This window comes from Glycine soja, chromosome 19 (assembly GCF_004193775.1).
Source record: "Glycine soja cultivar W05 chromosome 19, ASM419377v2, whole genome shotgun sequence".
NCBI classification, from domain to species: Eukaryota; Viridiplantae; Streptophyta; class Magnoliopsida; order Fabales; family Fabaceae; genus Glycine; species Glycine soja.
Genome location: NC_041020.1, coordinates 44,199,385 through 44,262,618, shown reverse-complemented (window position 1 = coordinate 44,262,618; position 63,234 = coordinate 44,199,385). Strand labels below are relative to the sequence as shown.

The following is a 63,234-nucleotide window of genomic DNA, read 5'->3' as shown; positions in this document are numbered from 1 at the left end:
AATGAATTCAGATACAAATACATACATATCCAAATGGATATGGATACAGATAATAGAATTATTATTTATGAGGATATGAAATTGAATAAAGACATTTTTCTAAAAACACACATATATAATTTGTATTTATTTATGAATATATATATATATATATATATATATATATATATATATAAATGATTAAATTATATTGATGTAATTTTGACAATTATTATATAATTTTTATAATTTGATATAAAATTAATTTTTATGTTGATTTATATGAATGAGGTAATAAATGATTTTGAATTAATTTAAATTTTTTATATGTGATCTATATGAAATGAATTTTCAATTCAACAATGAATTTTAAGAAAATATTATTCAGTTAAAAGTTATAAAATGGTATAATAATTATATGTAATTTGATTTTATATATATATATATATATATATATATTAATGGCAATCATAAGATGGGAATTGATTTCTACAAAGCCTTTGGATACTCATCACATCATCCACGGCATTTGAGGGGAAAAAAAGCATCTGAAAAGCTTTGCTAAAAGCCTTGGAGTCATGGAACAATCCCTCTTCCCATTTGTGGACATTTTGAGAGGATTGTCCCACCGACACTCGATTAGGTTCTGCATAAATTTAGAACATAAAGTATACAGTTGTAATACATAGTTTTTTTTTACCCAGGGCTTCTAGAGTTTCATATATTTGAAGGGTTTATAGGGAACAAAGTCCAAGGCCAAGATCATTTGATCCAACTCATTATCAATGTAAAGGCATGCATTGAATTTCAATGCTCCAAAAAAAAGAAAGAATATAAATCTTCATTACTTTTTCGAAAGAATATAAACTTACATATGACTCGTTAAATCATGTTAGAGCAAGTTATATTTTTCTTTCTTAAAAGATGTTTAAATTTCACTTTCTTTTTTTTACTTATTTTAAAATATATATTCCTTTTTTTCTTAAGAATGGATATAAAAGAGATTAAAATTAATTTTAATGTAAATAAAATTTTTAGATATTTTTTCGTGTGATTATTGACATACTAATTGACAACTACTTTTATTTATTTACTATCAATTTTATAAACTCAGAAGATAAAATGAACTTTTAAAACCTATAGTAAAAGATATTTAAAACAACATTCACTTTGAACATGGGCGTCATATTTTAGTCCCAAAGTGGGAGCCCAATTCTTCACCATAGTGAATGATTAATCATGAATATAAGAAATAAAATTGATCAAATACAAATAATTACAAATAGGAGAGAGAAATCTATTTTCTATCTTTATAGTTTAAGAAGGATTGAACAAGACATAAGGTAAGGAAACAAGAACATCTCATTACTTCAGAATCCAAATAATAGACACAAGAAAATAAGCACTACAATGCATGTAAGTATGTAATGTTTGTTATAAAAAAAACAACATTTTGTGAAAGTAAGATAGAAATATGACATAAAAAAGGTTCTAACATTGAATATAATTGAATTAAAACTATTATATTTTATGGACAAAAATAGCAGCGTTGTTCAATATTTTGTAGATACAAAAGTAAGCAAAGATCCAATGTTCTTAGTGGGCCTTTAGTCCGTCTAACTTTTGGTATGTTGTCCAATGGACTATTGACCGAAAACGCCTCACGAGTAACGGACACCTCGTATAATTAATTGGCGGGCTTCGAGATGGTTAGTTAAATCGAGATATGGTTGCTTTGGTAGCAAAATACTTTTATGCTAAATTACAATTTTAGTAATCTTTAAATTTTTATCCTTGATTTTGATTTTCTCTTCTTTTTTTCCTGCAGACTTATACTCTCACATTTTATGAATTTGAAATTTTGGTCTAATACTCAAATTTGCATATGCTTGTTATTTTATTTTAATTGATTGAATTATTTTTTGATGATACTTTAAAGAATTTATTAGACTAAGGATCAAATTGGATCTTATGCCTAAATTTATCATACTTTTATTATTTCATATTTTTTATCACTAGTTGTTAATGAATATTTTTTTTAGAATCTCATAGATGAATGTTAATGATTTTGAACTTAAAAAGGAACTTGTAAAATTATATTCATTTGTGATGTAATTTTTTTTGGCTTTTCTTAACGATATAAAATTTTTATTTTTTTGATAAAAACTGGGTCATGTGGATTAATGAGTGACTCACAAATACTAATTTAGTGTCTTAACCAAGCTAATCACCCGTTTGGATTTTAAAATTATGAATAAAACATATACAAAATTGAGAATTAGATTAAAATTGTAAATTTTTTAAAATATTAAAATTAAAATCGCAAAAAAAAAAATTAAAAGGCCAAAATTGTAGATAAGGACTTAAAGTGTACCAAAATTACAATTTAGTTATATTTTTATTATTTTGTTGGCTGTCTTCGAGATAGTTTCTTAATTTTGATTTTTATATTTTTGAAATAAATAACAACAAAATGCATTGTGTTTAGTAATAACGTAATTAAAATAAATTATTAGTAGAAAAATTTAAGTTAACTATTAAGACAAAGGCTTATTTCGATTTATTATAAAGATAAAATAAAACTCATAACTTCAAAATTTAAAAATATTACTCGTATAAACCGTGGCTGAAGAATATATTATTAACTTGGAATTTAACATAAAAAATGTCGTGTAAATATTTTTGGCAATAATTTTAGTTTCTCTATTTTTTAAAATCTACAACTTTGATGTTTATATTTTAAAATAAGATATTTAGTTTCTCTATTTTTAAAAATTTGTAATTTCAGTTCTTTTGTTTTAAGATAAAAACATTTAATCTTCTAGTTATGTAAAATTTGTGATTTTAATACTTTTCTCAAATTTGAAATGTTGATCGGTAAATGAATTAATATGATATGACTCAAAAGTTATGTCACATGAAATTATTTGTCTAATTAATGTCATAAGTACTATTAATCTTTTAATAATCAACGTTTTCAATTTGATAGAAAAACTAAAATAATCGATTTTTTAAAATTGGAAATCAATCGTCTCTACTTTAAAATATGAGAACTAAAAATTACAATTTTTAAAAATATAAAGATTAAATGTCTCTATTTTAAAATAAAGGAATTAAAATTATGAATTTTAAAAATCAGAGACCAATTAGGGATGCCAACGGGATGAGATAGGGACGAGGAATACTCTTCTGCTCTTTGTCCCCGCCCCCAACTAAACCCCATCCCCGATCCTATCGTGGGAAATTTTTTTCACCTGTCCCCATCCCCGCGATTCCCCCAAAATTAAAAAAATATTAATTTTAAATTCTAATACAAGTAAATTTAAGAATAGACTTTTGTTGTTTTGTTAATTGATGTGTTGTATCATGTGTAATTGTGTATGCATTGATTAAGTGTATTAAAAATATAAAACCAATCCTTAATAGTTTAATATTTAAAATTTAAATAACAAATAATATAAAGAGTAACCATGTAATTTTCGTAGGGCAGGAATCTCATGGGACGGGAAATGTAATCCCTGTCTCGTTCCTATTGCGTCTAGGAGAAATATTTATTTCCGTCCCCAAGGGGAAAAAAATCCCTATTTGTGAGATTCAATATCCTCGTGGATTCCTATTTGTGGGTCCAAATTGATACCTAGGACCAATTGCATTTAAGCCAATATTTTTTAATACCCTCATCCATTCATGCATTTATGATTGACTTTTGTAACAATTCTTGAGTAATTTTCTATAGTTTCACTTTCACAAATTAAAATTATTTAAAACAAAGAAAATTATGTACAGTGATTCCGTCTTGGCTTTAAATATCGTGATAGTGAAATATAAAAAAGATAAAAAAAAAGATCTTTCTTACTTCGTAAGCTAAAACACTGCTTACTTTTCGCACTACACTATTCTTCTTCTTCTTCTTCTCAAGACGCTCTTAATCATGACAACATTTTCCACCATTGCTTCTCCAATGAATGTGGTATCATCGGCATATTGAAGCAAATCCACCTTTACCTCCTCTGTACCTATGGAGTATCCCGCAAAAAACTCCTTATCCACCGCACTCTCATCATCCCACTTAAGCCTTTTGTCACAATTGTTAAGAGGATGGGTGCAAGTGGGTCTTCTTGTCTAAGACCTCTTTATGGAGCAAATTCCTCCAATGGGCTCACATTTACAAGCACTGAAATATAAGTTGACATGAGACACTGACTAATCCACTCAACCCATTTATCCCAAAGCCAAGCCCAGTAAGCATGTATAGCAAAAAATTCCAAGACATTAAATCACAGGCTTTTTCATAATCAACTTTGAACAATATACACTTATTTTTCTTCCTCCTTGCCTCATCAATCACCTCATTTGTCACAAGCACACCATTGAGGATATTTCTACCGCCTAGGAATGCAATTTGTCGATCATCAAGCACACTTGGCAGCACACTCTTTAACCTCCTAGTAAATATCTTGTCCAAAATCTTGTGCATACATCCCTCCAAAGAAATAGGATGAAAGTCACCCAAGCTTTGGGGGTTCTCCCTCTTTGGAATAAATGTAATGAATGAGGAATTACAACCTTTAGGTAGAATCCTGTTGGCATGAAGATGATCCATTCTGGTCTTCCACCTCTTGATGTGCCTTGTGTTTCTTATTATCCTCCATCTTCTGAGGACTTTTTTCTCCCAATTTTTTTTCTTTTTTCTTTTTTTAGGCCCAAGAATGTAGTCAACTCATCTCTACTTACTGCACGAGCCAAGATAAAAGGAGTCATATTTTGCATGGGCTCCCCTCGCAAATGATTAGGCCTTCCAACTTTGGGCTATTGTTGGGTTCACAGTCCAGATCCCCTCCCACCTTATTGGGCCTTCCAACTTTTGTCCCACCCCTTCACAATCCACTTCAGCCACGTATTGGTCTTGATAATTTGAATTCAAAAGTAGACATTGAGAGGAACTAAGCGCTTGAGACAAAATATGGTTCCCCCTATTTTGGTTAGCTTGTAGGTAGGTCATACTACCTCCCGTTTCCTCAGTACCTTTATCCCCCAAATTGTCTCTATTACTTACCACCTTCTCCTGCTTTTCGACCCCGATCCTTCACCAACCCCTAGTCAATGTCCATTAGTTGGAGGGACAGATTAACCAAACGTACAAGTGCCACCTCCATTTTTTTGTTATAGCGATCAACTTCGCCCTCTGCAACCTCTGTGCCACTATCATAGCCTTCATCACCATTCTCTACCACTTCCATGCCTTTGCCATGTCTACTAGCTTCGTTCACATCCACCATTGGTTGTGTTTCCAAAATCACCCCTTCCCTATCAACAAATTCCTGATACTCATGGAAGATGCCTCACTTCTATCTAGTTTCCACCTCCAACATGAGCATGTGATTGGTGATGGGCTAATGTCTTCCACCACTCTCAAAGTATAGTTATAACCATTAATCTAAATCTGGCTACAATAATCAATTAATGTCGCCGCAGTGGTCTTCACGAGGAGACGAGTTAACTCTAGTCTCTAGAAGGTCTTCGTTTTAGCATCTATCTTAACTAAACCCCCAAATGGTGCTACTGCAATAGAGAAACATTTTGTCCCCCACACCATAGACACAAACCCATGTCAACCTCAAGTTTGTCACGATGCTTGGAAGACGGACAACAAATTATCTCTTCCTTTGTCAATCATCTCCCTAGCATCCTTTTCTCCAATCCCCGATATTAGGATCATATCATCTCCAATACATCGCATGTTAATCCCAGCGAATTTATGTCTTGTAGCCTTTCAAAAGTGGACAAATCCTTCATTTACTCTATCAAATACTCCTTTAACCATTCCATATGTGTATCTTCAATCTCAATGTCAATACCAATCCCTAATGTGCCTGGCTCCTTTGTGTTCTTCCTTCCCCAACCTGGTTAAGTCGCTCCCTTTAGGTAAGCTTTCTCCCCTTCCTTAGAGTATATATTTGTCTCAGCTATCACTTTGCCCTTTCTCCCACTCTTAGGTTTTGTTTGATTTTCATCCTCCATCCCAGAATTTCTGTTATGTTTGCTAGATCCCATCTCCCTTGTATCCAGACGCTTCGGATTTTTCACATCCACAAAGCGTAAAAAACCGTACTGTCTACCCCAACGGTTTCTCTTTACTGCAATTAAAATCTCCTTAACCGCACCATATCTTCGAAAAATCTCCCAGAATTGTTTCTTCTAGAAATTATCAGGGAAATGAGTGAAGAAGTAAGAGACCATGTTTTTCTTGTTGTATCTTCTCCTCGTCACCTTTTCCCATCCATCTTCCTCCTTTGCACCTGCAACCTTGCCATTTTTGTTACTCAGAACCTCATTGTGTTTCGCCCTCTCCTTTTTCCATCCATCTTACACCTTCGCACTTGCAGCCTTGCCATTTTTGTCACTCAGAACCTCACCGTGTATTCGCCCTCATTTTTCTCATGTTTTTTTTTAAAAATACATGATAATATAGCATTGACAAAAATACAAAAAAAAAATGTTAATAGTCCCACCCTGCAAAGGCATTTTCCATAATGAGAGGGAGTGTTTGTGGAATTTTTTTGAGGTGTATGAAGAAATTTCCTTTCATCTCTCACCACCAAGAGCACCTCTAAGACATTGATTCTTGACAAATTGTTTATTTTTTTTATCATTGGAAGTGATTTAGGTTGTTTATGAGTAAAAAAGTATTTTCTTACTATTTAAGGAGATAATTTAAGATTATTTAAAATTATAGCATTGAACAAAATATATATATATATATATATATATATATATATATATATATATATGAGTTATTTAACTATATAATATGATATTATAAGAATCAATTAATATAAAATAAAGAACTCGGTTATTTAAATTATATCTACTGGTGGCTCTCAACAACTTATCATTTTTTTTCCTTAGACGAGCCAATGCAGAAGCTACGAAATTAGTATTTTTGTATTTTTGTTCAGACAGCGCTAGACACAACCGTGCCCCTGCCCCTTGCTAATAACGTTAAAAACAGTCGGGCTTCATTTTTCCTTGTATCATAATCATAAATATCATAAAATATTAACACTATTTTATTTCACTTAACACCGCTAATATTCTCAATTGTTCCAACTTGGATCTTGGAATATTCGTGTGAGCTTTCCTTATTTAAAATTGCAATCTAAATCATCAAACCACTACATGTGAAATGTCTCGTTGCTTTCCGTATAATCCAGTTTTCCATCCCTTTTTTTCTTTTTTTGCTTCCCCTTTTCCTTATGCACCTTTTATGGGTTAGGATAGCATTGTTATAATCATTTTTTTTTCTGTTTACCAAGTTGAAATAAGATGCGTTTGTGGAACAAAAAAGTGATAGATACATACCTTATTCTTGGGTGTAGGAAATAGGAGGTAGAAACACACACAAAATATACGAAGAAAAAGAAAGTTAAAAATATGATAAATGATGTGATATAATAAGAAATGTGAAATAGAAAAATAATTGTTGTTATTGTTGTATAAGAGACGGGAGTTATTGGTCTAAAAGCATAAAAGCATGGAGTATGTTACACGCAAATCGTGCATCTTATAAGTTATAACCTTCTGGCTAGTTGTCATAACAAATTATTCCTAGATGATCACTAGTCCGAACTTTGAAGTTCCCTCGTTGCAACCCAAATCTAGTAAACTGTAAACCAATGCTGATAAATGAGCTAAATAATTTGAGTTCATTTTGTTAAATGCTTGATAAAAAAAAATTCAAAATTATTTATTTGATTATGAATTTGATTATATAAATAAGTAAATTAATTAACAAATGAAAACTTTATACAATAATACAAATGTGTATAAATAAATTTGAAATTATAATTAAAATTTATAATAAATATTTTTTAAAACATACAAATTACATTTTAAATTTGTGATAAATAATTATATTATGATATAATATTATTTTTAGTTATTGATAATTTATTTTAAATAGTATTAAAATTTAAATTACAATTAAAGATATTGAAAACAGTAGATTGAAATCCCTAAAAATACTCTCGCCGAAGAAAAGCGCATAAAAACATCTTAATAAATGAAGAAAATGAAAAATGTATCTGAAATACATACAACAATCGATATTTTTACTTAATAAATAAGAAGATTAATGGAACGATATTATAAAAGTATTTAAAATGATTTTACATCAATGAAAATATGTTGTAAAAAAAGGAAATTATTCTGATAATAAATAATATATAGAAACCAGCTATATTAATTGATTCAATTATTGTTTTCTTACTTGAAAAGTTCACTTTAATGATTCCCAAAAATAGGCCTTTACCTAGTGTTTTTTTCTTTACACGTGTCGGCACTTTTTTTTACTCGTTATTAATTAATTGCAGATAATTTTCTTATGAAAATGGCCAAACATAAAAAAGTCCATATTGGCATCAACACACCCAATCCAAAAATATAGGAAACAGAGTCGGACTATTGTAAGAAAATAAATAAATAAATAAAGATTTCCATTTTTTCTTATTCCGAGAATATTTCTTTCTTTATCTCAGGATCTCTTTTGACATGGTAGATTGGTAGGCAAGAAAAATATTTGTGAATCTTCGTCGTATAATATGATTCTATTATCTATAGACACGACCGTTGACAGAAATTCACATAGTGATTTGACATATTATAAAATATTAAATACTCGTTTAATTATTACTAGTACTTATAATTAATTTTATATTACTTTTTAGTATAGCAGGCGAAAGCGTGTAAACTATTCAAACTTTAATCGTTAGGTTCATCTTAATGAATTAAATTAATTATATATATATTTTTTGACATATATTACACATGTATTATATGAAATAATTTTATTCAAATTAAATAATTATAAAAAAAACTTTTTACTTAAGCGTTTAGTGCATATTTAAAATTTCAATTAAAATACTAGTTAAGAAAAGTGGCAGTTTTGGGAATATTTTTTTAAGTTTAATTATATATTTTATCATCAAGATTTCGAAATTACATATTTTAATTTTACAATTATATGTATTTTTGTGTAGCATCTATATTACCTGTTACACGATAGTTACATCATTCTTTTGTTTGACATTTGACATAAACTTATATAATAATAAAATTTGAGAAAATTGAATAATAAAATGGTGAAATTCGCAAAAATTAAACTTCAAAAATAAATTATGCAATAAAACTCTTTTTAGACGAGTGCTTGGTGATTACATTAATTTCATATATACAATGATATTTTTTTAGGGGATACAATGGCATGTATTGATATAAATTTTATAACAAAAATTAATAGTGGTGAATAATCCATGTATTAATATTAAGAATATAAGAATTTTATATCATTATTCAATTACATATTAATATATGATGAGATGATTAAATTTTTTATGGTATAAACTATAACACACATTGGAGATAATCCTAAAGGTTATAAGGTTGTCTCAGTAGTGAAAGGAGAAAAAAAGAAAACAAGTCCTAAGTTTAAATTTTTTCATTAACAAAAATTAATAACTAATATTGTTCAATAAAAAATTTAGAAATAATTATATTCAAATAAGATAAGAATAGTATAGATAACAAATGTCAATTAACATAGCTTCACAATAAAACCTTTAATTAAGGTGTATTAATTTATCCACATGCTCAATGATACTATAATGTCTAAATAATTGATAATTGTCTTTTTTTTCCTTTGGATATACATAAAAATAAAAGAAAGATATAATGTCGACTTAGTAATAAAATAGAAAAAGGAAGAAGAGGTCTCGAGTTCGAATTCTCCACTAAAAAAAATCAACAAATTAACAATTAATATTTATTGATAGAAAAAATATAAAAATTAATCTCTTAACCAAATATCAACAAGATTACCTCTATTGAAGGATGCATATGGTCTAAACAAAAAAATTATTAAAATAAAGGATAAATAATCAAATTTATTCTCGAAAATGAGTAATATCTCATTTGTGTTAATATCTTTCTTATATAATCATTTTCATCTCTTTTCTTATTGTCTTTATATTTTGTTAACAATGCACATCCATCTCTCTCTAGCGTCAATTTACACAACCATCTCTATTAAATCAAATTTAAAATTTTATATTTTTTTATTTTAAAATTCATTTTCATTTTGTTATTTCTTGATTTTAAAACTCATTTTTATTTTAAAATTGGTTATTTTTTAATGTGTTCATGTACCATCATGGTAACATGATTGTCCATTTTAAAAATTCTCCTAAATCAAATTTTTAAACAACTAATTCTTTTTAATCTCTAACTTCATTGTATTTTTTTAAATCTATCAACTAATAATAAACGAATTTTTAAAATTTGTTATTTTTTAATTTAAAACTCATTTTATAGATATATTTGTGAATTTTAAAACTACCCATTTTTGTTTATTTGTATTTTTTATAGAAATAATTTTTGTTAAACTGCTCATTTAAAAAAAAATAAGAATTAATTTAATTTTAGATATTTGTTTGTTTTAAAACTGGTTTTGATTTTATATTTGCCTACCAGAAAATTTCTCATAGTGCTTGATTACTAACATTTATTAGGGATTATTTTAATTTATTTTTTTGTTGGTTTATATAGTTTGTAGTTTTTTTAATACTTTGGTTTTCTTTTGCATATCAAAGAAAAAGATCATGTCATGTGTTATGTCATATAGATTCTGATAATGCTAGAATAAAGACCCGTTGAATTATAAATGTGGAAACAATTGATGGAAAAGTTTTACAATTAGGAAAAGAAAAAAAACATAAAGGATAAATAAGATAAAAGAATTGGTTGTTGATTTGGATTACTTATGTTATTTAAATTGCTACATTAATATATGTTATCTTATTGTATTTGAATTTGAATTGCAATGTTATCTTTGCCATTTTGGGATGATACATCTAAGCATATGAGAAAAAACATGTCTCTAAATTAGAAAGAAACATAATAAGGATCAATAGTCAATAAATGTTATACAATATATCCCGCAAACTTATAAAAAAATGATAGTTAAAATATGGATTGAATAGGGAAAATCATAAAAGCACCTCAGAATCAAATATTCTTCTTTAAAACATTAATCATGTTCAAATCCATCTAAGGGTTTCATGTGTCCTAAACCAATTTAGTAATTTATGCTATTTTGTTAAAAGTATGTGAAAAAAATGATGTTTTTAAATATAAAAAGAAAAAGAAGTATAAAAAATTAAATAATAAAATAAAGGAAAAATTAACAATAGAGAAACAATTTTTGAAAATTGATATAAGACATTTGTGATAGAATTTATTGAGTTAGAAAAAATATATACATATAATTATATAATTTATTTACAATTTTATTATAAATAATGATAAATAGTAGAAGCATAAAAATATATTTATTTCATTCGTATTTATAACATCCAAGTTCACATTGCAATTTAGTAATTAATTTTTAATAATTTATTTTATTAAGTAGTTATACTATTATGTAGTTACAATGTATAATAAGAAAAATCATTATAATATACTAAATTTAACACAACAAAAATGTAATAGCATAATAAAAATGTATTAAATTAGAAAAAAACAATTTACCTCAGACCAATATTCACATCTACTAAAATACGATATATATTAATTTTAGTACATTAAAAATGATATAAAATATTAAATTTAGCATAATAGAAATATACACGTACAAGTGTGCGATCCGCTAGTATAAATAAAGCTTTTAGGTGAGAGTAAAAAGAGGAAGAAAATCACCACAAATTTCTTGAAAGTTTGAACAACACAAATAAAACCATTCACAACCAAAACACTTGGGGCATAATTGGGTAATATCTTAGGCTTTTTTCTGCGAAAGAGTGTGACCTTGGATCCGGTTATCTTAAATTTCGGTTGGAGCAGCCACTTCATTTTGGTGCGCTGCGACAACACAACGTAGATAAGACATCATTGTTTTGTTCAGATTCTGCGCGTTATTTCATTCTCACACATAACCACATTCTGCATGTCCAATTCTTGCTCTTAAATATCTCATCTCTCACTTCCATCCAATCCCCTTTTTGAAAACGCCAGAATCATTCATTCAATCACTTCACACACTCACACCTTGCTCCACCCCTTCTCCAATTCGCTACAAGGTACCAATTTGACGACGACCCATGTTTGCTTTTCGTTAAACACAGTTAAATTTGCTATCTTTTCGGAAACCCTTTTGCTCTGATTCTGTTTTTCTTTTGCTCAGGTGTTTCAACATGGAGATCGATAAGGCAATTAGAGAGTGTGACGATCGAAGACTTCAGACCAAGTACAACAACGCTACCTATGTTGTTCAGAGAGCTTTGGCTTTGTATTCGTAAGTTGTTCTTTATCTCCTATGAACCGGGACATACAATTTGTGGGGTTGTTGTCTTAAACCTTTCTATGAGGTGAGTTTGGAGTTCATGTGTGAGGAATTAGATTCATTTGCCCCTTTTCTGTTGGTTAATGTAAATCAGAAGACGAGAAGGGTGTTACGTGCTGTTGACTCGATTTTTATTGTTGCTTTGACTGGAAAGATGAATAGGTGCTCAATGAGGATTTATTGTTGATTTATGTTGGATCTATTTTATGAGTTTATGGGGTGTATTGAATTTCCTTCCTTGATTGTTTTTGTCTCAGGGGCAAGCATTTTTTGAAAAATGTTTGAGTCTGTTATCTTGAAAATATTGCTGGAAATGCGTTATCTGAAATGAGTGACGGTCTGTGACGACTGACGATCTTCCATTTGGTCTAAGTTAGTTGAGAATTTCGATGGTGTTATCTGAAAACTAGAAATAGCTTTTATTTTGATATATGTAATTGTATATAAGTTTATGAAGCAAGGACGATATGCGTTCCATCTGTTGATTTTTTAACCGGGTACCCATTCTAAACAACTTAACAACTCTTACAGCTACATATGAAGACTATTTTGCATCGGATGATGGCTGAATTGGGGATTTGAAATTTGATTGTTTTAGGGACAAGTGCATATGGATCATAGAGTGATGTCCCCATACTTTTTGGTGTCTTTTTGCTACTTCATTTGCTATAAGTCATACCTGTTTTAAATTATGAATGGAGAAAAAACTATGATCTTTTATAAATATTTTATCTTCTCAATGCTGATTGTCCTTGTTAATGTAAGTTGTCTTATTATATCTGCATGTATTAATGTATTTCTTCCTACAGTATTGAGGAGGTTGCCTTCAGTTTCAATGGAGGAAAGGATTCAACGGTAAGTTTTAATGTCTGTAATCTTTTATGACCCATCAAAATCCATGGGCTTGTTAGTGGTGATATTGAGTTTTGGCATGCAGGTTTTGTTGCACATACTCAGGGCTGGCTATTTCTTGCACAAAAAGGGGCAAAATAGTGCAAATGGGGATCTAAAAGATTTTCCAATTCGAACAATATATTTTGAGAGTCCTTGTGCATTCCCAGAAATCAATTCATTTACCTATGATACTGCTGCCACGTGAGTGAAGCTTCTTCCTTTCTACTTTTTAATTTTTTATTTATTTGTCATTGCAGTTTAGATATTATGGAGAGGTGATATTTTCCTCCCTTAATTTGTACCGTTGTTTGTAATTCTTAAACTTGGAGGCTTGTCCTCCTTTAAAGGTGGAGCAACTAATGATTTTTCTTGAGTAGCTATGGGTTGCAAATTGACACCATTAGCTTAGATTTCAAGTCTGGTTTGGAGGCTTTGCTAAAGGAAAAACCGATTCGAGCTATCTTCCTTGGAGTTCGAATTGGAGACCCTACTGCGGTATGTGAAGATTTTACAAACAATATACGGCCATCTTTAAAAAAACTACACACACACATAACTATTCATAGATATATGTTATAAGGAGAAAGCTAAGCTACATACTCATTATTCAATAACTTGCTATCCAGTATCTAGTAAAGATAAAATGGCTTAAACAATGAGAAGAACAATACTTATTATAGTATAAAGTGGCACTTGTCAATGACTCATTATAACTGCTAAACATTCCTAGAATACCTCAGCATTGTCATTAATCTCACTATATATGATCATTAGACGTATTATGCATAATTTATGATGTGCCAATACTACAATTTTGGAACAATTTCAGCATGCATTAAATTTCTCAATTCTAAACGTCAATTTTCCATGCTATTGCATGCTCAAAATCAGTAATTTGCCCATAGAGCAAATTCAACCTAAAGTTAGGTTCCCCAATTTCTGTATAAACTTGCTATTAGTTAATAACCAGAATACTGCTGAAAAGATCACTCTAAGCTGTTGAGGAGAGGATAATTAGGGCCAATATGCAAAATCATCTCTTTGAGAGTGTCAAATGCTTGTGAATATTGAAATTAATCAAGAAGTTTGGTAGTATACATTGTTTTTTATTTGAGGTTCCCTTTATTATTATTTTGTTTTTTTTTTGGGAAAAAAATGTAAATTATATTAAACCCAAAATGATACAATAATAAACGGGGCATACCCCGCAGTTAAAGAAAATCAAAAGTCTCCCTAATACAAGAAGATCTATATCAAGATGCTAAAACAAATGCAACAGGTGCGCTTGTCTATACATAAGAAACTTAATCTTGCTAATAACCTCTATTACGGAAAATTGATAATCTTCAAAAATCAGCTTGTTCCTAGACAGCCAAATGCAGTAGACTGTAATTGCTATAGCCAGACAACGTAATTTTCCTTGAACACCTTTATTATTATTTTGTTAATAATATATCTTTTGACATGTTGGGTCAAACCTGAAGATGTTTTCAAAAGCCTAACACTAACACATATACCTGAAAAAATGGCTCAAATTTCAATTCTATACAATATGAAAAATTGAAAATATGCGTCAAATTACATATCAGAATCTTCATTTAGGCAATTTTCAAACATGTTCATTCAATTTTTTTTTTTGAGAAAAAGTATCAAGTGCATGGCCTTAGTAAAAGCTTAAAATTGTATGCTTTTGTTCTTTAAACCAATATTTGATTACCATGGTTTAATAAAAGCTGGAATATTGACATATTATATTCATACGTGTGTGCTCCTACCTTACAGGTTGGTCAAGAACAATTCTCCCCTAGTTCGCCTGGGTGGCCACCTTTCATGAGGGTGAATCCCATTTTAGATTGGTCATACAGGTTTGATTCTTTTTGCTATGCAGTTTCTTCTTCATGCTTTAAATTAAGTAAAATTAGAACCAGTGCTTATATTTGGTGGTTTTCTTTTAAACTCTTATCTGGATGAGCAAGCAATACAAAGATCTGAAAGAATTGAATTCTCTCTTTAAAGACATTAGTGGTTGATGCCAACTTGTGCGTAAATCTTTTTCATTTTGTAATAAATTTGACACTTAGGAGGTCTTCCGTCACATATTTTTTAGTCTTGGATGATATGTTTCATGTCCCTAAACCATTAGTATTGGAGACAAAAAATTGTGGTTATTAGTTGTGTGAGCAGTGCCGCTAATAGATAGACCTCATTTCCAAATTGATTTATTTTTTTGGCATATTTTTCCCTATATCTAAACTCTTCCCTTTGAAGACAGCCATATCAGTATTTATGGTTATTTCTTGTCCTTAGGTTCTCTTAGATTTTTAACCTTTGGTAATACACAGACTCTCATGTTTGGTTAGCCATTTAAATGAAAAATCAGAAAAAACTAGAAAACCTCAGGTAAAAGGTGAGGGGTAGCTTGTTAATAGCAAAAAAATCTTTGAAAATAGGAAACAAATTGAAAACAAAGTGACAATTTTGTAATTAAAAAGTGAAAACAGAAAATAAAAACAGTAAACAAAAACACAGGAAGTGGGCCCTTATTTTCTTGATATATTCCAATGGTTGTTGTTATAACTTGAAATATAATTTTCTTTTTGTAGTAATCATAATTTTTCAAAGGTTAATTTTCTTAGCAAGTAGCCAAATAACTCGGAAATTATTTGGTTTCCTTCCCTCAATTTGCATGTTTACTTGAGAGCACCATCACTTGGAAAATAGTGCTTGTTATTTTCCATGATTATTTATGTTGATGCTTTTGGAATGTCATAAACTCATAATGTCAATTGCTTCATTTACTTATGGTGGTTATATTTCTATACAGAGATGTGTGGGCCTTCCTTTTAACTTGCAAGGTGAACTATTGCAGCCTTTATGATCAAGGGTAATACTCAATATATATGCTGAAATTTATTGTTGGATTTTATTATCTCTGCCTGCCATATTTTCCTTTTTTGTTTAACATTTCGCCCCAGAATGGGGACAATGGGAAAAAAATGGATGAAGATCTGATCATCATTTGCGAACTATTTAAAAAGACTTCACTGAATAACCTGACTGATACATTCTATTGCTGAATTTAATAATTGATCCATCATGGTTGACATTAAGTTCTAGATGTTTGTGTTTATTCAGGGAATTTTTGTGTGCAATTATTTCTTTGTTATTTGTGCAGTTATACTTCAATTGGGAGCATATACGACACAGTTCCCAACTCATTATTATGCATTAGCAATTCTTCCAATAAATTCAAACCTGCGTATTTACTTGCTGACGGAAGATTAGAGAGGGCAGGGAGGGCTAAAAGGCCATCTACTTCAACTGGTGGACAACATCCTGCAGAGAGCAATGGCCTGACTAGCCAGGATTCACTTAAAAACAGCATGCTCACAGCATCAATCATTGCTGTGGGAGATGAGATTCTGTAAGTACCTCGATATCATATGGATAGTCGGATTTTGTGGAATACATTGGAAACACTATCTTGTATGAACTTGTATGCCCTGCTTTATATTTTCCATTGGGGGATTTTCACAATTTTATCAGACTATTTACTCAGTTTTCAAGCTTTGGTGTATCAATTTGCAATGGTTTAACCTATTGTTGAATCTCTTGATTGTGTGCTGGATGATTTGTTGCTGTCATGCTCGGCTTCCTATATGTTGACATAGACGCTCTTTCATTAATCTTGAACAAACAATATCCTTTTTTTTATGTGAAGAAACTCAAGAAAGTAAACACCTCAGAAATCAATTTTAATTTTTCTATAATCATTTGAGGAAGAAAAGATTAAATGAAAATAAATTTAAATTTTTAAAAGCTATCATGTCAAGCTGTGTAGTGAACTACTAATTAATTTTTTATGATCCTTTAACTGTATTGGTGATGTTCTCTTTTTCTTTACTCTGTTCCATAGCTCAGGTTTGGCATTGTTGAGGATCAGTTGGGACCTTATTTGTGTAGGAAACTGCATTGCATTGGTTGGTCTGTGTTTCAACATTCTGTTGTGCACAACAATGTGAGTTCTTTTCTGCAGAAGTCCTACGTATGTTTATATGAACTGTTCCGCTTTGCAGACATCAACACTTGAAGGTGTTATTATGAGTTTGTTGATAATGACCCACGTGAAACTCTAATTTAGGCATTCTTCAACTAATATTATAATTTCATGGTTTGTGACTTCTGTACCAGATAGATTCTGTGGCCGAAGAAGTTGAGAGACAAAAATCTAAAAGTGATATGGTAAGATACACACGCTTAGAGTCTATGCATGAATTTCTTGATGATAAAGTGATGGTTCAGGATATTTACCTGGCCTACGTTTTGTAGGTATTTATATATGGAGGTGTAGGTCCACTGCATTCAGATGTTAGCATAGCAGGCATTGCAAAAGCTTTTGGTGTTCGTTTGGTGCGTTACTTCAATTGCTGTATTTTTAAATTTGAGGCTACTATAATCATTCCCTAATATGCTCTGTTCATCCATATCTATTAGAGTAGTTAGTCTCTACAAGTGTAGTTAATACTTCTGTTGTTGGAAGTAGTTAACTGCCCAACATAATGCTGTTAACAGCATTCGGTTATGGTGCTGTTAGTTCTCTTAAATAGGGATAGCTTAACTCTATATATATTTTAATTGTCCTAAGTTCATTGTATCTGAAAATTAGAACACAATCAGTTCAGATTGCATCTCAATTTCTCCGTTTTCTCAGCTTTCTTTCACTTTTTCTCATCTTCCTGGAATCTCTATATCATTATCATTTGATGTAGGCTCCAGATGAAGAATTTGAAGAATATCTCAGGCATATTATTGGTGATCAATGTACTGGTGACCGGAATGAGGTAATTTACTTTAGAAAATCTAAGTTGTTTTGGGAACTTTGGATGTTTCTCCTAAGACATTTTGGGTGTGAGACTAATCTTCATTTTGGATACCAAGGCTTTCACTCCCCACAAGTGCTTTTATACTGGCTCAAATGCAATATTGTGCAGGACCCTCAACCACTGTTTATTTATCATTTACCAAAAAAGCCAATTATCTATCTTAAGGTTTTAATTATAATTCATCATGTTGTGGTTCAATAAAACACTTATTTGATTTCAATTGTCTAATAAATGGGAGGAGAAGGTGAGAAACATAGCGTGTTTTTTAATATGGTTGCACCATGACTTGTGAATATAATTTTCATGCTCATACAAATGCCAAGATCATTAACTTTTTAGCAAGGTCCAATCCTTAACATTGCCACAGCCTAAAACAAGTCTCTCAGAGCTGTTCATATTTTCAGGAAAGTTTTTTAAAATACTGATCGTTATATTTGTTGGGGGGGGGGAGCAATGAGAAACACACTAATAGGATTGTATAGCCATATATATTTCAATTGCAATATTTCTTCCTTGTGTCTGCCATAAGACATCACAATCCTGCTTTCTCAGACTTGGCTTGCATTGCACACAACATACCTATGTCATAACATTTTGTAGTATGTAGTTCATTAATATTGATCTTTCCTTGCCTTTCACCTTTCAGATGGCTCAATTGCCTGAGGGCATAACTGAATTATGGCATCATGACAAATTGTCTGTGCCCTTGGTATGTATTCAGAAGTTCATTAACGAAAATTGTTTCCTTGTATGTCATTCACCAGAAATTCACTTTCACATTAAGGAGAAACTGGGAAAAATTTTCTACTTTTATTTGTTGTGACCAACTCCTAATAATATAATGAAAACGTTGAAGCAAGACTGGCTTTAACTGTTTGAGATTATTACTGTTTTTTGGCAGATCAAGTGTGAAAATGTAATAATTCTTAGTGCAACAAATGTTCCAGAGCTGGAAAAGCAGTGGGACTGTTGGATTGAATTAGCAAAATCTAGTGATCTACTAGCATTGCTGGAACCATATGTATCAAAGGACGTGACAACTAATCTGTCAGATGTATGTACAACTTTCATATATCATGATACATCTGGCATGATTTCATTCACATCTGGCATGATTTCATTCCCTGTGCTTTGAGATTATTTGGAATTTTGTTTTCTTTCAATGTATGTTGGACACAATACTTCCTTTGTTTAAATTTTACTTGTAACACGTGTTCTGAAGGCTTTATCTATATGGTGAGACTCATCATTATGTGCCCCATCCTTTTATTATTTTTTTATCACTGCTGATTGGTGTATGTAAATTCTAGTACACAGCATTTGATTTTGCTGGCATGTAATAAAAATGATCAGAGGTGCAATTGATGTGTACTCAAATATCTTCGGTGAAATAATTAAATAGACAATTTATTCTGATGAGAGTATGTAGCATCCATATACCGTGTTTTCCTTGTTTCTCTGTAATTTTTCTTCCCCGGAGCTCATCTGATTTTACTTTGGGACATCTAAACTGCAGGTTGAAATTGCTCAACCTCTATCAAAGCTTTGCCTTGAATTTCCAGACCTTTATATTGGTATGAAGTTTATGAGTTGTTGTGATGTTTACCAGTATGTTACTTGCTATCTGATTCGATCTATATTTTTAATTGTATTTCTTCTTTGTAACATCTAGGTTGTTACCGCAAAGCCAGATATGGATCTCTTATAGTAAGCTTCAAAGGAAAGGTACAATGAAGCTTCCCTATTTTAGTCTTTGTTTTAAGAAAAATAAGTTTGCCTAAATTCTAATTTTGTTGCAGGACCTAACACGCATTGAATCAGCTATAAAAGCATTACACAAGAAGTTTCAACCCAGTGCTTTCGTTGAGATGAACTAGGATGATGTTCTAAATGCTATGGTCCATTTCTTTTGGATGCCAACAGAATGAAAACCTTTCATGGCTGGGATCATATCATTCTCATATTATCTACAAATATAAGATGCATTGGGATAAAGATGGAGAGGGCAGAAAACAAGGTGCTGCTGTGTTGCTAGAAGAAAGAACAATGGTACAAGGAGGTGACTGAATCTTCAATTCTATTGCCACAGCACTTTTAACTGCTTCATGGGGGCATGGACAACCTATAGATTATTATAGAATTATTATTGAATTATCTCAACTTACATCACCACTTTACAAGTATATACTATACAGGTTTTTTCATTGAAAATCCATCATTTAAAACTTTATTTAGCAGGGCGAACTGCATCATCAGCTTTGGCTGCTATATATCCGATTTTGTTGATTAAAATATTGCTTTATAGTTAGCAAGAAGTAGGCCATCTGGTGTATGAACCATTTTACTGATTATTTTAACCATTCAACACTGAGGCATAATTTGGCCAGTGCAATAACGTAGTTATAGGGAAAACCATACCCCTTCTCGTTTTAACTTTTATTTTTGTGGGAGTGAACACCTCTTACAATTACATCTGATTGATTCTTAGTTTTTGTCAACGGAACTCTATTTTTCATACAAGATTAATGAATGATTTCTCAATGGATGAAATACAAGACACTTTTATTGAAAACAAGATTTTTTCCCCTCGGCTGAAATTCAGATTGCATACAATATATAGAAATGTTTGATCCATTGAGAATATATACTAGACACTTTTAAGTTTTAGGGGAATCAATTCTAGTGTTAATAAACAGTTAAAATCTAAATAATTTGATATAAAAAACGGAATTCATATCCTCTCACTGTCAAGGAACATAATATGATGTAGAATTTATTTGGTGCTATTTATAAGAAATAAGTTTTTACAATTAATTATATTTTATTTCTTAAAATAATCATTACAATATATTAATCAATTATATTTAATTGAAATGCATAGTTTAGTATTCTTTTTTGGTAAATGATGCATTTAGTTTTCGCTAATAAGTCATGAAAATTCATGTATTTTCAGTTAACCATATATTATCATATCATTAAAATCTACTAAATTTTATAATTATTATTTAAATTTCATATTTATAAAATTAATTAATAGTGTAATCTTTTTTAGGCAAAGGATATATCAAAATTAACCTCTAATCACATTCTACAATTTTTTTTAAGTAATATATTCACTTTGTTGAAAGTGATGAGACTAACCTATTATAAAAATTAATATGAATTAAGTTTTGTTTCTTCCAACAAAATCTTTTCTATACACACAAGAATCAAACCCTTGTGCCAATCATCTAACAACTCTTGGATCTTGTAGGTACATTTTAGAATTTATTGACAGATGATTATTTACTATTTATAATAAATTTTAAATATGATTTTAGTCATTTAAATTTAGGTAATTGTTTTATAGTCCTTCAAAAAAGAAATCATTTTATTAGTCTCTCAAATTTTTAAAAAGTTACTCTTAGTTTCTTTGGTCGTTGTGATGATTTGTTATTGTTAAAAATATTTTTTTAATTTAATTTCTTTAAAAATAATTTGTGACCATTTAAAAAACAGTTATAATATATAAAAATTACAACAATTTTATATCTAGTTTTTTTTGTATTCTTTAAAACCAACAGAATTGCTAAAAAATGATCACCAAATCATACAATTCAAATATTTTGACGGTTTAAAATTGTTAGAAATTATTTTTAAAAAATAAAAATAAATTTTAACGGTTAAAAATCATTACAAGTTGTGAAACTACAAACAAAGAGGAACTAAAGTATTTTTTTTAAAATTTGAAAAATTAATAAAAATAAATTATTTTTTATGAACCAAAAAAATAATTATTCAAGCGGCTGAGGGGTAGGGCAATGATAGTCAAATAGAGGCTGAGTTCTGATAAGAAAAAGAAACGACAATGGAGGGAAGCAACGAGCAAGATAAGGCAAAGAAAGGGTTAGAAGGCACTGCCATAGATTTACCTACTAACCGCCGTGTCAACCTGAAAAGCGCTACCAGCGACGACGACTTCACCAACATTCTTGCACACATCAAATCCTCCAAAACCCCCGTAAGTCCAACAACTTCATTGCAAATAAACTTTTTTTTTTTCCTATTGCTTTGTATGCGTTCTTACATGATATATGTATTTCATTCTTATGTTCGGTCACAAAATTGTTTGCAGGCTGTCATCAAATATGGCGCTCCTTGGTATGCTACCACTTCTCCCTAGTAATGCGTCGGTTCTAATTGTTTTGCACACCAGGTCTTTGATGTTGGATCTATTTGAATCAGTGGAAATTCCAAACTGTGTAGTTCTCTTTCTGGTTGAGATTTTGTTTACATGATGTTTGGAAGTTTATTTTGTTTGAATTTGGAGGAATGGAAAACATGATATATAGCATAGGGGATGATTGAAAATCAACATGGTATGGAATGGTTGACACATAGTTATATCTTTTAAGCACGAAATGATATTTATTGGGAAAAGTTAACCCCTTAAATGAATTTTTGTTCCTTGAGAAATTAGTCTTTTAAGTGTCAAGAAATTATTAGCTAGTCTAAAACTATCATGGTTCACTCTAATCTTTAAATGACACATAATTGAATGTTATTGTGTATTCCTCATAAACTGAAAATTTTGATGATGAAAAAAATTACTGTCTTTCGTCCAAAGGAAGTGAAAGTGTCAATTAGAGTTGTAATGTGTGAATTATAAGTCTATAACAATGCATTCAACACCATAATTTTTTTTTTTTGAAAAAAAAAAGAATACATTGTTGACTTTTGTTTCTTGGTTTTTCAGGTGTCCCGTTTGTATCCAAATTCTCCCAGCATTCTGTAGACTGAGCAATAATTTTCCAAAGCTTACCTTTGTATACACAGACATCGATGAATGCCCAGAAACAACTCAACACATTCGGTACACTCCCACCTTCCAATTTTACCGGAATGGTGAAAAGGTAGATGAGATGTATGGTGCTGGTGGGGAAGAGAGGCTCCATGATCGTCTGTGGTTGCACTCTTAAGTCCATGTAAGAGAAACATTATGTTTGCAATTTCTCTATGTAAGTAGCATAGTCAATCATGAACAATTTCGTGAATGGTAGTACAAAACCTAATTATTCCATGTCTCTATAAGAAATTGTCTTTTATGTGGTAAACAACTTCATAAATTGATCCCCTCAAAAAAATCAAGTCGAGAACATCCTAAGTTTACACCAATGTGCAAGGAATGGTCGCAATACAAAATTAAATTTAAATTGAAGCGATAAAACCAGAGAGGTATCTAATGTTGCATGCTCTCCTATTGTGCTAATGTCTACTCCCTTTTCTCATTCAAGCTGTGAAATGTATCTTCAATAAGAGATGTACGCAAAATCCGAAAGATGGCTACGATGATAATCACCTGTAACAATGAACAACATAATGGGTGGCTAACTCAAGCGTTAGGCTTGAGGATCTTGATGGTCTCCCAAGTGAAATCAGGATCGTCACGTCCAAAATGTCCATAAGCAGCAGTTTTCTGGAACCTGAAGTTGCCTCCTCTCATGAGATCAAGATTGATGGCAATCATTCCTGGCCTGAAGTCAAAATTTTCCTTCATCAGAGCCAAGATGTCCTTGTCTGGAATCTCCAATTGCATAAGAAACCTGCACAATGCAACGCCGTGCAAGCCCTGAAGCTACCACGCTCTTGGCTGCTTGCCTAACTATTTTTGCACCACTTCTATCAACCTTGGTACAAACAAGAGTACTATGCCATTACATCAATCAACAAGAGTACTATGCCATCACAATTAAGGAATCCGCGAGTGCTGCACAAACAAGAGTACTGTGCCATCACATCAATCAACAGATCCAATTAAGTCCACAACGATAATTATTTTGCATACATTGAATATTATATATTTTTAAGACTACTAATTAATGAAAATAGAACAAGCATAGGTTTATAACAATTAATATTAAGCGCTAGATCTAAGCCAGGAAGCAAATTAACAAATTCTAAGAGGCAGGCATTGATCCAAGATCTGATAACTAAGAATGCTAAAAGCATCAATCGTAGAAAACTGAATTTTTATGAGCTACTAAGTAGAGTTTGGTATGACATTGATAAAATTGATTTTGAAGTGATATAGTTTATGTTTGAATGTTTTATTATAAAATCAAGTTAAAATTAAAATTTAGTACAAAATTTTAGATTTAAGGTAAAAGTTATTCAAAGTTAATTCAATTTAAAATCAATTTTGAATATAAAATTAATTTTGAATTTTTCTTTAACGTGAAATTAAATATGTAAAAATATATCCAAAAGTAATTTTGAACTCAGAGTTAATTTTCCAAAAGCCAAATCAAACACGCATTAAGTGAATTGTATGATGTGAAAGTAAAAGAAACACATACCAAGGATGCTTGCTGCTTTGTGCGAGGAAGATGGACAATGACAAACCGAAAACGTGAAGAAAACAGAGAGCAAGAAAAAACAGAGCTAGTGTAACCTATATATAGAAACTATATGAATGACTCGCTCACATTTCTCTCCTACTTTTTACTTATAAAATTACTTTTTCTTTTAGGTTGTTACGTAATGTTAAGTAACTTTTTATTTTGTATAAAAAACGATCAAAATTTATTCATAGCATTTCTATATAAACTAGAGCAATACCTGAGTTATGCACAGACAATTGGAAGAAAAAAAAAATTAAAATAGTAAAGTGTGGACACATGTAAGAGAGAGAAAAGTGCAAAGCAATAAAACATTATAAAAAAATTATGTATCAACACAAGCAAATTGGAGTTGATTTTTGAATACTCCTTCAGTAAGCCTGTTTGTTTTATTCTAATAATAATTTCTTATACCGTACATATATTCTAATATAAAATTTGCATTGAGATTAATTTTAGGAGAAAAGAAAACTATGCACATGTAAAATGAATAATTCATAAGTTAATCCTCTAAATAAAAAAAATATAAATCCTTCAAACATAAAACAGTGTCACAATCATAAAAATGTTATTATAATAAATTGCACAGTAACAAAAAAAAAGAAGATTACAAAACAATCCAAGCGACACATATCACCTCTACTTAAATTGTATTCAGTTAATGAGTTATGTAGGTTGAATCATATAACCCAATCAATCTATTTTGAGAAGTTAAATACACAAAATTCTTATTTTAGTAGTGATGGTCTCTATATCCAGACAAAATTAGTTTCTAATATCCAGTAGAAACTCTTAACAGACAATCTCGTCATATTTGCCTCCCAAGTTGCCATTTAACTATATTAGAACCAGAAGGAATAGAGATCAGGGCATATGTGACATGCCACAATTTGTATCATATATTCATTCATACATAAAGCTGCAACAGCAAAGTGAGCTGGCCTTCGGTACCACATAACAAGTTGCACCGAAAAATCATAAATACTAAATAGTGTATATATGTATATATAGTGCGATTAGAATCTCGAAAAACACTGCCGTTTAACTTTGCAAATATTCATTGTACTTTATTTTCATGTCCTATAATCCCATCTCTGTCCTCAGATGTGAAAGTAAAATTTCTTGTATTATGAATTATAGCCTGCTAGAATTCATGGTTCAAAGAAAAGAAAATAAAGAAAAATGATAAAGCTAAAAAGTAGCTATACTCAAATGAGATAAATCACTTTACAAGGAGTACACTATGGTTTATATATAGCCAATTTCAACAGCACTAATATCCTATATCTCTAATACTTCCCCCAATTTGTAGACCAGTAAATAGATTTTATTAAGTTTTTAATAAAACTAAAGAAGAGAACTTATCGTGGTCCAGAAAGAATATTCATAACTAAACAATTACTCAAGATAACAAAGCGCTGGGACGTAGTAATTGGTAATTGATGCCTAATTGAAGTCCAAAAACAGCATGAATAAGAAAATGTTTCTAGATTTGTTGATATAAAATATAGTTATAACATTCTTAGTCCGGGGTATAAAACAACACCAATCAACAGAAAATGATACAAGCCCAACACTAGCCCAAAACAATTATACGACAATTCCTCAGAAACAGTAACACAGATACACAACAGTATTTTTGAACTCCATTTCTCTAGACGCACTGCTTGAGAGGTTGATGAAAATAAACATGGCTAAGCCCATGAGTTGAAGATTCAAACCAAAATCTTGGGCTTATCACGGGCTTAGATGGGATGTGCGTCCGTGTAATTTTAAAATCCATAATTTTCTCAAGCTGAAAACGTTAATAGATAAGAGATTAATATTGACTATGTAAATTAAATAAATTATTTGTACCGTATCATTAAATTTGGATCACATCAAATTAATTTTTTATCAATCAATATTTTTTGAATTTAATAGAAAGATCAAAATTACATATTTTATAAAACTGAATGACTAAATGTCTCTATTTTAAAATAAAGAGATCAAATTATAAGAGGATTAAAATCTACATTAACTGAATTATTCAGAGATAATAAATATAAAAGTATTATGTGACATCAATCCATAGAATAAAACATTCTTTATATATATATATATATATATATATATATATATATATTCTGTGATGGTTTTTAATTGTAATTTTTTAATTGCCACAAATCATAAATTTTTTTTAGTGTTTCTCAAACCAAAAAAATAAGATTTTAAAAGGAAAATTCAACTTATTGGCTTAACATTAGTTGATATTCTTTTTAGAGACACAACAATAGTTGATGTTAATAGCATAAAACCGTTTAGTTAGCTTTTGAATTAAACGGGCAAATTAAGACGACTCGTTTAATAAGTCTAATCATAGTACAATTTGTCATCTGAATTGAATATTGAAGCAAAACAAGCAGAGGGTTTTGGTTCTAATCGTTGAATCTCGCTTAATGGTTTTTGGTCCATATGTTGGTGTTTTGGTGTGCGGTACACATGTCGGGGTGTTATGGAATTGTTTACTCTTGGTGTATTAAATTCATGGGTTAGGGGTCTTTTATGCTGTAATGGTTATGCCATCATACTGGAACTGGTTTTACTTTAGGTGATTTATCCTTTTGGGCACCATTGATACACATTTTGTAATTCCGGTTATGCCTTTGATTTTAACACAACTTGTGTTGAAATCAAACCTTTTTTATTTAATAAAATATATTTTGCCTTTAAAAAAAAAATATAGTTCAATTTGTTTGCATGTCGATCGGAACGATAATAAAGGTTTCAATTCTTCGTGAGTCAATGATATAGCAAATCTTGTATCTTCATCATTAGAAGTATATAATCATGAGCTGTTGCACTTTGTCTGCAAGTTAGTGATACGTACAGATCCTCTATAGGTCAATGCATGATAGAGGATCACATATTTCGCAATCACATATAGTTGTTATATATAGGAATCGTGTGTCCATACACCTAAAGTGTTTTAGTGATTAAATAAACTGAGTGATACTTGTTTAAAAAGTGTTTTTTTTTTCTTTTTTGATTTGACAGATGTTTAAAAAGTACTGTTAAACTAATTAAGTAATGTGGTGAAATAAATAATAAATTATGGTTAGTTAATACTACCTCCGGTCCAAATTATTGTTGATTCATGGTCGAGGTCGTTTGGTTGAGCCAAAGTGCAAGGCTTTAAAGCATCATATTACGACTGGTTGATTCATGATCTTGGATGAGAGCTAAAGTGTAAGGCTTTAAAGCATTTGTTGTTTACTCTCGATAAGGTTAGAAGGATTCTACTTAGTACTTAGTATGTATGTGGTGTCATTACTGAGGTTATTTTCTCACACATGCTTGTTTCTTTTGGACACCTTGTGCCATTCAATAATATTTTCCTTTGCTGATTAAAAAAAAATAGTAGTTTTTATTTCAACCAATAAAAGTTGAAGAGAATTAAGTAATATAGAAAGAAAAAAAGTTGGATATATAATTTCTAATTAAAAGAGGACGAAGGTACATGAAATATATATATATATATTATATATATATATATATAATATAATATAAGCCCTAGAATAAAGTATTATTTAGGAACTAACCACTACAAAATTAATAACTTGTTGGTTCAACTAGTATTGAATTCGATTTTTTTACATAAAATTTTGAGTTCGAGGTCAATAAGTTTTGTGATGAAAATTAATCAATTATCAATAATACTATTAATATTTCAAACTAATATGATATAAAAAAACAACTGAACACTACAAACTTGGATTTATTGCTACAGTTATTTTTAGGGTCCAGTCATTGTTACAATTATAAAATATAACTAATAACTAATATTTAACCTCCCTTTTTTTATACCAATGGAGGCACAAGACTTTCTAATCCTTGCTTTGAAGATTGTAATTAATTAAGAACATGGGTTGGTAGGAAAGAGGATGAACAACCATAACGGTAATCAAATTCAACGTAGTTCCAGCGCATTATTCACTACCAGAAAGCAGAAAGCAGAAAGCAGAAAGTGCATTTTATTTTGCTATGTGAAGACTTAATTTGGTTGCCTAACATACCTACGACGACATGATTGAGTCAGGGCCAAGGGGAGGGGCAGATGAAAGGCAAGGAAAAGAAGGCAAAAGACATTTAGTTTTTCTTTTCAAATTTTAGTTTGTATGTTTTTTATTAAATTATAAAAAGGGAGTATAACTTTAAATTTCTTTTGATAATAAATATAATCTTTTAATTTTATTCTAAGGAATTTTGGTTAGCGAAATAATATTTTAAAAAATAATAAAAACTTACGAGTGAAATTAATAGAAACAATGTTGATTTCTTTTTCAAGCGTCCTATATTCAAATAATTTTCTCAAAATAAATTAAACCAATTGAATTAATAAATAAAGGTATCTGTTTTCCCAATCATAATTAATTTATTTTTGAAATAATATTAAACAATAAACTAACATAAAATTATTAAAAATAGAAGATTTTAATTAGCTAAATTACGTAAAAATTTAAATTATCATAAAAATGTTTATCACATGTCCATGAGTGAAACATCTAGGCATACAATACCCAACATATATGGCCTGTGGGTCATTGTAGCTTTATATATTTTTTTTAGATCATCATTGAAGCTACATATTAATTAAACTTTTATGCGCTCAAAAATATTTTAGGTTAAGTTTAAAAAACGGAATCAGACCAATAAACTACTGGTTGTTAAATCGATTTTAATTTTCATCTCTTATTTCTTTCAATTTTATGGATATTTTTTTGGTACATGGAAAAAAGAAAGAAAAACTTAATTTTATGGATTAATTCATGGTAATATATATATATATATATATTCAAATTGACAGGTAATCAATTGTATATTTTTTGTCTGAATCATAAGTATCCTTTATGAAGGTAATTTTGCTCAAGTCTTTTAGGATTATTGACAAACTTTTTCCACAAGTATTTAATGCAATGAAATGACTAGGATCAATTATATGTAACGTGACGAGAATAATTTTTCTTAATACAAAATTATTTTGTAGCTTAAAAAATGAGTTAATAAATATACACAAAATTGCAGTAGCATTTAAGTTTTTTTCTTGGTTGAAATTTGGTTTTTAGTTTTTATCTTAACTTTGATTAATTTGATTCATCAACTTTACAAAAAAAAGTGATTTTTGTCCTTCCTCAAAAAAATATTTGTGAAAAAAGACTGATATCACTTTTTCTCATGGACCAAATTAACCAAAATTAAAATACAAAGATTAATACTAATTTTTCTTTCTTTCTAGAACCATGTATAAAGCCCCGTAGCTTTTTTTCCCACCTCCAAGTCTAATAAGCGCTGGTCCTCAGCAAGAATATTTGTAGAACACACAACATCACAAACAACTTTTGATTTGTCGCTCCTTATCGGATTATTTTAAGTGAAGAATCCAACAAGAACGAGAAAAACACCCAGACTGACTTTGTTTTCATGATGGAATGGAACCTGGCTAACTCGATCAATCAGCCACCTCTCATCGTAGACTTGTGAACCAACTTTCCTTTGCCCTCATGTGATTTGTTCTGATCTCGATTATAATACTTTACTATATATATAAAATGAAAAAACGTAACGTCTATAGCAGTACGGTTCCATTATTTGAAAATAAAAAAAATTTGATAGTATATATATGCATCTAAAACATGCAGCCCAAAATTAAAAGGGATAACTTAATTTCTTTCATTTTGTTATTCACGAAACATTATCCATAGCAACACGACTAGTCCCTTTACAATAGCTTAAGATTAATCATCTAGTCCTTACATATTATAATTGTGAAGTATTAACTGTGTGAAATATATTTATTGATTAATTAAAAAAAACATGTATCACTCTTTTATTGGTTTTATTAATAATTTTGGGAGTGACTAATTTTAGGAGGTTAAAAATCATCACAAAATAAAAAAATTCTCTCACAAATTTGTAAATATCTCTTTCTTAGTTTCATTCTTCTATAATTTTCTTCATCTTCTCTAAATTTAAATAAATATTTCCTTTTTTTTAAATGTTCTATTTAACTGTAATGAACAATATCATCTTATTAACCTTGTCATCATCATTTTCTTCTTTGAATTTTGCTTCCTTCAAACATAACACCTTCACTCTCAAAATCAAATGTCGCTAACAAACTCAACAAAAAACAATTTTTTTTAAATGTTCTATTCGACTACAATGGCCAGTATCACCTTATTAACCTTGTCAGCATCATCATCTTCTTTTTCTTTGAATTTTCCTTCCTTACGAAAATATAACATCTTCACTCTCAAACTCAACGTTACGACGAATATTAATTCCAATGTTCTATCGAAATCAAATGTCGTCGACAAACTCAATAACCTGACTTTCAAATTCACCTCTTTCTCGAATTAGCATGATGGATGGAGAAGATGAAAAAAGTTTAAAAAGAAGGAGGTAAGGGAAGATAGATTTACAAATTTGTGGGTTTTTCCCCCTAGATTTTGTGGCGGTTTTTAAGCACTAAAAATCACTCACTTCTATAGTCATCAATGAAACCAATGAAAGAGTGATACATAGGTTTGGATTTATCTAAATCTACGTCCAGGCCAAAAAATAACAAATTTCAATTTTTCGAAGACAAAAAAAAGACTCAAAATTTTACAGGAACAAATTTCAAACATTTCAATATTTATAGGGACAAAAAACATATTTTAGACTATAATTTAAGTTTTAAAAAAATGTCACGTAAATTCAACTTTGTCTAAGCCTAACTCAAGGCAAAAAAATAACACATTTTAATTTTACGAGGACGAAAGAATATGCCAAAAATTTTACAAAAATAGATTTCAAACTTTTCAATATTTATAAGAAAAAAATATATTCTAACCTTTATTATATATATATATATATATATATATATATATATATATATATATTCTTTCTTTCTTTTTTTTCTCTTTTGGTATCATCTAATAATGAGGTCATTGATAATTTTCCTAAGCACTATCTTACTTTACTTACATTTGGATAAATAGGAGAGAAAAAAAGGAAGAAATAAAGGGGTTGAATTAAAAGCATAAAAAGAGGTTGAATTTTTTTTATCTGAACTTGAAGAATTTAAAGCGAATAGGGTTCACCAACGAAAAGCTTTTTCTGGAGAAAAGTAGAAAATTTTGGACTATTGTCACAGTAAAAAATAGCCTGCTATAGCTACTTCCAAATGAAAGTGGGGTTGCATGAAAGCCACGAACATATCATGCAACGTCACACATACTACTCTTAGCGTAGGTTAAGTTTAATAAAGTTTATTGCTTTAAAATTTAAGATTTAAGTTCAAATTGTTTACCTTATTAATTATTGCCTTAAAAAAATTAACTTTTTTTATATATTTTAATTGTTAAAGTATGATTTTTTCATGTATGATTTAAATTAAAAGTTTGCTTGATTCAGCAAAAAAATAATTAAAAGTTTATTTAAAGATTTATTTTTATTAAGATTTTAAATAATAGAGAATCTTATGTTTTAATAAATTAATAAATATAGTTTCATATACTAATAGATTTAAGTATTTAAATAAGATAATAAAAATATGATATCAAAATCTTATAATAACTAATATTATTTAAAGAGGCCGGCTCTTATTATCAAGGATTTATGTCCATAAGTATGGGATTATACGTAAAAAATGGTTTTATTCTAATTTAATTAGGGATTTTGAATTTAAGTCTAAAAAAATAACCACGTTGAAACTCAATAAATATACCGTCGATCTTTTTGGTAACATAAATATACAGTCGATCTAGTTAATTTTCTCATAAACAATGACAGAAAGACGAAGATTTTCTTGTTATATATATGTGGGACCTGTGAGAGAGTGAATAACATATATAAGATAATTATACAGCCTCTCTCTCCCTGTCTTGTTTTTTCAGTCAGAAAGTAAAGTCATGTGTACATATAGGTTGACAATAATACAAGGCAATAAATGCATTATCTTCCGTAATAATTACCTAAGCAATAACTCATAATATTTACATTAAGTATCCATTAATTTTATTAATGGTTAATCTTCATCCAAAAATTTAATTAATTATTTTTAATAAATTTTTTCTTTCAACTATATTTTTTAATTCACAACTCAAATCTAAAACTTTCTTTACATACCTATATGCTATTAATTTTCTCCAATTAGCTTGTTTCTTATTAATTTTTAAACTTTAGGCAGATTTAATCTATTTTCATTGTTAGTATAATAAGCCTATACCATGCCTGATATTAGATTATTTATAAATAATCACTCTTATGTACTTATAAATTATTTTGGATTTGTGATAATTATTTTATTATTTTGTTAAGTCAGCATATTAACCTTTCAAATTTAGTTATGGCCTAACTAATAACACTAATAAAATATTACCTCTGATTTTTATTATAAGGTATAATTTAGAAAGAATTAATGATCCTTTTTATAAGATATTTTAAAATTTCTATGAAAGATTTTTTTATTAGTTTTTTATTTAATATTCTAAATATTTATGTTTTTTTATTGTTAGTGGTACATAAAAATCTTGGACTTTAATGTTTTCATATTACCCATATCAAATTAATAATTATTAATAAGGGTATAGTTGATACAATAGTAATATTTTTTAAAAAAAAATTCAACAAAAAATTAATTAAATTAGTTATTTTTATTGATGTCCAAAGTGGCTTATTATAAGGATCAACATGAGTAATAATGTATTGTGAATGTTAGATCAACAATAACTTTTCCAATTTAATATACATGTTTTTTTTATAGTGTTTTCCCTTCAATATTAGTAATTTCCTGAATAATATTGAAGTTCACAAACTATTACTACCTATCAAATTAAATAGTACTTACCTCTCGTTATTAATATTAGACACTATTTTAAAAAATTAATGGTCCTTTTTTACTATAAGGCATTTTATAATTCTTATATAATATTTTTTTATTAGTTTCCTTGTTAAATACTCTACGTATATTTTTTATTGGTAACGATGCATAATATTTTTAAACTTTAATGTTTTATATCACTCATAATAAATTAATGATTATTAATAAAGATAAAATTATATAATACATTAGTAACATTTAAAAAAAATAAAAATAACTATTTTTTATTGATAGTGTGATTATGTTCCAAATATCTCATATCAAAGACCAGATGGAGTATAATTAAGGGTGATGAGTTCAAATCTCATTTACCGAAAATAATAATAATTGTTATGCACAGTACTAGTATTACCCAGTCAAACTGAAGTTAATGTATGTTGAAAGTCCAGAAAATTTTGATTTTTCGAAATTAAAAACTTCAAGTTGTGAAAGACTTCTACAACACAACAAGCTGGGACATTAATAGCAGATATCGATGGTATATACATTGACAAGTTTATCGCTTTGGATTGGTCCATAGTGAAAATTCTCCTTTACGATTATGCCATTGTCAAGAGACTTAATTAAAAACTTGCTAAGTTATTGAAAGGATCAATAACACCACAATATATATATATATATATATATATATATATATATAATTTTTTTTAAAGGATAAACTTTTGCAACATTCGAATAATTAAATATTGATATCTATTTTATTTTCAACTAAATGAAAAAAAACCCTGCATACTAGTTGTTTCGGTCATCGTTGATTTCGTAAAAATAAAAGTAAATTTATGCGATCAAATGTAATTTATTTCAACATTTTATAACTTGTAAAATAATTCTAAGCGATTGATTTTTTATTTATTAAATTCATTCACATGACAAGAAGTTTAATTTTCTTTAAAAATTCAATTTAAATAAAATGAATAAGTTTTGGAAAAATTTTTGCTGGTTCTTTTAACTTAATTTAAATTAGTTAGAATTTAAAATGACTTTTATTAGCAAAGTTCTAATATAATGCGCAATTAATAATTTTTAGATTAGAAGTAAGTTTTAAGATAAAAAATTATAATATTATCAAATAATTTTAACTAATTTTTATTTATCTTTTAAGATGTAATAAAAAAAATACATTTTAAGATATAAAAAAAGCCCAAATACTATCTACGACTTTCTTTCTTTTCACAGGTTTTGAATCCTAAAAGTTAAAACACTTCAAAAGATAAATTTAAAATAAATTATAACAATTTCAATAAATTAATTTTGGTTTATGCATAAACAAATGCTCGATCGGTCCAAACTCCAAAGAATATCAATGATATATAACCTCCACATGTTTATATATAAAATAACAATTTAATTAACAAATAAAACATATTTGGCTTTATTTATTTTTTTAATTATGTTATAGCATCTTTTTATAAGTACAAAAAAACATGGAACTTTTATGTAGATTTTTAGATTAAGTGGATCTTATGAAATATTAAGATAAGTTTAATCCATGGATGTTCATGTAAACAAAAGTAACTAGTTTAAGAAATTGTGGAATCCCTAAGCTATACTTCAAATTTATCATTCTAATTAGATGATTATTTATAAGAGAATAGGACAAAAAGTTATCATGTTTATTTATTACAGTATTTTATAACGCGGGGATGGTCACAAGTTTGTCTTGTATATAAGACTATATTTTATTTAAATTCAGTTTTCATCCGTAATCTTTGGATATAGTCGTAATATATTATAATTTTTAAGGCCAACTTTTTCAAAACAATATTTAATTATCAATCATAAACATAAATTTAATAGAATTATGAAGTGATCATAATAGACATCTCTATATATCATATATAATCACATTGACACTTGTTGAGGATTTGTTAATTTTCTCTTGAATACTTCTAAACTTTTAATCCCTACACTAACTTATTTTAATTGTTCAAAAAATCTTACACTATTATTCTTTATATATTACATTAATTTTCTTAATTGTTTAAAATCTCAAGAGATGTCAGGGGTTATATGCAATCTCAAGTATAATTTATCCTATCAAATATTTCATTAATGTACTTTTTTTTTTTTTATCACATATCACCTATTATATTTATACATATTCTATGTGTTAAATAGAGTTTGGTGTTTATCAGAACTTTTCCGAATGTCTGATATAAGAAAGGATATTTGTCATCTTGGTTTTTTGAATTGGTAGGTTGCATTATATGATTCTATAATAAATGTTAAATTAATTTCCAAGAAGAAATATTGAAAGAATAGCGATACTAGTAATATAATATCATACCGTAAAATTCCCATTTTTAAGAATTTACATCATCCATTCACCTCCTCGCAGTAGATGAATAGATAATGATGACCCCAAATTACATTAATGAAGAACAATTAAAAAAGGATCGAGTCTAAAGAGCTATCAGCAGTGCAAGAAGCAGCATATAATTGAACCTTCAACTTGACAATAGTTTACTCATGACTTGGCCCATTGCTTGAAAATGTGTATCACTAGACCATCGTTTTCAAGGAAAAAAAAATCATACACGTTATAACTTAGAGCAGACTTTGGATACTTAAAATTGTGACCAAGTTAAGCTCCTTCTCTTAAAAGGTTCCTTTGTATATGGTGATAGAACCTTCTATAGGCTAATCAATGATATAATTTAGGAAACTGACAAGACAATTGAAGTTACAGAGGCTGTTCCCTTTGACTTGTGCCATTTCTTCTCTGAATAAACTTCTATTGATGCCCCGCTCCACGTTCCATTCTTCAGTATTCTTGTAGTTTGTACCTTCCTCAGACTCCCACTTCAGAAACCAAGTAGAGAGAGGGAGATTAACAGAAAGTGATGGGTAGAGCTCCTTGTTGTGACAAGGCAAATGTAAAGAAAGGGCCATGGTCACCAGAAGAAGATGCAAAGCTAAAGGACTACATAGAGCAACATGGCACTGGAGGCAATTGGATTGCGCTTCCACAAAAAGTTGGTAAGTGCATAATAGAGATATGATGATGAGTCATATTACACTTTTCAAGCTAATGATGGCATGTTCATATGCAAGGATTCTTATCTTACCTCTTTTTTTTCCTTTGTCTTTGTGTTTCTGATTGAGTTTGTTTATCGCAGGTTTGAAAAGATGTGGAAAGAGTTGTAGACTAAGGTGGCTTAATTATCTTAGACCCAACATTAAGCATGGTCAATTCTCTGAAGCAGAAGATAAAATAATCTGTAGCCTCTTTGCTAGCATTGGAAGCAGGTTATACCCTTCATTCTCTTAGATTGATTATTGCACACCTTTCACTTTTGCCACTCTGATGTCACTTGTCAGAAGCTTCCCTAAACATGAAAACTGTACCAATAATTTCCAATTGAAGAAACAATCAAAGGGTCTTTTTTTCACTTTTTGGAAATAGAATATGCAAGTACAATACAGATATGATCATATATGGATATGATGTGTACTTTTAGATTATCTGCATCAGTTCTTGCATGCCAAATTTAGATCTGCTATGAATGTTAGTGTAATATTAGTACCAGTAAGTTTCTTATAGTGGAAGATATTTTCACTGAGTGTAGGTGGTCCATAATAGCATCTCAGTTGCCGGGGAGGACTGACAATGATATCAAGAACTATTGGAACACCAAGCTTAAGAAGAAAATGATGGCCATGAATCCTTCACTCCAAAGGAAGCCTCAACAAATTACCCTTTTATCCATCCTTCAAAGTTCAGCATATTCATCACCATCGTCATTCAGAGACAGTAACAACATCTCATACTACCACCCTCACGGTTCCTTTTCCTACTCGTCAAATCTTCTGAGTGGTAACAACACTTCTGCTTCTGCTAATTCCTTCTTTCAAGCACAAGAGAGTTTCATTGACCCCACTCAGAAGTGCCAATTCAAAGATAGCAGCAACAATAGCATGTTTTTGTTTGGTGGTGAAGCCACAGCCACAGCCACTAGTTGCAGCTCTTCTGATGGGAGCTGCAACAACCAGATAAGCCATGTCATAGAGCCAGAGTTTGGTGATGCAAGTTTTGTTGGTGGGGCTAATAATAATATTCACCCCTACAGTGGGGTGCTGGAAGATAATAATACTCAGAAGTTGATGATGTTCTCCAATGCTGGTGGTAGTGGTAGTGTTAGTGGGTGGACAGACAAACAAAATGGATTATTATGGGAACAAAATCCATTGGATTATGGTCTAGATGAAATTAAACAGCTAATTAGCACTAATAACAGTTGCAACAACTTTTTGTTTGATGACAAGAAGACACAAGAAAGAGTCACTTACTTCTGATGATGCTGACTGTGATTAAAAATTAAGAAGATTTCTTCAGACTTGTGACTTGTTGGACTCTGTTTGTTTGTGCTTTTGTGGTATGGGTTTTTAGTTTTAGTTTTTACTTTTTAGTATTGAATTAAATAGAACCACTTTCTTTGTTTGAAAGCACATTGTAAAAGTTTCCTTTTTGCAGTTACTTTGCCGACGTAACCCTACCCATTCACATTCAAACCATATACACATGTCCTAAGGAAGATAATAAAAAAAGGAGGAACACTAGGAACCTTTGATAACTAGAGTTCCCTGTATGTAATCCTTTCATCATCTTCCAAACATCATAAAGAGGCTTGCGGTAGCATCCACTAATATTTTTCGTGTATCACATGCAACATTATTATATTTCTCATTTTTTTTCCTTCATAAAGTCAATCAATGCAATGTGCTTATTGTGTAATGTGGAAAAACTTAAAGTAAACATTATATTTTAATCTAAAACTTTAAGGGTTAGGTTTATAATTTTTTTTTCTTATGTGATATTTAATTTTTTTTATTCCTATCTTATATGAAACTTTACTTCATGAATACGTATTGTATATACAATAATAATTATCCTCTTTTTATAATTTTTTTCAACTAAAATACTCGATACATGCGTAATTATTGAAGTGTTTGATCGTAACAAAAAGTTAGAGTTCAAGTTTCTTGCAAAATTTGAACATGATAAAGTCATCTTCCTTTCACCAATAATATTTGGAACTTTCTCTATAAATCAGGGTCCTCACTCCGTATATGATTAAGACAAGAGAGGAAACGGAGTACAGGCGACAAGAAGTATACAAATGAAATACGGAAAGTGCTTAATTACGAGTGTTCTCTGAATTTTTATTGTGACATGTATGCACGTTGAGGGGGCAAGAATTGTGATATGTAGGACACGTCACCGATCAAGCCAAAACAATATATGATGAGAAGAAAATCACTTCACTAGTGTTTTTATAAACATGTGAAACTTGCTTTTATATAATGATGATGGTGATATACATGGGATCCCATAATTGAGGCATACATTGCCAATCTAGAAGAGGCAATATATAGTATGCCATTTTTAGTGCGTTTGGTATAATTATCATTAAGTTTCTTAATTTTTTACACATGGTTTAATTATCCTCAATATAAGACAACACAATAAGTCCTCCATCAAAATATATTTTTAAAAGCTCGTAGGATTAGTACTTGCAATCGTAAGAGCAATACGGGCTGTCAATTGATATGAAAGTGAGTTGTCTATAAACAAATCCAACTAGAAGAACAGATATTAAATAATTAAAGCATGCATACATTATTCAACTGATAAAAGAAATCGCTGTGGGAGATGAGTCCAAAAGGCTCTAAAAATGTATGATCTTAAGATAATGATACTTTGGATATGCCATTAATTTGGTAAATTGTTTATAAGAGAAAATAGATTAGTTTAATTTTCCAATGGAAATATAGAAGATAAATACGCATTGACCACTTTCGCCATTTTGTTTGCTTCCTCTGAGATATTATAGATCAATTAATAGGAATTAAAATATCAGATAATTAAGTGCCTTAAAGCAATATGGGAACCAGTCTCTTTCTTTCAAGGATTACGTTTTCTAGTGGAGTGTGCAAATGTCAAATTATATAGCCACTCTTTGCCTCAAAAAATTTCCAACACCCGCCCATATAATGAGTCATGTACAACACATATCAACATGAGATGCCAAAAATACAAGCACACACGGATAGAAAATAGCCGAATTGGTTTGTAGTAACTCTGGTAGCTTATAAGTTATTTGATAAATTTATGAGCTACTTTAACTAGGAATTCATATACTTATTATGATACAAATTTATCCCGTGCTTTGCACTATGTACAAACAAAATCAAGTAAATATTCCAATACAAATAACAATAAATGAACAGAAAAAAGAGAGTTGTAAGCGGGAAAATAAATTAGACTATTAGAGACACCTTTCTTATTGTTGAACAATTCACAAACATCATGTTTTAGAGGCCGTCTTTTTCTGTTGGCAAAGACGCTAAATCAAACGAAATTATGTTTGAAGAACTAGCAATGCATGTCAAAGTTTTCTATTGCCCGTCACCTACCTGGGTTCCCAGAAAGTCTGTTTCCGTACATTCAAGTCTTCAATAATTTTAATGGGCAGCTAACAAATTAAAGTTGCAAAGACCAATTCATATTTGCAGTATTACTTAATTCTTGTGACGGTGACGTGGTCCAAAAAGGCCAAAACTAACCTCAGCAAGGCATACTCACATTCACACCACTTTCTCAACAAATTAAAAAAGGAAAGAAAGGAGGAAAAAGATCCCACTTTACAGGAGTTCTCAATTAATGAACAGTTTATATACCCTCACCCAATAACCTTAACCATCGAGTTCCATTCAAGCTCGTTTTATTCATTTGTTCTTCAAATCCAAAGGACATTCCACTTAAGAAATACATGATACGTGGGTGATTCTATGATATCACAACCATTTTTGTGGCATTCGAAATTCAGTTTTATTATCCACTAACTATTACTTTAAGCACTTTAAAAAAAGTTATTACTTTAAGGATAATAATTAAGAAATAATAAGTAAAAGGTTTTGAAAATAACAGTGAAATATATTCTGTAACATTGAATGGTACATTCTTTTAATGAAAAAATTTCTTTTAAATATATTTTGTAAGTGCATTGTCTAAAAAAATGATAAAAAAAGAGAGATAAAAATAATACCAATAGTATATAATAAGAGAGATGAAAAAAATGTGTATATAATATTGACCAACATGTTGGTACAAGTAGGACAAAGTTCAGACTTCTTAAACAAAATTTTGAATTTAAGCTTTAGAAATAAAATAAAATATAATTGAAAGAAAAAATCTTATTAAAAATAATTAGTTAGAATTTTTAGTAAAAATTAATCAATTAATAAAATCGATGACATATAACATGATGATTAAAAAAATTACATATTATCACATTCAATGTCAATTTTTAAGTGTTTTAAGAAAACGTCATATGAAAATTAGGTCAAGGTATAAATATCACATAATATAATAACATTCAAGGAAGGAAAGGTCTGATCCACCACATATAGAGATGAATGACATATGCTATATGCTTCTAATGTATCTAGTGAGGAATATATTAAGTCTAAAGTCACTGTAGAATGCAGAAGCTAAACATGGATACTCAAATCTCATGACTCCATTTCATGTCCTCAAGCGTGTCACCAAATCAAAATTTGACAGCTTAGCAAAACAACACGCTTGTGTTTGAATAGTATTCTTTATTGGTTGTTAATTTTTAATTAGGAAGACTGTCTTGGGGATAGGAAATGGAGACAAAGGAGTTCAATTCAATCCCTTAAACATAAACATTAGTTTAATGCTTGTGTAACATGTAATAATATTACTCCAAAAAAGTAATAAGACAAATTCTGGTGCAAGGAATGCTTTGCGGGTTTGGCATTGCGCGGCTTTGCTATGCTTGGTTGTAGTCGTAAACAATGCAGGTTCTCTGATTGGGCTGATATAAAACTATGCTTGGATCCAAAGTTTGGTCTCAATTTTGTATTGGGCTTTCTTGTTTTGTAGATCTCAAGAGACTTTTTTTAGGACTTTATTTTTAATTTTGGGTACAGATAAATTTACAAATGTTATTTTTATTTAAAATATTCTATGCAAAAGTGTTGTTTCCCTCCGACATCCGACAAAAAGGTAAAAGAGTACAAATTCTTGGGATTAAATTCCGAATGATAAGCTAGTGTGTTGATGGCTTATGTGCTGGTTTCATGATCTAAAAGGTAATAATATTCCTTGACACAACAAAGATTTATAGGCAAAAAGAGGCAGGGTGTAGTCAGGGGAATAATTCGCACCAAAGTAAAAAAAAAAAAAAGGCTGATGCAATGTCGGAGAAACATATTTAGGGTTGGAAGGAAGAGTGCATGAGTGATGGAGAAGACACATTTCCAAATTTCAAATAAGCCTTCTTTACCACTTTGCAATCTTGCCATCATTCTCTGACAACTTGTTGGCTCATCTCAGAGACTCGCCATTATGGAACATTCTCTGCGTCGTCTCCACCCGTGCATGGAATAGTAACAAGAACAAGCAACACTTCACACACTTGAGTTAATAATCTCTGCTTTTTTTTTTTTTAACAAGATGGCTTTTTAGATATACGGTTGTATTTCTTTAACTGTTCATGGTATATGATTAGAATTAGAATTTTATCTGTATAATAAAAATTTATTTTCCATGTATCGATTTTTGACCAAAAAAATGCCTAAATAAACTTCGTCTAAATTTTGTACATGTGCAAATCTGTTTGTTGTTTCTTGGGTTACACGCTAAATTTTCAATGGCGAGTCTATACAATATTAGATGATCATCTAATAAACAATATTATGATTCCATTATCTTTCCCAATTTTTTATAGGTCAGACCAAATCTTGATTCAAGCTTTAGGCTATCAGGATCAGGAAATTAACTTAAACGGGATTGCACCAATTTGTCCAAGCCCAGATCCTTCAGTTAATACTATATTTCAGCGGGCTTCAATAGCTAGTGACTTGGATTAAAAAAAAACACACTAAAAAATGAGACTAAAATTGTGTTAGGTTGAGACCACTTAAGGTGATACAAACGTTGACTATAAACAATAATTTTCATCCCCTGACCCTCTTTGTTTTCCTTCAAGTTCAAAGTGGCCCTGGTTAAGTTACAAATTCATTTCTAAAGCTAGCAATTGAGGTAAGAAGTGGTCTAAAATGAAAATGAGGGTGGACATGGACACTTTTCTTTTCCCTACCCACCTTAAAGAGACATGAGATGCTATTTCGCCACGTCCCTGTAGCTTCTATGGTTCAATAATTCAGTTTAGCACATGGCACCTTCTTTTCATCCCCCCCCCCCCCCCCCCCCCCCTTTTTTTTTCTTGACCCAATTGCATTGCAATGCATAGTCCAAGCCATGACCCCAAACTTTTCAGCTTTTCAAGCTTTGGCCCCGCCAATTAATTGTCAATCCCATCCCACTTTATAACTAACTTGTTCCAATTCCACTTCTGATTGACATCTTTGCCCGCCAGTATATTCCTCCCAAAAACATCAAAATCTAGACACTCCCTCACATATTTGGTTGATAAATACGTTTTATGTTTTCATTTTCATTTAGTAGTTACAAAAATATCTTAGTTATTTTCATTTTTCTTTTCTTATAAGAATTTATACAGAAACTACCAAAATGTTACTTCTATCAGTTTCTTACAAATATAATAATGTAGTATTGTTTTGTTAATTACTTAAAAAAACAAAAATCGCTTTCTTAAATTAATAATGTTCTTATCTATCCATGCAGTAACTCTTTAACTACTTTATCAGAAAAAATGCCTACCTTCTTTCGTCTCTAACTAACCAAACATGCTGTATTTTATTACTATGATTAAAAAAAAAATAGGAAAAACAAAAAAGCTAGTCAGGATTTGCCTAATCTGAGTTGTTGGAGAAACCTAACATGTAAAGATTTTTTCAGTCTTGTACGTAAGCAATGCATTTGGTAAGGAAGTCATTTTCAATCTTCATTCAGTCCAATAGTAACACCCTTTTCATGAGTCAGCTAGTTTTCGTGTAACACACTTTTCCATTTTAACCATTACGAATGGCTAAAATTACATCTTTCATTTTTTCCTCCATGGTGAAATTACATGCTTTGAATGGTTCATCTCGGGTTGTTATCAGAAAACTTAAATGTAGAGACAAGACTTTCTCTATTATAAGGATCCTGCAATGCGGCAACCTTATCAAGATTTTCTGGTGCTAATAAACACAAAGTAGTAGACTTGTCTATTTCTGCCATCAATTATGTTTTTGTGTTCTTAAACATCATTTTCATATCAACGCCCTTTCTCCACAGGCCATAATCAAATCTCTCCAACATCAACCTTCAATTTCTTCTTTAAATCCTTGCTGAGTGATATGAATCTTAACCAAATCATGGGTTGTTTGTAGGTCGCACATGTCTTCTTCTACCACATTGAAGGGCCAGGCTTTGTTTTTCTCATTGAATGATGTAGATAGCTGGCTAGAAATGTTACATCTTCCTAACTTTACATGACCATGTACACTCTTGCTTAATTGCAATAAAGGAAAAAAGGAGGAAAAGGAAGCAAATGATCAATGTGATCGTCATTTTCAAGCTAGCTACTGCTATTCTTTTTATTATTATTATGGTAATTGAAAGTATATATATGATGATGATATGACTTATAAAAAGCTATGCGCTATAAATTATATAGGTAATTGAAAGTATGTATGATGATGATATGGACTCTTTCAGATTGAGATGGTCCCTTGTTTTAGGCAAATTTTGTACTGTGAGTCTTGTTTATTTTCAATTTATTCTTTCATTTTTTTGTAAAAATTGTTAATTAAAATTTAATATTCAAATAATACATTCAAATTTCATTCAATAGTAATTTATTCTACTATATCTTACAATATAAATGATCTCAAATTAAATCTATAAATAATTAATTTTAAATATTTTTTTGACAATGACAACTATTACAATTATTATTAATTATATTTTATAAACATTAGATGCATATAAAAAGGATTAATTTTTTTAATAAACTTTAATATTTTTAATAAGACATTAACTTTTTTGTCAGTATTTCTTTTAATATCTTCAATTTAGAGAGAAAACTTATGACCAATAATATTATATTAATTTTCATTAAAACTTAAATTTAGTTCAAGATAAATATTTTTTTTTCAATTGACTTTATTTTACAATTCTCAATTATTATGATTCAAATAAAAAGTAGAAAGTAATTTTAAATTTTATAAGAAAAATGTGTAATCTCACCACTTTCATTTTTATCAAAATATATATCATATTATTTTTATAAAATTTAATCAATATATTAATTTTAATATGATTTTTTTTAATTTAAAGTAAATAGAAACTAATTTTTCTATAATTTTCAAATGAATTATAAACTTCTCAAATGATTTATAATATATCTATGTGTATACATATATTAAAATTTTATAATTTTACTAACAAAATAATAATAACAATAAATAATATAATAAAATACATTACCTAATAATTTAAATTTAAATTAATTTTTTATAAATACATATAAAATTAAAAGCTTGATGGGAGGCCTAAGGCAATGACCTAATTAGCCTTACCATTGCCAAGGCACTGGAAGATCTCAAGGGACATTTTTGCTGGCTTTATTTGATGCATCCCTTTTAAAATCTATGAGCTTCACACTCACATCTTAAGTATGGTGCCTCTAAACGACGCAATCTCTGAAATTTTCAAAATTAGTAAATAGCAAATATCTCGTGCAATATGCTACTTTATAATATAATTAAATTGTAAAAATATAAACTCAAGAATATTTAAGGAAACATTTTTATCAGTAAATAAAGCATAAACATTAAATTTTTTAATTTAAAAATATAAAATATAGTTTAATTAATGAAATATTATTTTCATGATAACTACTAAATAATTTTTGCTTGTTATCAATCAAAACTTGACTAAGGTATATATAATTTTAAGATAAAATTGTAAATTTGGTCTCCCTATTTGTCTCAAATTTGTATTTTTGATCCCGCTATAATTTAATTTACGAATTTAGTCCTCCAATTTTTTGCAATCTCATTATTTCAGTCCTCAAATTCGAAATTGGACGTTAACTACTATCTACCAACATTGAACATCACGTGTCGCGCTTTTATTGGATGTTGACAGTCATGTGTCGCAGGTTTATTGAACGTTAATTTTGTGCACCTAATTAACGTCAACCTCCAATAAAATCGTGACACGTGGTGGTCAACGTCCAATAAAAACGCAACACGTGGCGATCAACGTTGACAAATAGCAGTCAACGTCCAATTTCGAGGTTAAAAATTGAAATAACGGGATTGCAAAAAGTTAGGGGACTAAATTCATAAATTAAATTATAGGTGGACCAAAATCAAATTTTGAGACAAATAGGAGGACTAAATTTACAATTTTACCTAATTTTAAAGAATCGTGATTTAATTTTATAATTATAGACTTGTTGATCGAAGAAAATAAAAGTTTTGTTCTTCCTTTTAAAAAAATTGTCCTTACTATTAATTTTAGTTATTCAAATGAAAGCAATTTTTTATGCAAAACAAACCAAAGCATTATTATGATAAGAATAAATAACAAACACATTAAATTATGTTCTTATTCAATCGCATGTATAATTTGTTTGATTAATTTGGTGCTTACTTTTTTTTCTTCCTTTTTTATCTTTTTTTTAAATGCTGGAACCAATTTCTAGGAGGTTGGTGAGTATCCAAAGGAGATTTTTGTGGGAGTGTGAGGATAGAAGGGGGAAAATATCTTGGGTGGAGAGGGAAAAAAATTGTTGTCCAAAAGAGAATGGTGGCCTTGGTGTAAAGAACATTTTGTTGTTTAATAGTGTCTTACTTGCTAAATGAAGATGAAATTTATTTGACAATAAAAGGGAGTCGTGGGAGAGAATTTTAGATTCTAAATATTCGGGTTGACAAAGGTTGAGTAAAGGGGTGCAACACATTATGAATCTATTTGGTGGAAAGATTTAAAAAGGATGTGTGGAAGGGAGGAGGATATGTGGTTTGAAGATATGATGGAGTGGAAAATTGGAGATGGATTACATACTAGATCTTGAAAGGATATGAGGTGTGGGAGGGAGATATTGCAACATAAATTTGCTAGTTTGTTCCTTAATTCAGAACAAAAAGATGATTGTGTAGATAATTAACATGGGTGGTGAAAGGGATATGGGTTTGGGATCTTAGATGGAAGAGAGAATGGTTTGAGTGAGAGAAACATATGGTTGATGAGTTATTTGCCTTGATTAATAATGCTAATATTGAGGACATTGGGGAAAATTATTGGATTTGGACCGTGAACTTATCAAATTCTTTCAAGTTAAAATTCACTTATCTCACCTTGCACAACTTGAAGATTGGATCTCATGAGGTGAAAGTGTTCAAGCGGTTATGACAAATTAAAATCTCAAATAAGATCTTTTTTATGATTTGGAGAATCTTACATGTTAGGTTACCTAAAAAGATTAACCTTCATAAGAGACAAATTCTAGATGATGGTCTTGCTTGTGTTTGGTGTAACTGAATGCATGAAGATATTTTCAATGTGTTATTTTCATGCAAAGTGGCATAAATTATTTGACGGAGATGATATAGATTGTTGAAAATCCAATCGTTTCCCCTTTTATGGCCATTGATCATTTTCAACAAATCTCTCATGGCTTACAAGGAACAAAGCCAAACATGTGGTGGGCAATAGGTTGGAGTTTCATTGTTTGAAATTTATGGCAATAAAGGAATAAAATGATTTTTGAAGAATAAGGTATGAATGAGAAGCTATGGCATAAAATTCTTTTTGAGATTTGGTCATGGTTAAAGGCATATCAAATTGACTTTGATGTATCTTTTCAATAATGACAAATTGACCCAAGTATTACTTTGGCAACCTGTTGAGGAGTGGTGTTGGGTCATTTTACTTCTTAGAATTTGTATCTTCTCATATGCAAATCCTTAATTGCATAGGTCAAGCCACACTTTCTAATTAGTGGAGTGTTTTCCCCAGCTATGATATCTTGTTGGACGGGGGCAGTATTTTACAATTCGGGCTGGAACAGACATAGTCCAGGCCTTCTTCATGTTATTAAATTTTGTGTTCTGTCACCCACAACTTTTGTAATACTTACAGCACCTTTGGTGCATTCATTTTAATATAAATATTCGTATTGCTGAACAAACAAAAAATCACATGTATACTAAATTTATTAAATTTCACACCTCAACTTGGGTGAACAAATTCAAAACTTTCAAACTAGGGTAAATATATTTGAAAATAAAGTAAGTTAAAATTTATAATAAATGACTCAAAACCTCTTAAAAAATAATAGAAAAAAATAGATAATCCAAGGAACTATGAGGCTGAGGGGCTGTTTGGAAAAATGGTTTAATTAAGATCTTTTTTAATAAATGCTTATTATATAAGAGTTTATTTTATAATTGTCTAAAATTTAATTTTGATCAAAATATTTTATAAGTTATTTGAAGTATTTTATAGTAATTTACAAGTTACATACCAAACAGTCAAAGAATGTATTTGGTAAAAATAATTTATAAGTTAACTGAAAATTTATAAACTAGTTAAAGCTTATAAGCTATAAATTAGGAGTTAAAAAGTTAAAAAATTACAAACAATTTGATTGAAAAAGTTCTTACAAAATATTGAAGCATTTGGATTTGCATTTTTTTTTTTACCAAAGATTCATTGTTACATAAACATTTATAAGATGTTTTATTTTTAAAAAAAAATCAAATCATGATTAAATATAAATTAAAAAATATTTTTTGAAAACTAACAAATAATTAACGTACTAACATTATGTATACCACAAAATACTAAAAATAAAATCACTATAGTCACCATGTGCCTATTTTTAGTTTTTTAAAAACAAAAACTTAAGTATCATATTTTCTTATAAAAAATGTGATATACATACACAATTACCACATTCCTATCAATAACTAATAAATTATTGATAAGAGTAATATTATGTTCAATCTGTCGAGTAAGATGAGTTCAAGTTTCACGGATTAAAAAAAATTGATTAAAACTAGAGATTCTACTAAAGTTGGTTAAGTGGATTCTTTAACAAAGATTAATCATAAATAAAATAAGTAGATATTTCATAAACCCAAAAATCATATCTATCAATAACTTTAAAAATTAAAATATTTAATATTCAAAAGATGATAATTTATGAAGACTAAAAGTAAAGAAAAAATTTACAAAAACAAAAAAATATTAAGTTATAAAGAATAAAAAAATATTTAAACCCAAAAAATATTAAGTTATAAAGAATAAAGAAAGTTTTATTAAAAAAAGAACCTCAACTGTCCCAAGAAGTACCAGTATCGGAAAGATACAGTAAACCCACGTTGTTAGATCAATTTTTACTGTGAATTACATCAGCTCCAAAATTGACTAACTTCTATATAAAAATAAATAAAAATTGTGACACTAAAACCACTAGCCAAAATTGCGATTTAACTTGGGAGGGTACAAAACATACCCGCGCCAATAATTAGTTTTGTAACATACCCATTGTTCGTAAAAATGACCCAAATGGGTGAATCAACCTACTTGTTATTCAATATTTTTTGTACAGTAAAAGCAAACAATCAAAAAGGATATCTCCGCGAGTCACTGAACAAAGAAGACTATTGCACACAAGTCAAAATTACTACCTTTGAGCAACCATGAATTCTTTGCATGTACCACAAAAAAAAAAAAAAAGAGCAATATATTCATATACTTACTGACCAAATTTTACCCATCCTCAAATCACAGGCAATGCAGGTGATTTACCTATTAGTATTACTTTAGACTGTTTACATTTTAAAATAAATTTGAATGATCAATTCAAGTTGATTCGTGTGTTAATTAAGTATACCCGATACTTCTTTTTTTCCTTTTAAATGGATTCGAGTTCCGATCATGTTAACCAACCATCAAACTAATGTCGGTTGATTCTTTATAATCAGATAATTATGTCTTTTAAATATATAGTCCAAGATTTAATCTCTAAATATTTGTCTGTATTAAAGAAATATGTTAAGAGCTAAAGGTCAGCTTGAATATAACTCAAATAATTAGTTTCTGACTTTTGATTAAGAATACCTTGAACTCCAAAAAAATTATATTATTCAATATTAATAGTTTAAAATTGATATAAATAAAACAATAAGTATGTTTTCAATATTAATGGAAAGAGCAATAAGATAGTTTAATTCAAAATTGGTTGAACAAGCTATTATAAACTTTCGACATCTGTCTTCAATTTTACGGATAATAAAAAAAATAGTGGAAAGAAGTAAAAAGAAATTCAATAAAAAAAAATTAAATTCACATTTAACAAGCAAAAGAGGGAGGGAAACTGAGCAAATAGTGAAACGGACGAAAGGACATGGGCCCGGAAGCATGGGGTGGAAAATGCAGAGAGTGATGATACAGGGGGTTGAGACATGCATACGATAACTAGCTAGCACCACATGGAAACCAAAACCAACTGCCACTATGAAACAAATAAACTTTCATCATTAAAATGAACAACACTAGCACCCACCCTTTTTGTCATTCAAGTTACTATAAAGGTCAACTTACATCAACCCCGTGAATGATATATATATGGATCCATTCATACCTCCACTAAGCCATCTTCCATGGGTTTTCCCTACCTTTTGTCATGTTCACATTATTTTGTCCCTCTGGCCTCACCTCACCAAGCAATCGTACCCATTTTATAAACCCTTTTTTTTCTGGCAAAATTGACTCTTTATAACTTTTACTTATCTCGGTTATTTCCTTTCTGAAACCCTCCTTCATCCCCCGAAAAGCCCAACTAACCCCCTATTCTATTCGAACCAATTTTTCTATACCGCGTCACAAGGCATCCAAGGACTACCAAAGCGCAATTATTTGTAGACCATACGTATAGATACCCCCTTTACCCTAAAATACCTTTATGTGGGTATATTTTAGAATTAGTACATGTATGATTGAATATCAACTCAATGATCTTGGGTTCAATTTTTGATAGTGGTCCTTTAGTGATTGAAAACTTTAGAAGAGAGGATTCTCTTAAACATTTTTCTACTAAAAATAGAACTTGGAATTTGAAACTGATTTTTTTAAATTTCAATGCATAACATGAAGTCAGTCACTTAATCTGAGTTTTATTAGACTCAAAATCTTAAACCTGAAAAAAATTATATTGATTTTCAGCTATTAAAATTAATTAATGGCATATTAATTCACTTCTACTGAATTTAATAAAACACCTATCGAAATAGAACTTGTAATTTCATTATCACCTGCAAGTCCATATTGACCATCATAACTAACTATTCTTTGTGTATTAGATTACCTTAAATTACAAGGACAGGCATGTGCAACAATAAATCAATTTAAATTTTAAACATCCGCTTAAAATGAAACAATTGTACTCGGAGGAATTACATAAGATGCCTGATGAGCCATGTGGCTTCGACAATTTTTTATGTCTCAACCCACGTTATGAAAAGCACATAAATTAATGGGAAGAGATATTGTGGACACACCACTTTAGGGCGAATGCAATATCCTATGTGGGATTTTTCTCAAAAAGAAAAATAGTTTCTTTAATCGTTATATATGTAGTCTTCGGCTGTTCAGGACACCTGTTACACAAAAAGGAAGACCTTTCTTTGATTCTTCACAATAGGAATCCACCAAAGCTTTTTTCAAGTATTTGAAAACCAAATTAAAAAGCCTAATGGCAAGGGAGTGAGAGATTTTTTTCTTTTCTTGTGTGTACGATTTGCATTAGCATATGAACCTATCATAACCAGCTGGAAATATATGTTGTTACCCCCACTAGAGGGAAGAGGTAACCTACTTTAACACGAAGCCTTTGCATATCCTGACAAATGGAATAAATGAGTTGGTAATAATGTGTTATCTTTTTTGTAAATAAAATTTCTTTAATCATGATATCAGCTTTATTGTGTTTGGCAGCTATATGGAATAACAGAGCATGGAAGCTTCATATTGTGATCAAGATCTTTAATTTGTATCCTAGTTTGAATCACTCTTTTTTCAGTGACCCGTTGGTGGGTTTATACTTGAGGCAGCTCACAACAAGCTGGAATATTCCTTTGCTTACTTGATTAATTAATTAATCGCTTCTTTTTTGTGATAGTGAAATGAACCCGCATTGCATAACTTTCTATTTTATATGTATAGGGTTAAATTAGATCAATATGTATCATGATGTATAATAAATATCTAAATTTTATGTTTGTTTTCTAGTAAAAAAAATTTTGCTTTAATTTTATGATAAAATAATAATTTTATTTTTAGTTTTGACATTCTTTTTTAATCTTTGATAAATTTGTGAATGTTATATGTGTTTCTTGATAATTTTTTTTATTTGTTATTAGTCTTAGAATAATAATAAATAAATAAAATTATCAAGGAACAAATATAAAATACGTTAATTTTAGGACTAAAAAATATCAAGAAAAAAAAATAAAATTATTATTTTATTAAGAATTTAATATAAAAAATTATTAAAAAATAAATACAAAATTCAAATATTTATTAGATATCATAAATATATTAGTTATTATATTATTCTTGGGTATAAAATAAGTGCATTTATCGATGAGTTGCCTCCCCTCTTTTTCATCAGTATTTAGCTTATCCAATTGGAGTAGTAATTTATGGTTTCTCACAAATCTACTTTTATTGTTCCTTTTTAATGAGTTATTTTTAATCAAAAGTATAGTAGAAATGATATGTTATTCCAATACCTACCCGTATGTAGGATGTCTAATTCAAATTAATTTTAGAGAAACAAAAGCAAACAATTTAGATTTTTTTCTTTCTTTCTCCTTTAAAATGACTACTCAACTACTAACTCGGTTCCAAGAGATTTCTTTAGATAAAGATGTCGACTATCAAGAAGTACTAGTTAAAGGAGAGATTCAAGTGCTTGCACTTAAGAAGTAAGATCTTATCTGGATTGTTTCAACTAGTTAAACAAAAAAAACGTTATCTTCTAAGAACATGGTATTTTTTAGAAAAAGGGGATGATCAAACATGCATGGACCATTTAGCTTAAAAGGATGGCTAGAGACTTAAAAATTATCGAACACGCTATTCATGACACGAAGGAAGAGAATATTCTTAATTGTAACATGGCCTGGCTTTCATATTTGTATATAGGGAATATATGTAGTCAAAATTTTAATTTATTTTACAAGAATAAATTTGATAATTATATTTAACTTACCTCGCTGCAGTTACAATAAAAAATATTAATTTATATATAATTAAGAGCAACTAAGATTATAGATATTACCTTGTCACAAGGTTGTCCATGCATGTCTGTTGGTAGAAATCAGCCAACAAAATCCAAGTTTTGATGACAATATTTGCCACTCAAAACTGCTAGGATTTTGACATTATTTGTCATTATTAGGCAGCACTTAATTTAATCAAAGAAAAGGTTGAAAACGAATTATTAAAGCCAAAAGCTTGGTTTAGAAAGTCATGCTTGGTTGTTGAGACTGTTGGACAATTCTCTAGTGAAATGGCCAGGCTGGGAACTTGGGATTTTCAAACACCCTCTACTTGTCAATTGTTGGATGTGAACTCGTTGGCAAATTTCAATTGTACAAGTACATGAACAGGACAGGGAAAAAATATCACACCAGAAACGAGGTTCGTGTCTGGTCTCAGTTGAAAAATGGTAAAGAAACACACTATTAAATTGTCAAGGGTGGGAAACATTCATATTAAACAGAAATAATCAATCCACCATAAGTCTATAACCTATGCAGAGGGAAAACAATCAGAAGAAGAAAACAGATTTGTGTTCTGTTTTGTTATTCTTTAATTTGAACATAAAAACAAAAGCAAATATGTACATATTTGACTTGGTTGCGTCTTGACTCAAGTTGTATCTTTTTTAATCTTTAATTAAGACTAAGGAAGGCCGTTGTTAATTAGTTATTCCTCCACACCATTTCTCTATTTTCATTTAAATCCTAATAAGAGTTTTTCCATTTTAAAAAAAATCATTTTATAAGTTAAATTAAAAAAAAATTATATAAAGAAAATAATTTATCTACTAACAATATAAAAAATTATTATTTAATTATAATTATGTAAAATAAATTTATTAATTTTTATAATAGTTATCTTAAAATCTTATCGGTTATACTTTCTATTTAATCGACAATGTAAAATTAAATTCTTTTTTGTATATATTAATGTATTCTTTTTAATTTTATTATGGTTTAATATATCATTAATGCTTAAATTTTTTGTAAATTTGTAATTAGGTCATGAACTAAAAAACATATATTTTTATTATGTAAAACTTTTGTAATTGGATCTTGGAATTAGTTTATGACGATTTAAAATCATAAAAGAATTATGATTTGGGGTAATTTTACTAACTTTAAAAACCTAATTAAAAAAATATAAAAGATCAAGAATCAATTATAAATTTTTTAGTTTAGAAATCTAATTAAATTTTTTTTCTCTTAAACTTGTAATTGTTTATAGACTTAAATATGTTTTTATCTTTTATATATAATCAAATTTTATATTTGATTTCTAATAAATTTTTTCTTTAAGATGTCTAATATTTTAAAAAAACTTATGTAAAGTCCCTCCCTTAGAAGTAACCTATTAAATGTAACGTTAATAATTTGATATGTCAACAAGTTACTTGTTATTACGTCCACACTTAAGATTAAACATGTAAGTTAGTCACATAGTATCTGACATAACATCATATTTCAATTAAATTAAAATAAAAGATTAGGGTTTCGACTTGGTGGTGGTTGGAGCAACCACGGTAGTTGAGAACTATGGTAGTAGTGTCGACTTCAGACTGTTGTGTTTCGCTGTGAATTGGTTGCAATTGCTTTTTAGACCCTAAATCAACCTACACACTAGATCTCTTATGTACTCAAAATCCTCTTGGATAAGAACACATCGGCACATGCCCATCTAAACCCCATTGTCAAAATATGATTTTGGTTTCAGGGATTCCTTAACTGTGCCAATGGGTCTGTGTATCCAATCTCAAAAATGGACCTTTTTAGAACAGCACCATTCCCCCTCTTCCTCGCCCTCTCTGATCCCCTCCCTTAGCTCCACCCCCAATCTCTTAATCCCGGCATAGACCGCCGCCACCACCACCAACCTACCCTCTTCACCACCGTCTCCAGAATCGTCACCCTCTCCTCTGACATCGTCGTCATCGAAACCCCTATTCGTCGTCACGACGTTAACTTGCAAGCTCGGATTTCTCCTCCGCATTAAGGAACCGAACCAATAGCAGAGTTGCTCTTGCTTCGGCTATGCAGGCTCAGTTATCCGAATCTGTCTTTGCCAACACACAAAGCTCGTAAATGACGTCGTTTGTGTCTTCAACACTCAAAGGAACTTTAACATTATCATTATTTTCCTTTCCATTTCCCTTGAGCTTGTTGACCGAAAACGAAACCGTCATTCGTGTGACTTCTACTCGCAGCACCACACTCATATCATGTTCCGCAGCATGTGATTGGGGATTAGGTCGGTGTGTGATAGTGTTTGACAGATGATTAACCTACATGTCACACTTAATTTGACTTGGTATCACATGTAATTTTCTGACACATCGAGTTAACAATCATATTAATAGTTAATGAATTCTTTTTAACGGTAGAGATCTCGTATAAAAAATTTTAAATATTAAAAATCTATTTAAAAAGAAAAAAATATTAGAAATCACATATAAAATTAATATATATCTAAAATTAAAAATATATTTAAGTCATATAAAATTAATATATATTTAAAATTAAAAATATATTTAAGTCATATAAAATTAATATATATCTAAAATTAAAAATGTATTTAAGTCTTATTTATAGTATTGATATCCTTTTTCCTTACATACACCCACTCTGGAAGTTGTTTATAATACTGAAATCCTTTTTCCTTACATACACCAGCTCTGGAAGTTAAAACTTTGGCAATCTCACTAATCCCTAGGGTGAAGCCCGACCATACATATAATTGCAAACATATTTTATGCCTTTTAAGACATTATCTTAATTTGACCAGTAATGAGATTCAACTCAGCCTCAATCCTTCAACTCTGATTTGCACTGCTCAAGAAATGGAAAAGCTCTGCTAAATTGGCTTGCGCTGTACTCTTCTTGTTTCTCAACTTGGAGCTCATTGATAGTATTCATCAAATAAATAATATATATGATCCCTACAATCATGACTCCTACAATTAATAATCCTAAGGATGTTTGTTAATCAAGTTTGTTTTTTATTTGCGAAAAATATTATTTTTAGGCGGATATTGCACATACATAGACACGCAAGACTAGACTATTATATAAGTTGAAAATTGCAAGAAATAAAAGATGTTGAAAAAGGTTATGAAAAATTAATTGCAAGAAATAAAGGGTGGGTCCAGGAGCACTATTGTCACAAGTCCAGTAGTTAAGATGCGAATGGAACCATCTTGCGATAGAAGTTGTGTGTGCAACGCATGGAATCAACGTAACTTAATAATTAAGATCACATGATCTCTTTTTTGGTGTTTAAATATACAAAATTTGTGCACAACTAACCACAAGAGAGACAATGGAATGGCATAATTAGTGTCACAAAGCACCACTTTTGAGAGAAGTATTTGAGTGGATACTCGAGTATTTTTTGCATTTGGGTTAACTTTAATCGTCTAACCTATGGCACAAGTATGCAAAACCCATTATGGACATCACCCTTAGGCCTTACGGCCATGATAGTTTACCTCCCTCAAATTAGAGAGAGAGAGGGTGTTACCTCTTTTTGACCTTTTCAATTCAATTTCATTCTCCCTCCCCTAATTTGGCCGATTATAAGTGAATAAAGTATGATTGTGCTGTGAAACTTGTTTAATTAGTTTGCTTTCTTTATGGAAGTTTGATCACCGACCCCTTTTTCTTTTCACCTAATCTTTTAACAAACAATATGGAAATTTCTTTGACTTTTCCCCTTTATTTTATTTCATTCTCATTAATAAAATGGCAGGGCCATATCTCTATCATCAAGCCCGTATTTTATTTCTTGTTATATATATGAAACGCTCAAGACAAGGAATTGATTGATAAAATTGTTCTCAAAGTGGAATTCTTCGCCATAGCATATTAATGTGTTTCCCTCTGCTTTTGTGTGTCCTACAAATCCTAGCTCTGAGGGATCTTCATCCTATCCATTAGTGGGACCAAATCACATAATCCTCAATTTAGAGTTGGGAGACATTAAGATATATTGCATTTTCTGATTTCCTATTAACCTTTAATTTTGGGTAATCAAATCATATATTATATGAATCCTATGCATGCCATTTAGGATTTTAGGGCGATCATCAAAGCCCACCCATTCTGACTTACGTTGCTAATTAAACGAAAGTATTTTATCGGATAAGAGAAAAGTGATTGGAAATGAGTTTGGAAAAATACATATCCACAAAACAATATAAAAAATTATATTCGGTAAAATGCATTCAGTCGTTTTAACTTTTAAGTGATAGAAAAAGAGTAAGTGTCATCTTTAGAGGGATCATGGATGTATCAGACGTCAACTCACAAAATTATTGTTTTAAACTGTAAATACTAATTTTGGTATTGAAAGAGAAACAAAAATAAGCTGCAAAAGTGGAACGAATTAAGCAAGGTTTGTAGTTGAAATACAAGTCTTTTGATGCATTGTTTGAATCGGGAAAGAAATAAGGTCAAAAGAAATAAAAGAGAAGAAGTATGATTATGATATAGAAAAAAAAATCTCTACTTTGTTTGAATAAGTAGAATAAAAATAATAATAAGAAGAAGTCATTTTTTATGCTTGTGATAAATTTATTTAATTTAACTAAATTATAAGATTAATCAACATTTGTTTAAGACGAGATTTCGAGTTCGGGTATTGTTCGATATATAAAAAAATATTATTGAGAATGGAGACTCAAATGTTATAGTTGGTCATGAGGCCGAGTCTATCCAAAAACTTAAATTAAGTGTGTATTTGTATTGATGTTGCGTCCTACTTATCCATATTTTTCAAATGCATATCATTCTAGCTTTTGGGTTTTCGCCATGGTTTTTGTGCTTGAAGTGATCACCTAATGCGCAGGGACAGATCCAAAAATATATTAGAGGAGAGATTGAATTTTTTTCTTCCTTTATAAGTTTTTAAATATCTAATTTTTTATAAATAATAATTTTTCAAAAAATATTTACTATTTTTATACATAAAATTAAAACATATTTTTGTTTTAAATGATAATAATCTTATTCATTATCATAATAATAACAAACATACAATTAGTTTTACATAATTTTACGTCACTTATCATCTTAACCATTTTCATAATAACAACACACATAATTAATTTTTCATAACTTTACACTATCTAACATTAACCATTATTATTTTACACCATAGAAAAATAATTTTACACGAACTTAAAAAATTACATATGTATATACATAAGAATTATTAAGAGAGTGGGAGGGGGGCAAGGACCTGCCTAGCCCTCTACACCCTCATTGCCAACGCCCTTCCAAACATGTATCAAACTAAAAGAGAAAATTCAAGTTGATTTCAACCATAAGTTTGGATTTCAAATTATAAATTTAATTATATCAATTCAAGTATTGAGTTTGAGCCACACATGGAATCTCATCCAATTTAAATCAACCTAAACCTATATCATTTTAAATAATTTTTTATTTTTATATTATGTAATTTTATAATTCTAACTTTTGAGACAATATAACAATTTTCTTCCATTTTATTATGTTTTTTTTTATATTTTTTCTTCTAATTTTTCATGTTTTTTTTTTCATTATTTCATTAATAGGCCCAATTTAAACATGTTCAGGTTAGTTTGGTTTATGAGTAAAATAAAGGTTAGTTTGGTTTAATGGTTTAAGTTGTTACTTAAAAAATAAAATAAACGAACCGATTCAACCAATTAATATTGATTAGTTTGTACTTAAATAGTTACTAAATTTGTTCCTTCACTTGTCCACCCCTAATAAATGTATGAATAGATAAAAAAAAAAGAATACTAACTTATACCAAAATAAAATATTAAGAAACAAAGTATGAGAATTTTTTCTTATTTGTGAATTGAATAAATTATCCTGGTGAACTGATAACTTGTTGCAGACCCTCTTTATGCATGCAGTGCACGGCGTTGGCAAGAAGTGATTAAAAGGCGAAACAAGTGTGGATCAGAAGTGACTTTTTCCATTTGCAATTTACGACTTTCCTGTTTGAGTTTCAGTCTTCCACATTTCCATATATATCATATTATAAATTCATAATGTAGCGTACATATTACATTACCTGTGTACGTAAATGTATTCCCATTTCCCACCCACGTTAATACCCGCGGGACGGGGGTTAGGTTCAGTCGCCCCATTAATCGATCACATTCAGATTTTTTCAACTCTCTAGCCACTACTCTCACCCTAATGCTACGGCCATATTCATTTCATGTGATCCTTGCAGACACTTCAATTTCTTCCCCTACATTTCTCTGACATGATTTATTTTCTCACTCTTTAATATATAAAAATCGAAGACAACTCACTACTCAATCGTGCACAATGCATGATTTTGAATATATCAAGCATATAGATTCTACATTCGTAAGTTGGTTATTTATATAGACATTTCATCCCATTAAACAATGTATGATATCTTATGTTAAAAACAAAAAAAAAATATTTCTTTTATAATTTTTAAGATTTTTTTTTTTGAAAAACGTTGTTTTTCTTAAAATAGTTCTTCCAAGCACAAACTCTTCATTTGGTAAAGGATAAATGGTAAAGAAATAATAGAGAGAAGAAATAAGTTTAAGAAAAATAATGTTTTTGATAGAGCAAAATAGTAAGAAATTAATAAAAAAAGTGTGGTCTCACCTTTTATTTTCCTTTAAAACAATGCAGAAATACAACAGTACCAATGATTATCACAAGAATGATAATTGATTATCAAACTATTTTTTAAAACTATGGCTTTATTAAGATAAGAGGCCAAAAACATTTCATAATCGATTATGTGCACGTTTGATTACAAGTATTCAATGTGTGTATACATTCTCTTTTTACATTGCATACTCGATATATAAATCCTAACTATCACGTAAATGAGAAAAATCAAATGTTAAATGAAAAAAATGATTAATTATTTTATTTTTTATTCTATTTCTTATTTCTCTTAAGCAAAAAATATTTATTTTTCACTTATTTTTGTTTACTCTATTCCTTTCGTTTTTTATTTTATTTACCTTATTTCTCTCCTATTTTTTCTTCTTAGCAAATACACTGTTTAGGAACTGATTTTTTTTAATAAATAATTATTATTAAAAAAATCTCTTAAAAAAGTCAAAATAAACAATGTCCGCTTTATTGTAAAGTTTGCTAGAGTGCCACACACATTTTATCCATTTAGTAATCAATCCTTTCTCAATTTTATATATATAACTAAATACTAATGAATTAATGGTGTCGTCTTATGAATATGATTAGATGGATGGCGTGATTGAGATTTTTTTATTATAAAATACATGATATGAATAGTGCTATCATTAAAATAAATGTTTATCGATCATATTCCTTTATAAAATTTATCGATGTAGTATAATTTAATGTAAAATAAATGTTTTATTTGAGAGTATTCGATCTATCATTAAAAATTATAATTAAATATCTCAATTAGACTAATAAATCTCATGTCCTTAATACTATAATTTATCGATGATATTTCTTTTTCTTTTTCTTAAAATATAAAATAATTTCATATTATTATCCAATAAAAATCATTATTAATAATAAGTATGTTGATATTTACAATAATTATTTTAAAAATTATATTAACAATAATTTTTTATTTATTAAAAAAACAATTTTTTATACCAATAATACTAATCATTATTTTCTTACTGCAAATACATAATCATTATTAAACATAAAACTACCATGTGATTAATAATTAGAGTTAAATCGTTCAAAATAATATTTAAATTTGATTCTTAATAAAAAAAATAATTCATTTTATTTAAAAAATATTTCGTATTAATTACAAGTATACTATACTAGTAAATACCCACAACTGTTTTCAGCAAAAAAAAAAAGAGAAAATTAATTACAATTCTATAGAAGGAACTGCAGTGGTGATGCTCATTGGCAATTGACCCGTTTTACAATCCAGACTCTTTTTTTCTGGTTCGACAAGTGCCCGTGGATCGAGGGTACTGACCACTCAGCAGAAAGAACATAACCTAAAGCGAAGACTGCACGGTAAGCGTGAAAAGAAAGAAAGAAAACAAAGAAATCCAACATACCCCTTTTTTATTTTTCTTTCCTTTATTTGTATAATAATAGCAATATGTTCATGTAGTAGTATTTATTACTATTTTTCATTACTAGTTTAGTTTCCTTCGTTTTCACGTCAAACTTTAGAAAAAAAAGGAAAGAAAGAAAACCTATTATATTGATCTAATTATTGCCAAAATGTCACTGTGGTAATTACAGTTTTAAAAACAAAAAAAAAATCAAAAACTAAAAGGAATTTAACAGTGTCAGAAGTTCAGACACATTGTTGTTTTTAAGCTAAAAGAGGAGGATTTTTTTTCCCATACATACAACTTCCTTATTAAAAAAATTAACAAATCAGTCTAAATTTGGATCGTCTAACCTAAATTTACACTGTAGAGAATAAATATGTATATTTATGTAAATAATAAGAAGAATTATATGTTTTGGTAAAAAAAAAATTTGTTGTTGTATGTATGGGGAAAAAAATCAAAAGAGGAGCTGACCTGCTGTTGTTTGCTGATCTTAATCAAACCCAGAACGTGATGTAAGATGCTGCTTTACACTCTCCGATGAAGTAGACGCTAATTTTACTGTTTCAAGTTTTAAAATATGAATAATGATATTAATATTTTAATTAAACTCTTATAAGAGATGGTTGCCCCTTAAAAAAAAATCATTATTTGCTGTCTTTTCCATTAAACAATTCTGAAAATTTGGAGGAATCCCCAGATACGTTGAGGATTGCCTGACAATGTGGTACAAGTACTTGGCTTTCTTGAATTTCAGTACATAAGATTCCTAAAATGTTTCAAGATTTTTAATGTTACTGGAAATAAGGGTGTCCATGTTTTAGGTTTGCAGCCTATGAACAAACACGTTTCAAGGTTTTTAACCATGTTTTAGCATGTTGTTGCACATAGGTTTTAAATCCGCAACTCCCCTTTTAAATTATTTATTAAGATAAACGCATAAAATATAAGTGGTAGATCATGTGCACAAATGCTTTCTTTTGGAAAAAAAAAAATGGATGTTCTTTTATGTGACGTGCTTTCGTTTTACTTTCCTTTTTTTTTCTCTCTTTGTTTTGTGGGTTGGAGTAGAAAAAAGTGGCGCACAAAGAGGAGACTGTGTGACAAAGGTGCAAAGCAATGTCCTGGGTTGCGATTGGGACAAGTAGATGTAATTTCCCCTAAAACCCTGTTTTTTAATTTCATTTTAGTAAATTATTAACTTCAAGTTGAAGCCAAGGCGACCATATAATTATTTTTTGACCAAACAATTATTCCATTAAAAAAGGAACTATGTTAAGAAAATCATTCCCTCAATTATTTTTACAACTAAGAAAAAGATAAAATGAAATGGGAGAAATAAAAAATATAAAAGAATGAAAAATAATATTTAATGCACGTACATTATCATTAAAAGAAACTTAATCATTTTTTATATGTGATATAAAAGTCTATGAAATTATAACATATGATCAATTATAATTAAATAAATGAATAATTTTGATTGTTTGTAGAGATCATGTATCTTTTATTGGAAATATTACTATTCCATTCATGTAATAACATCATAGATGATAAATTCTTTTTTGAAGTGTTTAATATAGATTTGAAACAACTAATTAAGTGAAATAATCTTGTATAACACTCGATAATAAATAAATGATTTAAATTTTGAGTATATATTTATATTCATTATAAAATTTAAATTGTAAAAAATACGTACAATAACAATATGATCCTTTGTTTATTTTCTTTTATTGAACATAAGTGAGTCAAAAATTGATCTCGAAGTTTTGTGAGAACAGTGTTGATTGTCGGGTGGAAATTCAAAACTCTCTCTCTCTCTATCTATGTCTCCAAACTTTTCTCTGTCTAGGTTCTCACCATGTGTCACTTTCGGTGTTTTTTATTTTTTACAGAAGAAGAAAAACTCAAACATTAACCCACCTAACTTAACAGTCTCACTCTCTTGAGTTCCAGAAGATAATACTAGCTATTAGTTAGGAGTGAGTGAGGAATGAGTGTGCCCACAACACCCCCTCACACGAGCAACAAGAAGAATGAAGAATAAAAAGAGTAAAATTGAGAACCTTTAACTTCCCACACAGATCAAAATAACAACACCAACAATAATAAATAATAATAGAGAAAGTGATTAAGAGAGAGTAGAATAGTTAGTTAGCATGAATTAGGAGTGGTAGAGTGAGACAATAAAGTAGAGAAGGAGGGTGGGAAGTCGTGCATAAAGAAAAACAATTTTTGTTGCAAATGTCAAAAGATTCTGAGGAGATAAAAACCATTGAGCAGTGGAAATGGTCCGAAATGCAAGGCCTTGAACTTGTTCCAGAGGAGGGTGGTGCAGCTGCACCTTCACAACACCAAGTTCCAAGGGAAATGAACACTTCTGAACCACCCAACAAAGATGTTGGTGCTTCTTCTGCAGCAGTTACTAGTAACGGTGGTGGGGAGA

General features: G+C 29.5%; 4 protein-coding genes across 4 annotated transcripts in view; all 4 read left to right on the top strand.

The window, feature by feature from the left end:
* Positions 1–11,761: 11,761 nt before the first annotated feature.
* On the top strand, positions 11,762–20,536 carry LOC114400179 (FAD synthase). The gene is made up of 17 exons (XM_028362498.1): positions 11,762–12,110; positions 12,215–12,325; positions 13,183–13,228; positions 13,311–13,468; positions 13,645–13,762; positions 15,050–15,132; positions 16,092–16,151; positions 16,443–16,691; positions 17,189–17,285; positions 17,459–17,509; positions 17,597–17,677; positions 18,037–18,108; positions 18,797–18,859; positions 19,052–19,204; positions 19,667–19,724; positions 19,823–19,875; positions 19,950–20,536. Exons 2-17 carry the CDS (start codon positions 12,225–12,227, stop codon positions 20,025–20,027), a joined length of 1,521 nt encoding a protein of 506 aa, XP_028218299.1. The 5' UTR covers positions 11,762–12,110; positions 12,215–12,224; the 3' UTR covers positions 20,028–20,536.
* A 1,407-nt stretch (positions 20,537–21,943) lies between these two features.
* Positions 21,944–23,243, top strand: LOC114399236 (thioredoxin-like 3-3). Its single transcript, XM_028361376.1, has 3 exons — positions 21,944–22,150; positions 22,265–22,290; positions 22,886–23,243. Exons 1-3 carry the CDS (start codon positions 21,998–22,000, stop codon positions 23,106–23,108), a joined length of 402 nt encoding a protein of 133 aa, XP_028217177.1. The 5' UTR covers positions 21,944–21,997; the 3' UTR covers positions 23,109–23,243.
* A 12,753-nt stretch (positions 23,244–35,996) lies between these two features.
* LOC114399445 (transcription factor RAX2-like) lies at positions 35,997–38,092 on the top strand. The gene is made up of 3 exons (XM_028361633.1): positions 35,997–36,411; positions 36,552–36,681; positions 37,002–38,092. The coding sequence occupies exons 1-3, from the start codon at positions 36,276–36,278 to the stop codon at positions 37,726–37,728; spliced, it is 993 nt and encodes a 330-aa protein (XP_028217434.1). The 5' UTR covers positions 35,997–36,275; the 3' UTR covers positions 37,729–38,092.
* Positions 38,093–62,686: 24,594 nt separating this feature from the next.
* Positions 62,687–63,234, top strand: part of LOC114399230 (ABC transporter B family member 1) — a 7,072-nt gene continuing 6,524 nt past the window's right edge. The window contains exon 1 of the mRNA XM_028361368.1: positions 62,687–63,234. This exon is cut by the window's right edge and continues 212 nt beyond it. Within this exon, the coding sequence (XP_028217169.1) occupies positions 63,033–63,234 (202 nt within the window). The 5' untranslated portion in view covers positions 62,687–63,032.

What these genes read in the sequence shown, in the direction of transcription:
- LOC114400179 (XM_028362498.1), top strand. Translation starts at nt 12,225, where the DNA reads ATGGAGATCGATAAGGCAATTAGAGAGTGTGACGATCGAAGACTTCAG. An exon ending in ATTTTAGATTGGTCATACAG is followed by an intron (nt 15,133 to 16,091) that starts GTTTGATTCTTT and finishes ATTTCTATACAG; the next exon opens with AGATGTGTGGGCCTTCCTTT. An exon ending in ATTTCCAGACCTTTATATTG is followed by an intron (nt 19,725 to 19,822) that starts GTATGAAGTTTA and finishes TGTAACATCTAG; the next exon opens with GTTGTTACCGCAAAGCCAGA.
- LOC114399236 (XM_028361376.1), top strand. Translation starts at nt 21,998, where the DNA reads ATGGAGGGAAGCAACGAGCAAGATAAGGCAAAGAAAGGGTTAGAAGGC. An exon ending in TCAAATCCTCCAAAACCCCC is followed by an intron (nt 22,151 to 22,264) that starts GTAAGTCCAACA and finishes AATTGTTTGCAG; the next exon opens with GCTGTCATCAAATATGGCGC. An exon ending in ATCAAATATGGCGCTCCTTG is followed by an intron (nt 22,291 to 22,885) that starts GTATGCTACCAC and finishes TTGGTTTTTCAG; the next exon opens with GTGTCCCGTTTGTATCCAAA.
- LOC114399445 (XM_028361633.1), top strand. Translation starts at nt 36,276, where the DNA reads ATGGGTAGAGCTCCTTGTTGTGACAAGGCAAATGTAAAGAAAGGGCCA. An exon ending in TGCGCTTCCACAAAAAGTTG is followed by an intron (nt 36,412 to 36,551) that starts GTAAGTGCATAA and finishes TGTTTATCGCAG; the next exon opens with GTTTGAAAAGATGTGGAAAG. An exon ending in TTTGCTAGCATTGGAAGCAG is followed by an intron (nt 36,682 to 37,001) that starts GTTATACCCTTC and finishes CACTGAGTGTAG; the next exon opens with GTGGTCCATAATAGCATCTC.